This window comes from Drosophila nasuta, unplaced genomic scaffold, assembly GCF_023558535.2.
Source record: "Drosophila nasuta strain 15112-1781.00 unplaced genomic scaffold, ASM2355853v1 ctg52_pilon, whole genome shotgun sequence".
In the NCBI taxonomy this organism is placed as follows: domain Eukaryota; kingdom Metazoa; phylum Arthropoda; class Insecta; order Diptera; family Drosophilidae; genus Drosophila; species Drosophila nasuta.
Window position 1 is genome coordinate 29431 of NW_026869599.1, and position 66793 is coordinate 96223.

At 38.5% G+C, this 66793-nt stretch overlaps 1 long non-coding RNA gene across 1 annotated transcript; it reads left to right on the top strand.

Annotated features, from left to right (window-relative positions):
* Nucleotides 1–46127: 46127 nt before the first annotated feature.
* On the top strand, nt 46128–49017 carry LOC132797996 (uncharacterized). The gene is made up of 3 exons (XR_009633856.1): nt 46128–46225; nt 46290–46969; nt 47146–49017. It is a non-coding gene; the product is annotated as an uncharacterized LOC132797996 (long non-coding RNA).
* Nucleotides 49018–66793: the final 17776 nt, after the last annotated feature.

Genomic DNA, 66793 nt, shown 5'->3' on the forward strand with positions numbered 1-66793 from the left:
CTAACAATTGTGATTTAGCATAAACATTTCCAAACAGTTGTGATTCACTATCATCGTCTCTTAATAATCTCCTAACAATTGTAATTTAGCATAATTATCTCCTAACAGTTGTGATTTATCATAATCATTTGCTAACAGTTGTGATTCATTGTTCTTTCTGTTATCTCTAACAGATGTTGCTTAACAGTCGCAGTCGCACAGTGGTTGGGCTTGTATGAAGCCGCGGCCAAAAATATTTCCGTTGAGATATCGTTATGAAATTTTCCCCAAAATTTAAAAATATTTTGTATATATAGTAAAAGAATTGGATACATCGGAGGACTATATCCTATAGCTCCCATACAACCTTATTATGGCTTATATACCGATTGTGCCCCAAAATTCTACCGGTGGAGTTACAGTGCTAAAATTTCATATTAGAATTCAAGATAGTATATATAAGTATTTAAATTATATTGCTGCTTTCATCTACCAAACTAGTTACTCTTCGAGTTTTTCTTCATTCGTGCCCACTTCTGTACACCAAACATCAAAGATGTACATGTGTGAAAAATCCAAAATTTATAAAAAAATTTTAAACACACTGTAAAAAAATCGTATCATATAGCTTCCATACAAACGGCTCATATTTTTTTATGTTGATTGGGTGCATTTTATCGGTATTGATTCCTTTTTATTCAACCAATCAGATTGATATTGGAGAATTGAAGATTTAATGCGTTTGTAATTAACCCAAAACGTTATAATCCTCTTTACAAACGTATTCAATTCGCTTTGACACTTCACTCTTATCAACAATATAGCCGTTTTTAATAATATTTGCTTCTATAACTTAAATCAATTTTGTTCACCTTTCATTAAAATATATAAACGTGAGAATACACACTCATAAGAAGAACCTATTAAAGTTTAAAGCAAGGGAATAAACAAAAATTAAATCAAAACTATTAGTAAATGAAAAACTATTAATAAACACAATCTCAAAAACGAAGACAGGGCAACAGCACAACAAGCACAAATGCGAAAACAAATTTTTTAGTGCAAAACTGACCCTGAAAATGTTAAGACGGTGTTAGAATTTTTACGATTGTAAGCACATCGGCAATTTTCGGCAAAAAAATGTACACATTTATTACCTTTAGAGCCAGACAAACACATTGATATACAACTTAACTGTGGCATTCTGTGGCGTCAGTACTAAAACCTTAGCTAAACATAAAAAAGACGTTCAAAATATAGATAAAAAACATGTATTATTTCAAATTAATATAACAAGAAGAGTTTAACAAGTACGTTTTTTATAATATCTCAAATTTTAGAAAATACCTTCAACTTCAAAATCCATTAAAAATATTATAAACTTGGACACGTAATAAATGAACTGACCACTTCAAAGTTCGGTTTTGTTGTGGAAAATTCGCGATGCGCGCAAGCTGTGCTGTGCAAATGACTACCTTCTCGCAAATTCAATTCTATTTTTAGAAAGAACCGTTAGATATCCAGAAAAATCTAGTTTGCCATGAAAAAGGTTGGACAATTTAGAAACGATTTGTTTACTTTTCGTACATTTTGTTGCTATGCCTTTTTTATTTTTGGCCTATGGACGCAACCACTGTGAGTCGGTCCCTTAAAAGTATCATTGCTTAACATCGAACAATTAACAGTTTCTGTTCTTAACAGTGCACTATGGGCAAAAAGTCCCGAATTGCGGCATTTTTACCATTTTTGAAGATAGAAACATGAAACATATACCTAAAAAATAAAGATAGAATTTCGGATTTTTTTCTTTTTCAATTGGACCACACCTTTCTTCCCGCCCACCTTACCATGAGGTTATAATTTTCGATTTTTTCTAAAAATTTGTTTTAAAATATTTTAATGTAATATATTTAATAAAATTAAACAAAATTTATTAAATTAATATATTTTTAGCAAATTCACATTTTAAATTTGATTTGAATCCATGCATTTAAATCAAAAATTAATTAGAGTCTAATATTATGTTTTGTGACTCCATACCTTGGTGCCCAGTTAATAATTTATTCTTCACAAAGCTCTTCCTCCAACTCCAGGAACTTTGCCCGAAAATATCGAGTTCACTATCTCCGCCTTCTTCTACCTGATTATCATTATTGTCTGCACATGCCAATGTTATTGGAGGCTCAATATCAGGAGATTCCAAAAGAGCTATAACATCTCTTGGTAGGCTTATAGTTTAATCTTTGGCGTTCGTTTAGATTTATAGTTGAAAGCAGTGGATCAGAGGAATCCAAAGCTCTATTAAACACATCTGATATAGTATTCAGGCGCCTTTTTTTCCTTGCATGAGGAAACATATCGAGTTTGTACAATTTTTGCGCTCTTCTGAAGCATTTGCACGGAGAGCTCCTAGAAGAAGTACGGAGGTTTCCATAATTTGGTGCCAATGTACCAGTACTTTATGCAAAATTTGAGATATTGGATACCACTTATAAGTATTAACGTATAAGTACATCAAGTACCTGCTTTAACTTTTGATGGGCATACCTCCAACTCACATTATGTAGCAATTAAAATTATATAAACACTTTTCAAGACGGCATGCAACAATAGCTTTGAATTTTCTGTTTCATAGACTGGTTCAAATGCTAATTTTCACTTTAACCTTTGTTCTGTCTCAGTATACATCAAGCGTTTACGACCAGGCTTTTCGCGTGGAACATCATCTTAAGAAACTCAATTATGAAAGAAGATACAAGCCATTGCGCAGGCTTTTCTGTTGCATTTTCGTAAATTAGTGTTATTCAATCTGAAAAACTGAATAGGCTTATCTTTTGTTAAGATTTGCTGAACATCACTTAATTCACAGCAGTTTGTTGGCGGTTGTTGTTGCTCCAAAAATCAAGCAACGTTGAATAAGAAGACGTAAATACAACTGCAACATTAAGTATTGCCGTAAATCGAGCAAAAATTTTAACCACTATTTGATTGTCAACAGTTTGGTTAATAACATTCAGTTTTAATATTGCCTCGACCGGCCTAGACGCACTAGTTACACTCCACAGAAACACAAATATATTTGCTACCAGGAACCTAAAAACATACCAACAACACATTGCACGATTGGACAATATATCACATGTACTAAAAATTTAGTGCCAATAATTAATATTACATACCTTGACGATGAAATTCCTTATTCAAGCTTTTTGTTTGATTTAGTATTTGAATATAAAATTGGCAGAAAAAATCACAAATTTTCCCGCCGATTTTTTTTTTAGAGGGTCCAGACAATAGTCTTTAAATTTGGGCGAATAACAAATTACCAACGAAGTCTAAAATTTTTTAAAAATATGTTTCAGTATTCTTGAAGTATTCTAATTCAAAACTAAAGTCAACTTAATGATACCGAACACAAAAATGTAAAAATGCCGCACTTTGCGACTTTTGCCCATAGTGCAGTGGTTGCAAACTAGTGTTGATAGGGGTTTCTGTTTTCCGTTGACTAACCATACGTGAGTGTTCAGAAATCTTTGCGCCATGTCCTTTTCTTATAACATCAAAATATTTCAGGACCTCTAAATTGAAGTTTATGCCGCATGTGTGCATGAAATCCCTACCTAACACTGCTTCATAACTCATAGACTCATCGTCGACTATTAGTAATTCAAAATTCAATTTTAATTTTAATTCAATTTTATTTTCTCTTCAATACAAAACAAGATACTTTTCCAAACGTATTCAATTTACTTTTGTTAATTCCAACATAGAGACTATTAACTGGTTTATCCAGTGGTATATTTAATGGAAATAATGACTTCTTCATAAATGAAATAGTGCTTCCTGAGTCTATGAGGCATTCTGCAGTGATAAACAAATTAGGTTGGCTTGAAAAATAAATATTAAAGTGTCTTACATAACTGTTGTCGAACCCGGTGCTTTTGTTAAGCACACCAACACTCTTCTTCTTCTTGCATTCTGCTATGACATGGCCCATCTCTCCGCAAGCATAACATGATCCAGGCTCCCTTTTGGCTTGCGGCATTCCTTGCAAAATGACCGCCGTAGTCTTAGTACCTCCCATCGTACCGTAATTCGGAAGGCGTATGTGTGTAAAGGCTTGTAACAACTGCTCTGGATCCCCAAATCTTTGAATGCGCGCCTGGTTGCGTAAGTTCAGCGACGGTATACCTTCGATAATTTGTTCCACAAGCTCATCGTTGTCTAACTTAATTGATTGTGCTAGAACGATCTTCTCCTCGAAGTACATTGCAAAACGCTCATTTTGTTGCCACTTCTGTTGTTCAAACTTTCGTCGTAGTACTGCCTTCGAAGCTCCAGTGCCGAATGCTAATATCAATTGATCGCAAAGCGTTTGAAAAGGCTCACGCAAGCGAGTTGAATTTGCATGAAGCCAGTGCTGAGCGTTTCCTTTAACTTCATGGCTAAAAGCATGCGACGCGACTCCTCATCAAGTTTACACATGGCTGCGACGCTTTTGAGTTGGCTTACCCAAACTCTGCGACTACTGACGCCGAACGTTGTGCAGCTGTGCACAAATCGAGTAAGTGTGTGGCGACGTTGTTGTTTGTGTCGATCCCGTTGCTGTCGTTGTTGTTGTTGTTGTCGCCCAAATTTGCGACTTCTGGCGCCGAACGCTGTGCAGCTGCGCGCAAAAACTGTGTGGCGCCGTTGTTGTTGATGTCTATTTCTGTTGTAGACATCTGATGTGCAGCTGCGTTGTTCTGAGAATTTCGCAATACCTCTTTGCTTAAACGTAATTCTTCTTGCAGCTTTTGAATGGTGTTTAGCAAATCCTGATGAATACTCTCTCCTAGGTCAGAATTTTCGAGAACATTTTGAGTCTGATCATGACGCTCGTTGTTGTTGGGCAAATCGTTTTCTTGGCCAGACAAAATATTGGCCAAACTTAATATATCGTTGCTTCCTGATGGTACTTCTTCAAACATATCTGATGAAACATTGAGCAACCGTTTTATTAATTCCGCCTTGTTGCCTGTCGTGGGCAAACATAGCGCTGTTAGCCACTTCTTTAATTGTGCCGTAGTGTATTTATCAAATGTAGACGTGTTCATATTTTTTTTTTTTAGTCGATCCCACTTCTGAACGCGTAACTTAATTATGTATAACATAGAATGTGAAATAGAATGAGAGAAATGATAAAGAGAGCCAATATCGAGACAGAGTTCGGATAGCCGAGAGAGCGTTAAGTTAGAGTATATGTGTTATGTGTGTGTAGGCACACGTCCTACTACAATACTAAAATACAGTAGATTCCGGTTATAACGACTTTCAAGGGACCGACCATTTTACGTCGTTATAACCGGAGGACGCACTAACCGGAAGGAGCAAAAAATATTTTTTTGTTTATTTTGTAATTGTCAGGTTTTTATATTTCTTTATTTCAGTTTATTTCACAACAACTTGTTCTCTCGTTCACGTTCTTGTTCATAGTGAACGCACTTTAGTCTCGTGCTCGACCGATACACCTATCGATCGGGCTTCTAACTCGATAGATATTTAATCGATTAATTCTTAATGTTACCTTATGCTATATTTAAATCTAGTATTTACAATATTTACATTCGGCCGACCTGACTACAGATCGACCACGATCTACATACAAAGGGCAATTGTATCATTAACATCAGTGATCCAAAGCTTAAGGCGAGCAGGCTCTAAAATGCCTCTAAAGGGCAATTGAGTTAACTGACAGTCATCAATATCAACTACTTCATACCTGTCATGATCAAAAACACGGTTTATCTTATAGGGCCCCGGTACTTTGGGGCAAATTTCTTATTAACTCCTGCTGTAGTATCTACATTCCGAATGGCTACATAATCACCGACGTTATATTCTCTAGGAGCTCTATGTCTCTTACCATAAAACTGTTCATTTCTTTTCTGGGAATTTTGAATGTTGACAGATGCCTGCTCACGGAGTTTCACAATATCTCTAGGTTCATCATTGAATTTAGTATCTAAATATTCAGAAAGCTCATCAACTATAGGTCCCTTCTGTATTACTCCAAACAATAGAATACTAGGAGCTACTTGGGTGCTACTGTGTACTGCATTATTAATTGCAAATTCAGCTTTATTGAGTAATTTATACCAGTCGGACTGGCTCAAAGGTTCTGCTAATTTTCCTAGCATTGGTGTCAAAACCCGATTCACCCGCTCTACTTGGCCGTTAGCCTGTGGCGCTCCAGTGGCCACCTTTATGTGTTCTATATCACGTTCTTGACAAAAGGTGGTGAACTCAAGCGACGTAAAGCAAGTACCGCGATCAGATATGATCCTTTGAGGTCGGCTATAAAAGTCAAAATATTTACTTAACGCATCTCTCGCTTCTCTAGTGCTAGTTGTATTTACAGGAAAGAGTTTCACAAACTTAGTAAAGGCGTCAATAACAACTAAAAGGTGCTTTCTCTTTGAAATTAAACTCGGTAGGGGCCTAAATGGTCTATATGGGGTGTATGAAATGGGACACATGGCTTCGGGATACTGTGCAAGGTTCTATCATGAATAGATCTCGGCACTGAATGCAAAATGCACGAAAGGCAATTTCTTATAAAACGCTCCACCTTAGTTCTCATATCTGGGAACCAATAAGTCCGTCTCAAATCATTAACGCACTTGTCCGCTGCTAGGTGTCCTAATTTTTCGTGCGATTTCCTAATAATCTGCTCTTCCATGCAAACGGGTACATACAAACAATAAGAATCATTTCCATTCTTTCTGCATACTAGTCCATCTCTCAACTCAAAGCTACGCGAGGTTCCATTCTCTAGTTTCTGTCTCAATCGAACTATTTCCTTATCCCTCATTTGTTCCGTTTGTAAAATCAAGTCTACATCCTCAGGTGTTGCCCCCACTACTCCAACTAAAGGTATTGATTTCAAAAACGCGTCCTCACGAAACTCATATTTATCAACTTTATCATCTCCCCAGGCCTTTTACCACCGTCCATGTAATCTCTATTCACATCCTCGCAATTAACTCCACCGATATCTAAAGAATCTTCACTAAGGTTCTCTTCCATTATAACTCGTAGTCTCTCTAAAGGATCTTCACAAAGGCTATCTAACAACGCACTATCCCCTGGTGTGTCTCTACGGATTTCTAAAAGGCTTTCTATAAGGTTGTCACTACTGATTCCCACAAGGTTGTCTCTACGGTTCTCAACTAAGTTTTCTTTATGGTTCTCTCTACGGTTCTCTATGCGTTCTTCCTCAAAGTTTTCTAACAAGTCATTGTCGCCACTAAACTCACTATTTTTTAGGGTCTTAACAACTTCTGTCTGTCTGCTTAAAGCATCCACATGGGCCATATTAACACCGGGTCTGTGCATAATTGAATAATCATAATTTTCCAACTCAAGGGACCACCTAGCTATCCTAGGATTAATAGCTTTCCTACTAAGAGTTTGCACTAGCGAATTGCAATCCGTAATTATTCTAAACGGCCTATGCTCTAAGTATACTCTAAAACGGCGTAACGCATTAATTATCGCAAGCGTTTCCAACTCAAAACTATGGTATCTCGACTCTGCCGCTGTAGTTTTACCGGAATAAAATAAAACAGGATGCATTTTTCCATCATCCTGCCGCTGCAATAGTAGCTCAATATAGCTCAAAACCATGTGAACTGGCATCGGTATGAAGCTCAGTTTCTCTCCCAGGACTGAAAATCGCTAAAACGGGTGGGTTAGCTAAAGCACTTTTCAAATTTTCAAATGCCCTCAATTGCTCATCATTGAGTGGAAAAGGACCACCTTTCTTTAATAACTCAGTCAAGGGTCTAGCTATTCTCGCAAACGACAGGACAAAACGTCTGAAATACGAAAAGAATCCTAAACATGAATGAAGGGTATGGACATTCTGTGGCACAGGGAAATTTCTCAAGGCTACCAAATGTGTTTCGCTCGGCTTAATCCCATATTTACTAACATTGTACCCTAGGAACTCGCATTCTTTCTTAAGAAATACACACTTCTTCTTATTTATCTCCAAATTATTTTCGCTAATTCGATCCAAAAGTTTTGCCAACATCTCCAAGTGTTCATCTACAGTCTTAGTGGCAATAACTATATCGTCCATATAAATAACTACTCTTTTTTCTCGAATAAAGTCTGAAAATGTTTCCGAGATAAATCGTTGAAATACTGCAGGACCATTCTTCAAACCAAAGGCATCCTCAGGTACTCGTATTGTCCTTGAGGGGTAACAAAAGCTGTATACGGAACGGATTTTTCTTCGACCTCTATTTGATGAAATCCGCTTTTGAAATCAATCACAGAAAAACAACATTTCCCCTCCAAATATTCAAGGCAGTCTTCAATAAGAGGCAAAGGGAAATTATCTTTGACGATACGTTTGTTTAAACCACGGTAGTCAACGCACATTCGAGTTTCACCAGATTTTTTCTTCACAAGAACCAAAGGTGACGCATAGGGTGAAGCACTAGGACGTATAACGTTTTTCTTTAACAAATCATCGACAATTTCTGCAACTTTCTCTCTCTCAAAATAAGACAAACGCCTAGGTGAACAATAAAAGGGAGTGGTATCGGTTAATCTGATGGACATACGATATCTAGGTTTAACATTATAATCGTATTGGTTGTTAGAATAATGACTTTGAATAGTTTTTGACACCTTCCCGCTATTTCAAGTCCAAACTCCGTTCCTATCTCAAAAGAGTCCTCTCTAAATGGTTCTATACCCGCCAAGAATTTGTCCGCGGTACCGTCAACATCCAAAGATTCTCCAGAATTTATGTTATTTAAGCCTATGTTATGATTAGAATGATTATTATCTAACTTATAATTACTATTACGTATTTTATGTGTAGTATTTGCATTTACGGTGAAAAGAGAAGCACAGTTTGACTGATTAGTATTGATTTTAATGAACTTAAGGGTGAATGATACGCAGCATTAATGTTTTTCTTATGAACTAATTGAACTTCAATGATCTTAAGTGAATCTCGCCCTAATAATACTGGTAATGGCAGAATATGATCATCAACTATATTTAAAGATATTGAATAGGTTTTAGAACAAAATTTAACAAAGCACTTCCATATGCCCCAAATTGATATGGGATGTCCTCCTAGTCCATAATATTTCGATCTTTTCAAACTTAAAGCAACATTATTCGGAATCAAAGACTTATGAATAAAGCTTACGGGGCTACCGGTATCAAGCAAACTTACTATACGTATATATTTTCCCTTTTCACCTAGCAATCCTTATATTTCCAAAGCTTGGACCGCTGCCAATTCCTCCGAGCCAGATCCCTCATGGTCCTGCACTGCTGCTACCATAGTCGTCGTCTTTCGCTTGGGGCACTGCTGGTACTTGTGATCCACACTGTAACACTTGAAACAGGCTCCATCCGGTCTCTTAGGTTGTCGGCAATCCTCGCCAAATGGCCCATTCCTCGACAATTATAGCAGCGAATAGCTTCAGGATCCTGCATATAATTGGCACGAACTTGAGGCTTCATCATCTTAGGCTGCTCCTCCCTTTTCGACGGCTGGACGGGCACCTTCTTTATTTTGTCATAAATCGTAATTTTTGTGCGCAGCTCTTCCAACGATTCGCAATAAGCCATTGCAGACGCAGCTCCCGAATTGTCTCCTAAGCCTTCAACGACGAATCGAATTATATCCTCCGTTGCCACCTCGACTTGTCGCGCAATGCCGCACATGACGAAAAAATATTGTAGGGCGCTCTCATTCTTCGACTTCTAATTGCTTGAAGACGTCGAGCACGGTGACCCTGAGATCGAACACAGCTATCAACTCCGCTCGCAGTACCGGCCAAGTGAGAGCAGCCGTCTCAATCATGAATGATCTGGCCGATCCTGTCAACAAACGTTTGGCGAAAATGAAACGTTTTTTCTCCGACACGCAGTATGTATCCATTATTTTTACAAAATCGTCGATCCAGCGCGTCACAGGGTATCCAGTATCCCCCGAAAAAGGTTGGATTAGGGCATTCAAGTCACTCATGTCGATGTCTTCTTTTTATTTTATTTATTATTTATTATTATTTATTTTATTTATTATTATTTATTCTGGCTCAACGCATTTTCCAAATCAGCAACACGTTTACGCACAGCATACAGCATCTCGACTTGTTGCAAATGTTGAATTTCTGCCTCTACGTTCGCCGCCACTTGATCACGATGCTGCATGTTCACGACCGCAATGTTCGAAACTTCCAGAACCTCGCCAGACGCCGCCGCATTGCCGCCATTTTTCGGAACATTATCGCTGTCTCTCTCACTCTCATGCCCAATAGGGGTAATTTCACCACCACCGACGCCAACGTGATCATCCGGACTTGAGAATGCCGCTTCTACAGGCGAGCCGTTGCTCAGCTCCCGCTCCTCCAGATGCAGCTTCTCCACTTTTCCTTCCTCCATATTTGCCATAACAACTCTCGCAGCCGCCCGCAATTGATAAATGGTAGCGTCTTCCTCGAAACGCACGTGTTTTCTCTCCAAAATCGCAACTAGCTCAGATCTTGACTTTTTCAATATATCTTTATATCGCATCACACGGAGTTTCTCGTTTTCGAGCCTTTACCCCACACCTGATATGTAATTGTCAGGTTTTATATTTCTTTATTTCAGTTTATTTCACAACAACTTGTTCTCTCGTTCACGTTCTTGTTCATAGTGAACGCACTTTAATCTCGTGCTCGACCGATACACCTATCGATCGGGCTTCTAACTCGATAGATATTTAATCGATTAATTCTTAATGTTACCTTATGCTATATTTAAATCTAGTATTTACAATATTTACAATTTTATGGTTTCCAATTTTAAATAAAAAAATTTTTTTGAGACATTGCGGGTGTAATGCACAAGTGCTCGAGCTTAAACTGAATGCATTTTACGCATTTTGCGCTTTAACTCACATTTGGCGAAATTACGCATTCAAAAAAAGGAGAAAAAACTAGAAATATAACGGAATAGGCTATGTGGTCTGCACACGCACGCTGTACACATTTGTGTGACGTCAGCATTGCACTTCGACTGTCTCTCTCTAACAGCAGCGTTGCTAAGGCGACGGCTAAGACTGACAGAGAGTAGTGAGAGTCTAAGAGCTTCGTGTCGCTGCTACGCACACAAGCAAAGGGTGCCGATCACTGATAAATACATACATTTATAATTACGCCGTTTGATGCTTAAATTTGTTGGCAATTTTTCGCTGAATTTTTTCGTCGCTATATCCGGTTGAATTCTGAAAAATTTCGTCGGTGTGAGCGGTTAGTCGCTAAAAGCGGAGACGTTGTAAGCGGAGGCGCTTTCATATAAGTTTGTATGGGGACCAACCAAGCCATCGAGTTTTCGTCGTAATAACCGGTCGGACGCTATAAGCGGAGTCGTTATAACCGGATTCTACTTAAGATGTCTTCAGTAGGTTTTTTTCACTGATCAGAGAAAAGTCATAGCTTTTTAAGTTCAAAACAAATATTTTTTTTAATATATTTTTATTTTTAATTTAAAAAAATTTTGTTAAGTATAAATTTTTTTTACTTTTATTTTATTAAACTTCAATTAACAAATTTCATATATAAACTTTATCTATAAAATGATGGGATGATGGAAATACTAGCAGGTAATAGCAGTTCATATTACACATTTTGGACGCCACTGATTCACACTTTCGGCTAATAAAAGAGTTAGACTGAATCCACTTGAATCCAGTAAGTTCGACTCCACGAAAGACAGGTGTACGCTAATCCGGACTCGTTGTTAATACACTGAATTACCACTACGTTTTATGAGCTAAACATTTATAGACCGGGCACAAACATTGATTTTTTTGTAATACATGCCTTGAAGATAATAAAAAGCCAAACTTTTAACAAATTCAATAAAAATATAAATTTCCGAGGAACTCGAAATCAATGCGCGAAAAAAAGAAAGAATTTTCTAGAGCTCTTTGCAAAATCATATAGTGTGTTTGACCGTTCACAGCTGATGATCAGTTGATCGTAGAGCTTTTAAAACGCTTTGATAAATCTAATCAAAGCATCTGTTGTCGACATGTGAAAAAATCAACGCTTTTAAATTTCAAAATAGTAGTTGGAATATCAAGTTTTCTCACAAATCTAATCCTCATGCAAGGAAGTGCTAATTAGGGTCACCTGTTATTAATGTCAATTTAGGGGTAATAAAATGCAATTTAATTAGGGTCACCTGTGAAATCTCAAGTGTGAGGTAATAAAGATGCAATTTAATTAGGGTCACCTGAGGAAATGTCAAGTGTGGGATTTGTGTGACGAATCGTACGCGACCCGAGACGGGGCGATGATAGGATCGGGATCGGGGTCGGGGGCGTTTCGTCACACAAATCCGTTATCGATCCTTCGGAGTCGGGGTCGGGGTCGAGCTCGCTTGTCCCAAGACGCCCTCGGGGTCGGGGTCGAGATCGCTTGTCCCGACACGCCCTCGGGATCGGGGTCGCACTCGGGGTCGCAGTCGAAAACGATACGCTCTTATCATTAACGAACGTAGCGTACGAACGCGCGAACACCCACCTCGAAAACGTAGGTCGTGGGCAACGCAGCATACTAGATCGAAACGTTACGGAACGAAAGGACGGAAACGTGGAAAAGCAACGTGTCCCGAGACGGGACGGTGAGGGATCGAGGACGTTACGAAACGAAAGGACGGAAACGTGACGCAGCGTCACATCCAAGACGATCGAATACGTGAACGTCTAACACGAATCAACGTTACGAAACGTGATGAAATATGCTCGGAAACCCAACGCTACCTGAAAATCGATCGAAGGCGCCATGCACGTGATGCAACGCTACTTGTAAAACGATCGTACGCGCCACGCACGTGACGCAACGCTACATCCAAGACGATCGAACGTCTAACATGAATCAACGTTACGAAACGTGATGAAATATGTTCGGAAGGATCACGTGATGAACGTTAAAAGGATGGGAAACATGATGGGATTCAGAAGAGAGCACAACACCATTTCCAAGATACTTGAAGCTAAAATAGAAAATCTAAAAGAAAAGCCGAATATTATAATCAAGATGCAATGAGGGCAGCACACCATGAATACCCATCGATATTCGCCCACTATTCAATTTTCCTCGGTTTTCATCCAGAAACCTAAAATCTTTAAAATCACTTCTAGTTTGTGACTCGAGATACACATCGGCTCCGCGATTCTCCAAAGTTAACAATATTTAAAAATTGTTAAGTGAATAATTGTGCAGTGAAAATTGTTTAAACCTTCAACATTAACAATAAAACCCTCGTCGAAAACAAATTATAATTGTGCAGTGAAAATTGTAAATAACTTTCGAAATCAAGTTTGTTTAAACAAATTGTAAAATTCAAAAATTATTATTAAACAACATTGTAAAAATCAATTTTGCAATACACAATCAAATACTTGAAAACAATACTACAAATAAAATAAACTTTATTACATTCAACCAACAAAATAAAAAAGAAACAAACAAAACATCAACATGAATCCCGAGAACATCAACAACTTCAACAACACCATCAATGGGGAGTATTGCTATTCCTGCCAGCATTACCTACCTGCAGGTATGCAATGGCATTTCCACGCTCGCATCGAGATACATAAATGCAACTCTATCCGTCCGGTGGACGAAAGAATCAAGCAGATTGTGAATAGATAGAAGGGACGTATACTCCAATACATGTTTGAGAACGAGGAGCGGATGTAAGGATGCCTATTGAATTCTGAATGAGGCTGGATTAGCACTGATCCCTCACTTGGAATGCGTGATGACTACCCACCTATCATCCAAATGCAATTTTGAGTTGTTTGCTGAGTACATGCTAATAAAGAGTAGTATATTCAACAAGAAATAAAATCGTTCCAGAGCACAATGTCTCTGGTTACGACTGGATTCAACTTCCATCGATTCTTTGAATCGCATAAAAATGTGATAGACGTAAAATGAGTGAGTTTCAGGAAAAGGACAGCGGATGGACCTTGACACGAATCATTAGGCTGGAGCTTAATGTTTACAAATGTGATCCGACAAAAGGCTCTAATCATTTTGAGCATCCGCTTAAATTAAAAATAGAAGGGCAGTTGTTAATGTACATAACAATGATGCCTTCTGTTTTAAGTGGGCAATTATATCAGCCCTCAAACCAATAAATAGATCATACCATTGCAATAGTTATGTTGTTGAGATCACGTCCCCAATAATTGAGCTGAATAACGTAAAGATTGACTTCAATGGATTAACATTCCCGATGGAAATTCGAAAAATAAAAGAGTTCACTCAACGAAACCCTCACATAAGTTTAAATGTTTTCGGGTATGATGAGGAATCTGACAAAATAATTGGACCTCTTTACTGCGCTGGAGTGGAAATGAGAATCCACATTAACTTATTATTCGTCGACGGACCAACAGCGGGTATTCATGGACACTATGTGTGGATTAAAAATATTTCATCGTAAGTACATTCAATAAATTTGAAAATATCACAATAACCTTACAATTTCAATTTTCATACACAGACTACTTGCCAAACAACTGGGTAAACAGCGAGTTAAGCGTTAATTCTGTAATCAATGCTCACAACGAGTGAGGAGAGGGCAGCTCAACATGCAGTCGGGTGGTTACCGAGGGACCAAGGAAGGATCAGAAGATTACCTTTAAAACCATCACCGTCAGTTGGAGGTTCCGTTCGTGTGTCACATGTTTAAGGGTATTTTAAATAATGATAGAGTGCAAGATCACTGTCATTTTACAGGTAGATAGAGGTCCCATAATTCCTGTAACCTTAAATATGTAACGAACACGTTTAGGACGTCATCTTATCATGAGATGACCCGTTAAGTGGGCAGCAAACTGGAAGCATTGTCGACTAAAGCTCAGGGAAAGTGGGGTGGGTCTTTTGCCACCTAGTAAGCTACCGTGCCACACAGATAAAAGAAGGTAGACAGAGCTAAGACGGGAACAGACAGGATAGGCTATCAACCGATAGACCGGTTAAGAAGTATATGCATTCAATATATAAATATGAAGAACGAAGATGGTTATGTTCTTCTTCTTTACCCTCCCAACCTGTAAAAGCTTCTGGCTCTATGCCTTTACCCAAATTAAGCAACAACAAGTAATATCAGGTGCCCATTACTTTATAATTTATTTCGACTTCATGATTATTCAACGAGGTTAAGACCAACAGACTTCAAAAATACTTTTAATGCATGTATACAATTTCATTTTATGCATTATTTGCCTACTATACTACTTTTGCCTAGTAATTCCTAATAGGATGGGTATGAATATAATACTAATAAGAATAATATCTGTCATATACGATTTACAAATGATTTGGGTGCGGCTATGCCGTACTTACACATACTCTTTATACGAAGTTTTTTCATACTGTATCGATATCGACAGGCCTGTGATGATTGATGAGTTGATGAGCTGGGTGGAACTTCAAAAGGTATTAGAATATATAACAGCTTTGATATAATATTATATACATACCATACCTATATGAGGACTTACTATACAATTATATCTAACTTAAAATATAATACTAACTATAAGACTCAAATTTAAATTTAAATATGAATTACATTTCAATACGATTTTAATTGAATTTACGTTAAATTGTTGAACAATTTATGAGGCAATGAAAAATTATATACGAGAAAAGAAATAACAGCAACAAAGGCGGCGGCGAGTGCAATAGCACTATCGGCGGCGTTAGAAGCAGCAACGAAAGTCGGCAGTGGCCTCCAGTGGCAATCGCACTGTCAACACAACATCCAATTAGAGATGCGACGACGAGTGGCGGCAAAGATTTCAATGCCGACGAGTGGTGCAGGCTCGGCAACACATAGCAGCGAGTCGTAGCAACGAGTCTGCGTCAGAAACGCGCAGCCTCAGCAGCGCATGGCGCAACTTTCACACTGATAACGAAGTGGCCACGATCAGCTCTATGCTGATCCGTTCTCTCTCAAAAGGTTTATCCGAAGCTTGTGTTCCTTCTGGAACCGCTTTAGCAACGCATGGCGTCGCTTCTACAGCCTCCTGCTGTTTTGAGCGTCACTGAACTGGTGACTCAACTGCAAATATCTAGGCGTTTCGTGGCAACAAATTTGCAAAGGCAACAACTTTGGCGCGGGGCCTCTGCAGTTGCAGATCAGTTGGTGTGTGCTGTACTGTGGTCTTTGCCACGTGATTGCACACACAATATCCTACACCAGGAAAAAGGTACTAATTAAAATTATGAAATTTGGTTTTCTCGCTACGTACCTTGTTAAACCAACGAGAACGCCAAAGAAAATCAAAACAATGCACTTTGAAAAGTGCGCACTCCCCGAACAACACCAATAATAATTATATTTAATATTGTGACGGATGCCGTCAGATTTATTTTTACTATTTTTCTGCCGCACAACTTGTCTCCTTAGCTTTTCAATTAAAAAGAAATGGTCTAGCCTAGACTAAGCGTGGATATCGATATTGCTTGATTAATCTTAAGTTCGAGATCGATATTATCTAATACGATATTTTTGTGAAATGCAAAAGTGATCCTGCCAACTCACTGCAAATATTCGATTAATAATTAATAATATACTAACATCTGTTGGCGAGTGCATCAATCATCGAATGCAGATGTTATCGCGAGAAGCTGTTAGCTTGCACAAAAGTCGCGTCACAAATATTGATACCGCCATACAATTTAAATTCAAATTGCAAATTAACGGACATTTCTCACCCGTACAAATACAAGACGGGTGATTTTATTCCCGTATTCTTTCACAATTTCTCCAAATATGATTCTCATTTGTTAGTTAAAGAACTTGGAGAAATTGAGGGGAAATAAAAGTTATTCCTTTGAATAAGGAATTATATATATCAATTTCTAAATATCTCCCTCTTAGGAAAAATACCCTAGAAATCAGGTTTTGGATACTATCAGATTCATGCCTTCTAGTCTAGACACACTCGCGGGAATTTGAGTGAGGACAATTTCAATGTGTTGAAATCACAGTACAAAAACAAGTCAGATTTTGAACTACTTCGCAGGAAAGGTGTTTTCCCCTACGAATATTTAGATTCTGTTGAAAAACTAGACGAAACTTCTCTCCCACCAAGGTCCAAGTTCTATAGTAATTTAACCGAGTCAGAATGTTCAGAAGAGGATTACGCTCATGCCATCCAAGTATGGAATCATTTTAATTGTCGTTCATTAAAGGAATAATTAGGATTGTATTTGAAAACTGATGTTTTATTGCTAACAGATGTTTTCCAAAATTTTAGGGCAATTTGTTCTTCAATTTACAATCTTGACCCCGCCCATTATTACAGTACACCAGGATTGTCGTGGGATGCTATGCTAAAAACCACAGAAATCGAACTCGAGTTACTCACTGACATCGATATGATTACATATTTTAAGAGTGGAATTCGGGGTGGGTTGGTGCAATGTAGTCATAGATATACAAAAGCAAACCACAAATACTTAAAAGATTTCGATCCTACTAAAGATTCGGAATTTTTAATGTATGTGGATGCAAACAATTTGTATGGTTGGGCTATGTCTGAACCACTACCTTACGGTGAGTTCAAATGGTTAGACACGAATCAGGTTAAGAGTTTTAATCTAGAAAATATTCATGAAAATAGTGAGTATGGGTATATTCTAGAGGTCGATCTAGATTACTCTTACTCAATCCATGAACATAATGATCTACCATTCTTCCCGGATAATAAGCTACCATCAAGCACTTGTAAAACTCCTAAGTTAATAACCGATCTCGCTGAAAAGAAGAATTATATCATATACTATAAGACTTTAAAACAGTGTATGAGACATGGCTTGGAATTAAAAAATTCACTCCATCCTTCAATTTAGGCAGAAAGCCTGGCTCAAGAAATATATTGATGTAAACACTGAGCATAGGACCAGAGCCAAAAATAATTTTGAAAAGATTTTTTCAAATTATTGAACAATGCTGTTTATGGGAAAACCATGGAAAACAGTGAAAAAAGGGTGGGTGTACGAATAATAACGGAGTGGGAGTATCAATTGAAAATAGGAAGTCAGGAAGACCCAAATTATGTGCCAGGGATTTAATATCAAAATCTAATTTTCATAGTGCATCAAGTTTCAGTGAAACTATGTATACAATTCAAATGAAGAGGTTACACAACATTTGTGATAAACCAATTTATTTAGGATTTGAAGTGCTGGAGATGTCAAAATACAAAATGTAAGACTTCCATTATGACTACATGAAACCTAAGTTTGGGAAAGCACTCAAATTAAATTATATGGATACGGATTCATTTATTTACAGTATAAAACAAATGATTTTTATGCAGATATTCGGGATGTTGTGGAGTTAAAGTTTGACATGTCCGAATATCCAGATGAATTAGCCGAGATGTATAAGTTTAAGAAATGTAATAAGAAACGATTGGGTTTCTTTAAGGATGAGTTGCATGGTATACCAATGACTGAGTTTGTTGGTCTACGCCCAAAAATGTATGCGTACACATATGAAAATTTCGATAACTCTGGTGAAATATGCATTAAAAAAATAAGGGGTAAAGGCATGTTGTTTGAGGGACATTTCATTTTCCAACTATTCAAATACTTTGTTTACAGGAAAGCAAGAACGTGGATAGCGAGGATAATAAGCGAATAATAGAAAATGATAGGATTTCAACTATAGCAAGAGCACATTATTTAGTAATTCCCTTTGAAATTAAGAGTTACATATTAGTTCTAGAAGCAGAGTCAAGAGTTTGGCGCAACCAAATGTTTGAGCTAGAGAATTCACACAGAAATCAAACTAGTGTGAACAAAATAAATAAGCTTAAAAGAAAGTTGGATAATAATGAAAGTGCGATCAACATTTACGAAGGACAATTAGTATTACATTTCATGTTAATGGATAGGTTGAAAAAGAAAACTAGATGTTTAGAATAATAAAACAATACTTTATTGAAAATTAAAATGTATAAATAGTGTCGATGCCAGATGATGGCAGGTGTGACCACTCAAAACAGCTGACAGTGTGGTCGCGATCAATTGATATCGATAGTGACAAAGCTAGTATACTGTGCGTGTGACCTTGTCACACGCGCAGTCACACTGATCTAGTTTATCCTCACGTTGGTCACCCTGCCCTCTTTTAGTGCTTTTTCCTACATCATATGTTTCTATTCTCGGCACAACAAGTGCATTTTCCTAGTGCAATAAAATAATTGTAAAGTTCAAAAGTTAAAGTGTTTATTTATCTTTCTGAAGAGGCCCCTTACACATTTTGGTCCGGATTCGCTCGACCCCAGCAATAGCAGTATCTATACAGTTTAAAAGGGTTCGCTTATATTTTCCGATTTGGCCGCTGTTGTATGTACTTTGTTACATTTCTGTCGTTTCGCGTTTGTCTGCTTTTTGACACACTCCAGTGTATGAAACCTCTTCGTGTTATTTTACTATAAATAACAAGGAAGTTGCACTCTATTAAGAACAAACGCGCGTAGATCCACTACACTGCATATATATATACATATATATACGACATATATACATCCACATACGACACACATACATACACGAACACTTCCATACACGACACCTTCACACATATACACTCCGTATATATTCCATATACACTCCGTATATATTCCATATACACTCCGTATATATTCCATATACACTCCGTATATATTCCATATACACTCCGTATACATTCCATATACACTCCGTATATATTACATATACACTCCGTATATAGTTGTGTCGGCTTTGTTCACTATCCTGTGATAGCCGAAGTTCCTTTCCATTTTTGTGCTTGCTCTCGGCTGCCGAAGCGTAGTATGTCCAAAAGCCAAAAGAGTGAAAAGGACTCTAAACTTTCTTTAAAGCCACAGCTCGTCGCCTGTCGTCCGCTTCGCCCGCTCCTTCGGGATCCAAATCCGCCACTCCTGCCGCTCAACTCCGAGTCAAAGTTGATCGTCCGTCGCCGTCTGCTTCTTCTGCAACTACACGATCCGTCCAGGCTAAACTTAGCAACACCCGTGCGATGGCTCTCAGCAACTTCGTCGCCGTCTCTGACAGACTGGTGCACTTTGAGAGTCGGGTCAGAGGGCCTGCAGCCGTACACACGTACGAGATCCGTCGTGACCGCCTGCAAGCCCTTACCACTTATGCCACGTGCGCTGATGCACTGCATCGAGACGGCAACAACGAAGGCATACAGGCCATGGAGGCGAAATATGACCACTGCTATGCAGTGTAAGATCGGTGTCTCGCCCATGTTAAGGGGCAAATTACACAAGTTTCCGAATCAACCAGGAGAGAAGCATCCGCTCCTCCTCTTTACTCCAGTGGCTGCCGGCTCCCTCCAGTCGACACCGAAATATTCCGTGGGGATTGCTTGCGGTGGCCGACCTTCCGTGATCTTTTCACGGCCATCTACGTCAACAATCCGAGGTTGACTCCGGTTGAGAAACTAATCCATCTCAATTCAAAAGCCGCAGATGAGGCCAATGAGATCGTAGCCAAATTTCCGCTGACGAATGATGGTTTCGCGTCGTCTTGGAGTGCTCTCTGCAAGCGATTCGAAAACAAGCGCTTGTTAATAACGAACCAGTTAAAAATTCTCTTCAACCTGTCCACGGTTTCGCACGAGTCTGGAGCAGCGATTAAGGAGCTGCATGGCACAATTCAGCGGTGCTTGACCGCTCTTGACCACTCAGACATTTCAGTCTCTAGTCCTTTCGCCGACTGCATCCTGGTCTTTCTTTGCTCATCCAAGCTCCCCAAACTTACACTCTCATTATGGGAGCAATCGTTGGTGGACAAGTCCAAGATTCCCGCATGGCAGGACATGAGCACATTCCTCAACGAGCGTTATCGTACGCTCGAGGCTGTTGAGGACGTGAAGCAAACCGCTGCCGCTACCGCTGGACCATCCCGTCCACAGCAGAGTTCAAAGCGAATTAACTCTTTCAAGGCCCGAGTCACTCAGAGAGGCAAATCGTGTGACTTGTGCTCAAAAGAGAATCACCCTGTCCGGGTTTGTCCAAGCTTCCTTGAAATGTCGGTCAATGATCGGATGAGCTACATCAAACAGAAAAGTCTCTGTTTAAACTGCTTCGCAAGAGGTCACCAACTCCGAGAGTGTACGAGTGCGCACAATTGCTTGACATGCAAGGGGCGGCACCACACTCTTCTCCATCGGGGCGACAGTGCCCACAATGGTGCCTCTTCCTCTTCCACTTCAGCCACACTTTCCAACATACAGTCCAGTCCGAATCAATCGGCAACAAATGTGCAAAATTACTTTGCTTCCTAAAGTATCTACCAGCGATTGAACTGGCAGATCCAAACTTCTACAAAAGTGCTCAGATTGACATCTTAATTGGCGCGGATATCCTTCCGTCAGTCATCCTGAGCGGTTCCCGACCAAACCGTGTTTGGTTGGATTCTCACCGGCCCCGACTCCCAGAATCTGTCGACAACTGTCTCTGCGTTTTCGACAAGAGTCGCTATCAAGCAGACGATCAACTCGACAGACTAAGCTCCAAAGTTTGGGAGGCGGAGGCTATTCCGTCGAAGCTGGTTAGCTGCGAAAACACAACTTCACGCAGCAGATGTGGCAGATCTCGGGTGACTCTTCCATTCCGGAAGCCCGTCACCACTCCTAATTTTTATCTGCCTCATCATTCATTCAAACCAGATAGGCACCGACACAAAACGAATAACCTACTTCGTTTCTCTATTCCTCGTCGTGTGCCGTCCTATGCTGTATACTGTTCCATGTGACAATGTAAAGAAGCTACTGAAATAATCATTTGTTCTTATTTCGTTCCATGTTGCATGCCCTTCTCCGTGTGGATGGGTCTCAACTCGCTCGTACACATTGAGGTGTACTTCTACTACATGATTGCTGCCATGGGACCCGAGTACCAAGAATTCATTTGGTGGAAGAAGTACTTGGCCACCTTCCAAAGATTGCAATTCGTGGCCAGCTTTACGCATCAGTTACAGTTGCTGTTCTACGAATGCGATTACCCCAAGGGATTCATGGCCTCTTCTCGATTCTCCGAACGACTTCACCTCCCTGGTGCTCGGCACTAATGTGTATCCTCACATCATTCAACCTTTCATCCTGCCGAGCACCAACGGTTTGCCAATGGCCCAGAACTCCACATTGAGTTGGATTCTGTCCGGTCCATGTGGACAATAAATCCGTTTGCAACTCATTGCAAGGGGAGGATGTCGATGCCAGATGATGGCAGGTGTGACCACTCAACACAGCTGACAGTGTGGTCGCGATCAATTGATATCGATAGTGAGAAAGCTAGTATACTGTGCGTGTGACCTTGTCACACACTGATCTAGTTTATCCTCACGTTGGTCACCCTGCCCTCTTTTAGTGCTTTTCCTACATCATATGTTTCTATTCTCGGCACAACAAGTGCATTTTCCTAGTGCAATAAAATAATTGTAAAGTTCAAAAGTTAAAGTGTTTATTTGTCTATCTGAAGACGCCCCCTACACAAATAGAATAAAGAAATGTTTAAATTTAAGTGTACATATTAGTAAATTAAGAAAATTAAAAATTATAAATAACTTGTAATAAAATAAAAAAAAGAAAAAAAAAAAAAATGTTAAATAACTTGAAGTAAAATAATAAGAAAAAAGAAAAATACAAAACACAAAATTGTTTTCAATCTTATATTATTACAAAATTTCATTCATATGAATCCAGCTGTCTTCGGTATTGGGGAAACCCAACCAGCGCACGAGAGCTCTATTGCCTTTCTTTTTAACACTTTTTCAACCAGATAAGTGTTAGGAAAACTTGTTTTTCAGTTCCTCTTTGTAGAAACCACCTTGAATTGGATTCCCATTGAAGTCTTGTAGTAAGTATGTTGTTGGGTAACTATTTTGTACTTTGCTTATTTTAAAAATTTCAGCTGTCCAGTTAGGAGTATAGGCTTTTTCAAATACGTGTTTGTACTTGCTGATGCGTACATAATCACTCATTTTCAATTTGCTACCCGTAAACATTTTAATGTTGTTGTAGACAGTTCTCAAAATATGTTTCTCATTATTAGGGTTTACATTAACGGGTGGCATTCGTATAGTTCATTGATGTCTATTGTTGTAAACGGAAATTAGTGTTGTAAATATATCAATACACATGTATGTCCCATTGAAACTGAATTCACGCCACATTAGTTCTCTTAATGATCTATTAAATCGTTCAACAATTAACGCCTTTAGATTACTAAATGTTGAATAGTGGTTGATTCCATATCGTTTCATTAATATCTTAAATTGGGTGTTAAAGAACTCTTTACCATCGTCTCTTTGAAGATTTTTGGGGAATCCTCTCCTGATTGAAATATTTTCTCCATGGCCTCAGCAACGTCTTTTGCATTTTTAGACTTTATTGCTTCCCCATCCAAATTTTTGAGAATGTGTCTATCACTGTTAGCATGTAGCGATACCCATTGTTTGAGTGTACATACTTCCCCATTTCAACCAAGTCAGCTTGCCATAATTCGTTTATTCCTTTTGTTATGACTCTACGTCTAAGAAAATGCTTACGTGAAGGAGCACGTATTTCGTCAATTATTCCCCGTCTAGACATATTTATTACTTTAGAATGTGAGAGCGTACAATTTTATCAAGAATATCTGATGTAGTTTTCTCAGTCTTGATTATTCGCTGATCAACTGTAGACAATTCATCGGATAATAATCTCTCATTCCTTTCTTGATGACTTGAAATCATTGATGTTAGAAAATTTCTCAGATCGTTTACAACTTGGTCCACATACTCTTTTATCGCCAAGTCAGCATTCTCAATTGGTAAGCGACCATTTTTAAACGTCTTCCTTGTATATTGTAACTTCCATCATTATCAATGTAGAGTCCTGGTATTTTCTCACGTCGTTTTAAATGAATAGAGATCTGCTTATCATTTACATAACGTCCAAACTTGTCAACAGAAATGATGATTATAAGCTCATTTCAATATTATCAATCAATTATATACGAATTTAGTGTATAATTTAAGCCTCTCTCAATTCTTCAGTTATTGATGTAATTTCAGTAGTATGATTCGTATTTCCAGCTGTTTGAGAGGCAATTAAGAGTTGTAATCGTTCAACCAACTCATTTGGATCATGAATCCAGTCCCAGAAACAATTGATTTTGAGATTTTAGGTGTAGTCTCAGCAGTACGTGATTTTGTTAAGAGTGGTTTAATAATTTTTGTATATTTCTTTGCCCTTGTTCCTCTGATCTGTCCATCGGAATTAAAATTTCTCCGGTGCACATTAGTTATCAATAAAATTTCATTATATATTTCTAGATCATTTGAATTATAATTTTGAGGTAGGCGGTGGAATATTAATGAATATAATCCACTAGTAAGACGCCAGTTTTGACCATCATCCAATTCAATTTTTGTGAGTCACATTAATGTGTGAATTCCACAACATTAATTGTCCACTTGCATTTTGTATGGGCCATATGTCTTATCCAAAAGATCTTCCCGTGCCAGTTCACTGATGTTCAAATTTTTGAGTTGTCTTCATGTTGGGTTGATTGACTCGTTATCGAAGGGGTTGAATGTATAGATGTTTCATTTGGTAACACGTTCGATGAATGAGAGGGCTCTTGACTCGTTAACGGAAATGATGAATGGGGTGAGTCTTGAACCGGTAATGGAAGCGAAGGGATATTTGTTTCATAAACTTAGTTGATGAATAAGAAGAACCTTCTCTCGCTAACGATCTCGAGGTATGAGGTAAGCCTTCAAACGATGTGTCTTCTATAGCTGGTTGAGAATAGAATTGATCATCATCATCATCCTGAGCATTAACACTATCCATTCCATAATCCAATGTCTTCTCAATATCATATTTAGGTTTTGAGAATTGACTCTTAGCACTGTGAAATGTGAGTTTCCTTTTCTTGTTAGGTTGTGTGTTTCTCTCTCGGTCGAATGGAGAGTAGTTTTGCATAGTTTTTTTCCAGTCTCAACATTATTAAACTCTGATGGTATCAATGTCTGAAATTTTTGTTATCATTCACAAGTTCATGTAGTGGATCAGTTATAGGTTTAAATGTTTCCTCCAGACCAATACTGTTCTGACTTTTGAGGTGTTTAAGGTCAGAAAATTTTTTAGAGCATTTCGGCTTTTAGTTAATTGAGTTAAAACTTTTTTATTCATTTTCTTTCTTTCAAATTTATCTCATTCAACTGTTAGTGGATTAGTGATTATTTCAGTCTTGTGGTCATTAGTGTACTGTGATCTATTTTACGAAACATAATCATATATAACCAATAAACAGATACATTAGCATGTTCTTTTAAACAGACCTGGTTGTACACATCAGGTACCTGGTTGTATCGATCAGCTATCTGTTCTTTTAAACAGACCTGGTTGTACAGATCAGATACCTGGTTGTATCGACCAGCTAGCTGTTCTTTTAAACAGACCTGTTTGTACAGATCAGGTATCCGGTTCTGATAACGGACCTGTTTCTGTTAACAGACCTGTTTCAATTTCCCATACCCCATTTAAAGTGATAAAATTAAATTTCAATTACATTTATTCACGCAATGTAAAAAGGTGAAAAGTGGCTGAAGAAGAAGAAGAAAGAAAGAAAAAATTCGAATTTATATTTCAATAACATTTATTTGAAATAAGTATCAGAAGTAATAAAGCTGGAAAAGAAAGCTGAAAAAGAAAGCTGAAAATTCCACAAATTTAGCATTCCCCATTTAAAAATTTTTTAATTTTATTTTGTTAATATAATTTATTGTTTTGCGTATTTTTTCAATTACAATTTCAATTTGAATACAATATCTCCATCATCCTGTTTTGATAAAGTATAATTACCAGTATTTAATTTTTAATGTGTACATATTCAACTTTATCATAGCGTGCCGGGAGGTAAATTAAATACTTTTCAATGTTAATTTTAGGGAATTAGTATTAAATTTACTAGGAACCTTAGACACTCCATAGATTCTGAATTCCTATTCCTTGGTAGAGCGTGGAAGGGAGCTTCCTCTTCTCCTTTATTCCATTCAAATAATTCGCTGTTGATTGAACCTCGATGTCATTGGCGAGGAATTGAATGTCCTCAGCAAGAGGAGTAATAAGAGGAAGATTAACTTCGGTGAAGTCAATCTCCTCTCCCTTGCTAGCCTCCTTTGATGGGTTCATCCTGATTATTTGATGTGTGTGTGTGTGTCTAGTACTGCTGGTGCTATTCAGTCCTGGTACTGCTCCTGCTGTTCAGTGTTGGTCGTGCGTGCTCCTGGCGGTGATGATACTGCTACTGCTGGTGTTGTTGAGTGCTGAGTGCTGATGACCGAATGATATTTTCCTTCGAGTGGCTGGCTACTTGTGACTTTCCCCTTCCACTGTTGTTTTCAAAGGTTTTCCCTTCCACTGTTGTTTTCAAAGGTTTTCATTACCTAAGGACGTTTCCTTTGATTGGTTGACTTTCTACCTGTTGCTACCTGTAGGACTTCTCAAGTGCTAGAGAAGGACAACCAACCCACTGATAAGTGTCTCCCTACCCTTCAACCGACATACACCTCATTAAAAATTCTAAACACAAATGTCCACAGTTTACAGTCCCAAAATTTTGTAAACGTTCATAATTGTACTTAATGTTTTTCTTAAATATCTGACTACTTCTAATGGTGGCTGTAAATTCCCAAAACTATCAAAATAATAAGAATCTGATCCTCTCTTGTAATATGCTACCCAATGCGTTCCATTCGATATTGAGTCTGCTAAATTTATTATTCCACACTCGAAATGATGTGGAAATTTGGGTAATGATCCTTCATATAAACACCTCGAAAATGAGGAATCTTTCTAAAGGCAAACTTCATCATATCAAAGTTTAATAATGCTCTCTTGGGTAGCTTACCTATTAGTTTTTTGAACGCGTTTTTGTCTTTGATTATTTCTAGCAAATGGTATACCATATCCATTTTGTATGGTTGTAAATACAAGCCAGCTCCCAATCCAACCGTTTCCATTTTTTATTATGCCTCTTGTTTTCCTCTAGATGTTGTTTAGCCATCTTTGCATTGTTAATAGATTTTACTATTGCTGCACTACCTGATGCCAAACTACCCACAGCGCTCAGAGCTTTTAAAATTGGGACAAGTGGTAAGAACCCACCTATCTTGGGTACATTTATAACAAGTGGAATAACAACATTTTTCCTACATCCCATCGAGTTCGACACTGCTTTACGTGCAACTTTTATTGCACTCAAGATATCAAGCGGTTTATTTTTTTCAATTCCTTTGTAGCCTTTTTGATTGTTGTAGTCAATGATGTTTTCACTCTTTTCTTTCTCTCCTGATTTGATCCCATTCCAAATTTTTTCTTCGTCTTCATCATGTTTGTTACAAAGTATGCTGCTGCTCTCTCTCCAATACTACTGTCTAAAGCTTTTACACGATTCCAAGCCTTTTCAATTAAAACCTCGACATAGTGTTTTGTTACCCAATACAATTAGAGCATTAATTGTTGGACCATCAAATTGTGGAAAAACCAATGTGATGCTTAGTCTTATAGAGAGTCCCAATGGTCTCAAATTTGAAAATATTTATGTATTTTCAAAGAGTTTATACCAACCCAAATATGAATATTTGGAAAAACTTATCAAACCAATTCAAGGAATGGGATATTTTACGTTCTCCGGAAACGATGCAGTGTTATCACCGCACGAAGCTAAAAATAATTCCATTATGATATTCGATGATGTGGCATGTGAAAAGCAGAATAATATCCGAAACTATTTTTGTATGGGAAGACATAAGAATATTGATTCATTCTATTTATGTCAAACATACACACATATACCGAAACATTTAATACGTGACAATGCTAATTTTATTATAATATGACATGGACTTTGAATCATTTATGGAAATTTCACGAAAATGCTGGGAGGAGAAATTTGGATTTCTACTAATCTCTAAAGATGATGATATGAAAAATGGGCGATACAGAAAAGGTTTGATCAATTCATTATACTTTAAAAATATGGATATAAAACTAATGATATGATGATTAAACAACAGTCCAAACTCAGACTTCAAAATGTTTACATCACTAACATTTGCCTTAAATGGAAACACATCAGTTATAACCGAAAATTTTTTCCCACAAATTGAATTAATAAAAATTATGAGTGTGCTCTCATTGACTTTCACACATACAATTCTATGCCAAACTTATATTATTGATGTCCTAAAGGGGTATGGTTCTTATGATACGTTAAAAATAGAAACCAACAACAATACGCTGAAAGTTCAAGTTACCACTAAAAAGAAACAGTATATTTTAATTGTGAACGAAGTATTGGAAAGCTATTTGGATTTGGACACAAAACGAATAACCTACTTCGTTTCTCTATTCCTCGTCGTGTGCCGTCCTATGCAGTATACTGTTCCATGTGACAATGTAAAGAAGCTACTGAAATAATCATTTGTTCTTATTTCGTTCCATGTTGCATGCCCTTCTCCGTGTGGATGGGTCTCAACTCGCTCGTACACATTGAGGTGTACTTCTACTACATGATTGCTGCCATGGGACCCGAGTACCAAGAATTCATTTGGTGGAAGTAGTACTTGGCCACCTTCCAAAGATTGCAATTCGTGGCCAGCTTTACGCATCAGTTACAGTTGCTGTTCTACGAATGCGATTACCCCAAGGGATTCATGGCCTCTTCTCGATTCTCCGAACGACTTCACCTCCCTGGTGCTCGGCACTAATGTGTATCCTCACATCATTCAACCTTTCATCCTGCCGAGCACCAACGGTTTGCCAATGGCCCAGAACTCCACATTGAGTTGGATTCTGTCCGGTCCATGTGGACAATAAATCCGTTTGCAACTCATTGCAAGGGGAGGATGTCGATGCCAGATGATGGCAGGTGTGACCACTCAACACAGCTGACAGTGTGGTCGCGATCAATTGATATCGATAGTGAGAAAGCTAGTATACTGTGCGTGTGACCTTGTCACACACTGATCTAGTTTATCCTCACGTTGGTCACCCTGCCCTCTTTTAGTGCTTTTTCCTACATCATATGTTTCTATTCTCGGCACAACAAGTGCATTTTCCTAGTGCAATAAAATAATTGTAAAGTTCAAAAGTTAAAGTGTTTAATTGTCTATCTGAAGACGCCCCCTACACAAATAGAATAAAGAAATGTTTAAATTTAAGTGTACATATTAGTAAATTAAGAAAATTAAAAATTATAAATAACTTGTAATAAAATAAAAGAAAAAAAAAAAAATGTTAAATAACTTGAAGTAAAATAATAAGAAAAAAAGAAAAAATACAAAACACAAAATTGTTTTCAATCTTATATTATTACAAAATTTCATTCATATGAATCCAGCTGTCTTCGGTATTGGGGAAACCCAACCAGCGCACGAGAGCTCTATTGCCTTTCTTTTTAACACTTTTTCAACCAGATAAGTGTTAGGAAAACTTGTTTTTCAGTTCCTCTTTGTAGAAACCACCTTGAATTGGATTCCCATTGAAGTCTTGTAGTAAGTATGTTGTTGGGTAACTATTTTGTACTTTGCTTATTTTAAAAATTTCAGCTGTCCAGTTAGGAGTATAGGCTTTTCAAATACGTGTTTGTACTTGCTGATGCGTACATAATCACTCATTTTCAATTTGCTACCCGTAAACATTTTAATGTTGTAGACAGTTCTCAAAATATGTTTCTCATTATTAGTGTTTACATTAACGGGTGGCATTCGTATAGTTCATTAATGTATATTGTTGTAAACGGAAATTAGTGTTGTAAATATATCAATACACATGTATGTCCCATTGAAACTGAATTCACGCCACATTAGTTCTCTTAATGATCTATTAAATCGTTCAACAATTAACGCCTTTAGATTACTAAATGTTGAATAGTGGTTGATTCCATATCGTTTCATTAATATCTTAAATTGGGTGTTAAAGAACTCTTTACCATCGTCTCTTTGAAGATTTTTGGGGAATCCTCTCCTGATTGAAATATTTTCTCCATGGCCTCAGCAACGTCTTTTGCATTTTTAGACTTTATTGCTTCCCCATCCAAATTTTTGAGAATGTGTCTATCACTGTTAGCATGTAGCGATACCCATTGTTTGAGTGTACATACTTCCCCATTTCAACCAAGTCAGCTTGCCATAATTCGTTTATTCCTTTTGTTATGACTCTACGTCTAAGAAAATGCTTACGTGAAGGAGCACGTATTTCGTCAATTATTCCCCGTCTAGACATATTTATTACTTTAGAATGTGAGAGCGTACAATTTTATCAAGAATATCTGATGTAGTTTTCTCAGTCTTGATTATTCGCTGATCAACTGTAGACAATTCATCGGATAATAATCTCTCATTCCTTTCTTGATGACTTGAAATCATTGATGTTAGAAAATTTCTCAGATCGTTTATAACTTGGTCCACATACTCTTTTTATCGCCAAGTCAGCATTCTCAATTGGTAAGCGACCATTTTTAAACGTCTTCCTTGTATATTGTAACTTCCATCATTATCAATGTAGAGTACTGGTATTTTCTCACGTCGTTTTAAATGAATAGAGATCTGCTTATCATTTACATAACGTCCAAACTTGTCAACAGAAATGATGATTATAAGCTCATTTCAATATTATCAATCAATTATATACGAATTTAGTGTATAATTTAAGCCTCTCTCAATTCTTCAGTTATTGATGTAATTTCAGTAGTATGATTCGTATTTCCAGCTGTTTGAGAGGCAATTAAGAGTTGTAATCGTTCAACCAACTCATTTGGATCATGAATCCAGTCCCAGAAACAATTGATTTTGAGATTTTAGGTGTAGTCTCAGCAGTACGTGATTTTGTTAAGAGTGGTTTAATAATTTTTGTATATTTCTTTGCCCTTGTTCCTCTGATCTGTCCATCGGAATTAAAATTTCTCCGGTGCACATTAGTTATCAATAAAATTTCATTATATATTTCTAGATCATTTGAATTATAATTTTGAGGTAGGCGGTGGAATATTAATGAATATAATCCACTAGTAAGACGCCAGTTTTGACCATCATCCAATTCAATTTTTTGTGAGTCACATTAATGTGTGAATTCCACAACATTAATTGTCCACTTGCATTTTTGTATGGGCCATATGTCTTATCCAAAAGATCTTCCCGTGCCAGTTCACTGATGTTCAAATTTTTGAGTTGTCTTCATGTTGGGTTGATTGACTCGTTATCGAAGGGGTTGAATGTATAGATGTTTCATTTGGTAACACGTTCGATGAATGAGAGGGCTCTTGACTCGTTAACGGAAATGATGAATGGGGTGAGTCTTGAACCGGTAATGGAAGCGAAGGGATATTTGTTTCATAAACTTAGTTGATGAATAAGAAGAACCTTCTCTCGCTAACGATCTCGAGGTATGAGGTAAGCCTTCAAACGATGTGTCTTCTATAGCTGGTTGAGAATAGAATTGATCATCATCATCATCCTGAGCATTAACACTATCCATTCCCCAATCCAATGTCTTCTCAATATCATATTTAGGTTTTGAGAATTGACTCTTAGCACTGTGAAATGTGAGTTTCCTTTTCTTGTTAGGTGGTGTGTTTCTCTCTCGGTCGAATGGAGAGTAGTTTTGCATAGTTTTTTCCAGTCTCAACATTATTAAACTCTGATGGTATCAATGTCTGAAATTTTTGTTATCATTCACAAGTTCATGTAGTGGATCAGTTATAGGTTTAAATGTTTCCTCCAGACCAATACTGTTCTGACTTTTGAGGTGTTTAAGGTCAGAAAATTTTTTTAGAGCATTTCGGCTTTTAGTTAATTGAGTTAAAACTTTTTATTCATTTTCTTTCTTTCAAATTTATCTCATTCAACTGTTAGTGGATTAGTGATTATTTCAGTCTTGTGGTCATTAGTGTACTGTGATCTATTTTACGAAACATAATCATATATAACCAATAAACAGATACATTAGCATGTTCTTTTAAACAGACCTGGTTGTACACATCAGGTACCTGGTTGTATCGATCAGCTATCTGTTCTTTTAAACAGACCTGGTTGTACAGATCAGATACCTGGTTGTATCGACCAGCTAGTTGTTCTTTTAAACAGACCTGTTTGTACAGATCAGGTATCCGGTTCTGATAACGGACCTGTTTCTGTTAACAGACCTGTTTCAATTTCCCATACCCCATTTAAAGTGATAAAATTAAATTTCAATTACATTTATTCACGCAATGTAAAAAGGTGAAAAGTGGCTGAAGAAGAAGAAGAAAGAAAGAAAAAAATTCGAATTTATATTTCAATAACATTTATTTGAAATAAGTATCAGAAGTAATAAAGCTGGAAAAGAAAGCTGAAAAGAAAGCTGAAAATTCCACAAATTTAGCATTCCCCATTTAAAAATTTTTTAATTTTATTTTGTTAATATAATTTATTGTTTTGCGTATTTTTTTCAATTACAATTTCAATTTGAATACAATATCTCCATCATCCTGTTTTGATAAAGTATAATTACCAGTATTTAATTTTTAATGTGTACATATTCAACTTTATCATAGCGTGCCGGGAGGTAAATTAAATACTTTTCCAATGTTAATTTTAGGGAATTAGTATTAAATTTACTAGGAACCTTAGACACTCCATAGATTCTGAATTCCCTATTCCTTGGTAGAGCGTGGAAAGGGAGCTTCCTCTTCTCCTTTATTCCATTCAAATAATTCGCTGTTGATTGAACCTCGATGTCATTGGCGAGGAATTGAATGTCCTCAGCAAGAGGAGTAATAAGAGGAAGATTAACTTCGGTGAAGTCAATCTCCTCTCCCTTGCTAGCCTCCTTTGATGGGTTCATCCTGATTATTTGATGTGTGTGTGTGTGTCTAGTACTGCTGGTGCTATTCAGTCCTGGTACTGCTCCTGCTGTTCAGTGTTGGTCGTGCGTGCTCCTGGCGGTGATGATACTGCTACTGCTGGTGTTGTTGAGTGCTGAGTGCTGATGACCGAATGATATTTTCCTTCGAGTGGCTGGCTACTTGTGACTTTCCCCTTCCACTGTTGTTTTCAAAGGTTTTCCCTTCCACTGTTGTTTTCAAAGGTTTTCATTACCTAAGGACGTTTCCTTTGATTGGTTGACTTTCTACCTGTTGCTACCTGTAGGACTTCTCAAGTGCTAGAGAAGGACAACCAGCCCACTGATAAGTGTCTCCCTACCCTTCAACCGACATACACCTCATTAAAAATTCTAAACACAAATGTCCACAGTTTACTTAATGGTTTTCTTAAATATCTGACTACTTCTAATGGTGGCTGTAAATTCCCAAAACTATCAAAATAATAAGAATCTGATCCTCTCTTGTAATATGCTACCCAATGCGTTCCATTCGATATTGAGTCTGCTAAATTTATTATTCCACACTCGAAATGATGTGGAAATTTGGGTAATGATCCTTCATATAAACACCTCGAAAATGAGGAATCTTTCTAAAGGCAAACTTCATCATATCAAAGTTTAATAATGCTCTCTTGGGTAGCTTACCTATTAGTTTTTTGAACGCGTTTTTGTCTTTGATTATTTCCAGCAAATGGTATACCATATCCATTTTTGTATGGTTGTAAATACAAGCCAGCTCCCAATCCAACCGTTTCCATTTTTTATTATGCCTCTTGTTTTCCTCTAGATGTTGTTTAGCCATCTTTGCATTGTTAATAGCTTTTACTATTGCTGCACTACCTGACGCCAAACTACCCACAGCGCTCAGAGCTTTTAAAATTGGGACAAGTGGTAAGAACCCACCTATCTTGGGTACATTTATAACAAGTGGAATAACAACATTTTTCCTACATCCCATCGAGTTCGACACTGCTTTACGTGCAACTTTTATTGCACTCAAGATATCAAGCGGTTTATTTTTTTCAATTCCTTTGTAGCCTTTTTGATTGTTGTAGTCAATGATGTTCTCACTCTTTTCTTTCTCTCCTGATTTGATCCCATTCCAAATTTTTCTTCGTCTTCATCATGTTTGTTACAAAGTATGCTGCTGCTCTCTCTCCAATACTACTGTCTAAAGCTTTCACACGATTCCAAGCCTTTTCAATTAAAACTGAGCCAGCTTTTATGACGTTCACTCAACTCTTTACTGTTTGAATATGCAATATCATGCTCTCTACGCGCTTCATCCAAACCATTAAATCCACGATCGCCACGTGCTAATCGTTTCTCTAACTTTGTTCCAGGTCCGCAGTAATTGTATCCAGGTATATGAGCCTCAAAAGGTAGAGAGTCTATTATATTGTTTACAAGACCACTACCCTGTTTGAGTTTTGATTTTGAACTAATTAAATTATAAAACGTTTGACCATTTTATAGCAACCTCAATCAACAAACGTTTCCCATTGAATGAAGTACTTCTCTCACTAACATGCGTTTTTAAGACATAAGAAAAGCATACTAGTACGAAATATTGAGGGTGGTGGACATGGAGAGAATAATCAACAACCTCGACATAGTGTTTTGTTACCCAATACAATTAGAGCATTAATTGTTGGACCATCAAATTGTGGAAAACCAATGTGATGCTTAGTCTTATAGAGAGTCCCAATGGTCTCAAATTTGAAAATATTTATGTATTTTCAAAGAGTTTATACCAACCCAAATATGAATATTTGGAAAAACTTATCAAACCAATTCAAGGAATGGGATATTTTACGTTAAAATAATTCCATTATGATATTCGATGATGTGGCATGTGAAAAGCAGAATAATATCCGAAACTATTTTTGTATGGGAAGACATAAGAATATTGATTCATTCTATTTATGTCAAACATACACACATATACCGAAACATTTAATACGTGACAATGCTAATTTTATTATAATATGACATGGACTTTGAATCATTTATGGAAATTTCACGAAAATGCTGGGAGGAGAAATTTGGATTTCTACTAATCTCTAAAGATGATGATATGAAAATGGGCGATACAGAAAAGATTTTGATCAATTCATTATACTTTAAAAATATGGATATAAAACTAATGATATGATGATTAAACAACAGTCCAAACTCAGACTTCAAAATGTTTACATCACTAACATTTGCATTAAATGGAAACACATCAGTTATAACCGAAAATTTTTCCCACAAATTGAATTAATAAAATTATGAGTGTGCTCTCATTGACTTTCACACATACAATTCTATGCCAAACTTATATTATTGATGTCCTAAAGGGGTATGGTTCTTATGATACGTTAAAAATAGAAACCAACAACAATACGCTGAAAGTTCAAGTTACCACTAAAAAGAAACAGTATATTTTAATTGTGAACGAAGTATTGGAAAGCTATTTGGATTTGGTGCACGTATTCTAAAACCGCACAATACTGAAATTTATGTCTCAGATAACCCTGTGAATTTTTAAAAGTAAATACAATTAGATTGTAATGTAACATTATCAGTGGCTCATATGTGGGTAATAGACCAAATCATGTGCTTCATGAATTTGGGATCAATGTTCCTCCGGGATATAAAATGAGTATTACACCACGAAACTTGATTTATTTACCTATCAACACTAGAGAAATAAGCACGCTCGAAGTACGGATATCTGATCAGGAGGGGAATTAATCAATTTTCGAGGGAAACTATATCAATTCGTCTTCATTTACGAGCAACAGAATGATTATTTATAATAAAAGGTCGTCACATCACCTCACAACTCCCATTACTAAATGTAAAGTGAAGTGAAAACACCATCATCATTATCATCTCGAGGACCATCATATCCACGACCTGCGGTATCATTAAAAAATAAACTGATTTTAAAATCACTTGATTTAATATTCAGTAAAATGATTACCTTCATTTCAAAAGAATGAAATTTTTTGTGCAAGATAAACCTCACAATGATGAGAGTATCACGAAAAAGAATATCACACTTATTACCCATATCAGCAGAACTTCAAAACAAATGATGAAGTTCGTATCACAATACATAACCAAGATTTGTATGTGTTGCCGTCTGAAAGTTTCCTCCACTTTGAAGGCACACTTAGTAAAATTACTAACCAAAATTCGGGCAAAACTTCAACAAATGATGTTGCCGGCTTGCTTAAAAATAATTGCATGGCCTATTTTTGGATGAAATAAGATATGAATTGAACTGGATAGAACACGGTTTACTGGAGTCACATCTACTCTGAAAAACTTTCTTTCTATTGGCCGACAGGAGTCTCTACGTTATCGTAATGCCGGGTGGAGTGGAGGAGAGAGTATATCTTCCGGAGGACATTGCAGCTCTTCAATACCACTAAAAATGCTAATGGGATTCGCTGAAGATCATAAAAAGTTATATCAAATTGTAAACATGAACTCATTCCCTTGCTAGCTAAAAATATGAATGATATGTTTGAAAAACAGTCGGAGGGGTTGAACATAAAATTGCTATACAGAGCATTAGTTGGAAAGTACCCCACATTGCTCCAAGCGATACTACTAAAATTAAAATGTACAATGTAGTCAAAAGTGGAGCTACACTTCCACTTTCATTCCGCAGCTGGGATTGTTATATAAATCCCTCGTTGGTACAGGGACTCATCATGTATGGAACGTTAAGCTAGCTGCAAATAGAGAACGTCCACGGTTTGCAGTCATTGCGTTTACATTAAATGGTAATCTAATTACAAACAATTAGAGAAATGCAAAAGTGTATTTAAATTCTGAAGTCTATGCATATGAAGATTTAAATGAAAAATTCAATGAAAATCGGTTTGCTGCCTTGTATGATATGTACGTGAAATTCCAAGAGAGTTACTACAACCGGGAGCCTTCTCCACTTTTATCACCACTAGACTTCAAGTCAAAGGCTCCTACTGTTGTTGTTGATCTTTCATTTCAAAACGAGTCGGTCAAATCAGGGCCAATTGATGTTAAAATTTCAACTGAACTAAGAGTACCAATTGAGTTGAATGCAAAGGTATATTGCCTTCTCACTCACGATCGTCTAGTTGAATATACCCCACTGAACGGATTAGTTCAACGTATCGTATAATGATTTCTCAAAATATTTCTTCATTCACCTTTTGGAAATCATTACGAGTAGACGTCAACGGATCGAAAGAAATTTAAAATGATATTGATTGAAAACAAGACCAACTCCACAACTCATATTTCGATACAACAACTTATAACTGGAATAAATAATTTTATGAAAATGTTTAAGGATAAAATTTTTCCTGAACACATGGAATATTTATCAGAATCATTGAAATATTTTAATAATAGAATATGTGATGGACCATTGGTTTCTAATGTTCATGGACAACATTTCGCATCCTGCTGTTGGGCTCATAACGATGTGGAGGATGGAGTCGATACATGTGCCTGTCATTTCTATACTGTTCGCTCACAAAAATCAAAAAATTATAAAAATGTATGTTAATTTAGAGAATTGATTTTAAACAATGTATTTGGAAATAAAATAATGTTACATACAGAACATGAAAAGAAGAATAGTATATCTTTAAGGAAATGGAATTTTACAGCACTATTCGGCTTTTCTTTCAGTTTTTCTATTTTATCTTCAAGTGTCTTGGAAATAGTGCTGTACTCTCGTCTGAATTACATCACGTCCCCATCCTTTTATACCCGCTACCCATAGGGTAGAAGGGTATTATAACTTTGGAAAATGTATGCAGGAAATGTATGTAACAGGTAGAAGGAGGCATCTCCGACCCTATAAAGTATATATATTCTTGATCAGCGTCAACAGCCGAGACGATCTAGCCATGTCCGTCTGTGTGTCTGTCCGTCTGTCCGTATGAAACACTAGATCTCAGAGACTATAAGAGATAGAGCTATAATTTTTTCGACAGCATTTTAATGTTTGCACGCAGATCAAGTTTGTTTCAAATTTTGCCACGCCCACTTCCGCCCCCGCAAATCAAAAAATCGAATAACAAGCGTAATTAAAGCTAGAGTTGCGAGTTTTGGTATATATAATAACTACCATAGTAGTTATGATTCCTGAAAATTTGGTTGCGATCAGATAAAATTTGTCGAAGTTATTAAAAATACTTTTGTATGAGCAAAAACGCCTACTTACTAGGGGTCTTAGTTGCTTTGGCCGACAATCTGGTATATTATGCCGTCTACGGTATATTTTGAATGTGGTACTATATCGATATAACAAAAATACCATTTGGTATAATTTTAGTATTTTTGCATTTTGGTATATTTTGAAAAATACCGCAATATTTTGCTTTTATTCAAAATGGGTAGCTGTTATCTCACAGTCGAGCACACTCAACTGTAACTTTCTTACTTGTTTAACGTTCATCACGTCTTGCTTCCTCCGCTCCGATTTCGAATACATTCGAATTGACGAGACAAGTGGGCGTCACACCGTCGTTCGTTTTACAGGTAGCGTTGAGATTTCGAATACATTCGAAATGACGAGACAAGTGGGCGTCACGCCTTCGATCGTTTTAGGTAGCGTTGGGCTTCCGAGCATATTTCATCACGTTTCGTAACGTTGATTCGTGTCAGACGTTCACGTATACGATCGTCTTGGATGTGGCGCTGCGTCATGTTTCCGTCGTTTCGTTTCGTAACGTCCTCGATCCCCTCACCGTCCCGTCTTGGGACACGTTGCGCCACGTTTCTGTCTTTTCGTTTCGTAACGTTTCGATCTAGTATGATGCGTTGCCCCACGACCTACGTTTTCGAGGTAGGTGTTCGCGCGTTCGTACGCTACGTTCGTTAAAGAGCGTATCACGTTTTCGTAGGACGTCTTCGTCTCACGTTTTCGAGTACGATCTACGAATCGTATTTCGACTGCGACCCCGACCCCGATCCCTCACCGTCCCGTCTCGGGACACGCGACCTCGACCCCGACTCCGACTACGTTTTCGAGGTGAACGTTCACGTGTTCGATCGTTTTGGGTACAGCGCTGCGCCCCTGATTGACAATGTACGCTACGTTCGTTAATGATAAGAGCGTATCGTAGCACGTGTGACGAACACGTTTTCGTCCACGATCTACGAATCGTTTTCGACTGCGACCCCAAGAGCGACCCCGACCTCGAGGGCGTGTCGGGACAAGCGACCTCGACCCCGACCCCGAGGGCGTCGCGGAACAAGCGACCTCGACCCTGACCCCGACTCCAAAGGATCGATAACGGATTTGTGTGACGAAACGCCCCGACCCCGATCCCGATCCTTTCGTCACAAAATACCACACTTGACATTTCCACAGGTGACCCTAATTAAATTGCATCTTTATTACCTCACACTTGACATTTCCACAGGTGACCCTAATTAAATTGCATTTTTATTACCCCTAAATTGACATTAATGACAGGTGACCCTAATTAACACTTCCTTGCATGAGGATTAGATTTGTAAGAAACCTTTATATTCCAACTACTCAAAATTTGAATTAAATGCCGCTAGCGAGACCAAATCGCCCACTGTGCATGCCCAACGATTGGAATCTCAGCGTCCTTTGTCCTGTGCTGAAGAATGACGACACGACGATATGCGCCAACTACCGGGGAATCAGCCTGATTGCCATCTCATGTAAGGTCCTATCGAGCGTAATATGTGAACGACTGAAGCCGTATACCAGCACACTGATCGGACCTTATCAGTGCGGCTTCAGACCTGGTAAATCTACCATAGACCAGATCTTCACATTACGCCAAATCCTGAGAAAACCCACGAAAATGGAATTGACACACATCATCTCTTTGTCGATTACAAAGCTGCATTCGATAGCCCGACAAGGGAACGCCTATATGCCACCATGTCTGAGTTCGGTATTCCTGCAAAGCTGATAAGTCTCTACAGGATGACATTGAGCAGCACCATCAGCGCTGTCAAGGTAGGAACGAACCTCTCCGAACCTTTCAATACCGTTCGAGGTTTCAGACAAGGCGACCCCTGTCGTGCAACCTCTTCAACTTCGTGATGGAAGGGTCTTGCGGAAAGCCGGTGTACATCGAGCTGGCACTATTTTTTATAAAAGTGTCCAGCCCTGCTTACGCTGATGATATTGACATCATTGGCCGCAGCAAGCGACATGTCACTGCTGCATTTTCCGCTAAAGAGTCAGCAAAAGTGGGTTTGGCGGTAAACGAAGGCAAGACGAAGTATATGCTGTCAACAAGCAGGGAGGCGCGGCACCTAGACTTCCATGTGGTAGCAGACAGCTATACGTTCGAAGTGGTCAAGGAGTTCACGTACCTTGGCACTGCCATTAACACCAAAAATGACGTCAGCCTGGAGATCAAGCGAAGAATCACACTTGCCAATAGGTGCTACTTTGGTCTGAGTAGACAAATGTGCAATAGAGACCTCTCTCGCCAAACCAAAATTAGCACTCTACAAGACACTCATCCTACCCGTGCTCTTATATGGCGCAGAAGCATGGGTAGTGTCAATGACAGATGCAGCAGCGCTTGGAGTGTTCGAGTGGTCAGTGGAACATGGAATGGCGTCATGTTCCAACTAAGCAGAACCCCGCAGATATGGTATCGAGAAGTTGCGATGTGACTGAACTGTGCGCATTAATGTGGTTCAGTGGTCGGTCATTCTTTAGGAACAACACGATGTATGGCCAGTAAACCACCATTTCGTCTCGAAAGAGACGCACAATTTTGAAGTGGGCAAAATAGCTATGGTGGTAAACTCAGATCTAGTTGAATCGATTGAAAATTTTTCGTCAGTTAAATTTGAACTGGCTCCAACGGCATCAGAGCTGAATGAAGCCTTCAAAAAATTGTCGTATTATTTAAAGTTTTGAATTGAGAGAAGACATATAGGTTGGGTTCGTAAGAGAGCACCTCCGAACTCAAGTCTACAAAGACTTAGTCCTTTTATACATGAGTATGAGGAATGGTGTTCGTTTTCGTAGTTGCAAGTTGGGGGCGATTGGTAAATGCTCCTATTTCGTTAGATGCAAAGTTTCCACTCCTTTTGTAGAAGCGCTCAAAATTTACTTATTGCTATGTGAGGTATCCTCGAACAACGGTTTCAGGCTGATTGATTTCGCTGCGGCGCGAAACATGGTAGTGAGTAGCACCAGATTTCGGCACCTCGACATCCACAAGGTCACATGGCTGTCCCCTGATCAAAAACGCGCAAGCAGATTGATCACGTTGTGATAGACGGAAGGCATGCCTCAAGCGTGATGGACGTGCGTACGTTTTGTGGAGTTAACATAGACTCGGACCACTATCTTGTGGCAGCTATGCGCATGCGGCTATGCCGAGCGAAAAACGTACGCCCCATCACGCAACGAAAGCTTGACGTCACTAGGTGCTCGAAAATTTTACCAACAAGTCAACCTTCTGACACAAGGTTTCAAGACCGGTCGAGATGAAAATGGAAATCTGGTTACAGATACGCAGTGCACGCTGAGGTTATGAAAGGCGCATTTCTCCAAGCTGCTAGCAGGCGATGACGTCACCAATCCCACCATTGGAGGAAGCAGCCCGATACCACCAATCGACGACAATGTGGATATACCACTACCTAGCCATGACGAGGTCCGAGTTGCTATTATGCGACTCAAAACAACAAAGCAACCGGTGCTGAAGGCCGGCGGCGAAGAGCTGATAAAGTGCATGCATCAGCTCTTCTGCAAAATATGGCTAGAAGAAGGCATGCCACAGTGGGCGATTTAGTCTCGCTAGCGGCATTTAATTAATAACTTCTATACTAAAATAGATGTCTTCAGTAGGTTTTTTCACTGATCAGAGAAAAGTCATAGCTTTTTAAGTTCAAAACAAATTTTTTCAATATATTTTTTTTTTTTTTAATTTAAAAAAATTTTGTTAAGTATAAAATTTTGTTTTACTTTTATTTTTATTAAACTTCAACTAACAAATTTCATATATAAACTTTATCTAAAAATGATGGGATGATGGAAAAAAATGGGATAACTTCTGAGTCGAATACTAGCAGGTAATAGCAGTTCATATTACACATTTTGGACGCCACTGATTCACACTTTCGGCTAATAAAAGAGTTAGACTGAATCCACTTGAATCCAGTAAGTTCATCTCCACGAAAGACAGGTGTAGGCTAATCCGGACTCGTTGTTAATACACTGAATTACCACTACGTTTTATAAGCTACACATTTATAGACCGGACACAAACATTGATTTTTTGTAATACATGCCTTGAAGATAATAAAAGCCAAACTTTTAACAAATTCAATAAAACATGTAAATTTCCGAGGAACTCGAAATCAATGCGCGAAAAAGAAAGAATTTTCTAGAGCTCTTTGCAAAATCATATGGTGTGTTTGACCGTTCACAGCTGATGATCAGTTGATCGTTTCAATACCGTTCGAGGTTTCAGACAAGGCGACCCCTGTCGTGCAATCTCTTCAACTTCGTGATGGAAGGGGTCTTGCGGAAAGCCGGTGTACATCGAGCTGGCACTATTTTTATAAAAGTGTCCAGCTCCTGCTTACGCTGATGATATTGACATCATTGGCCGCAGCAAGCGTCATGCGGGCACGGGGCTGAAGAAGAAGGTCAAGAATAAGGCGGCGACCCGCCTTCATGCAAGGCTCAGTGGCGTAGCTAAACTGTTTGTCCATGACAAATAGAGGCTTGCCTGGGCTAACGTGTGGATGCGAGAGAACCAACTTAGCCCTCTCCAAAAGACCTGCTCTACCGGTTCTGAAAACAAAAGGTGGAGTCCATGGCAAGCAAGCGTCAACGGTCTGCTGAGAGTCCCAAGCAAGGGTTCCAGTGAGCAAAAGGCTGCGAGCACCTGGCTCCATTAACCAAAAGGACGAAAACAAACAGAGAAAGAGAAACCGCTATGCGGCGTCTCGTCGTTGCTCTCATTGACAAAGGAACCCTAACGGAAAATGTCTGCAGAGCGGTGGCGGTTGACCCATAGCAAGCTGGTCGACGCACTGTTTGTTAGGATGGAGAGGGGCCCAAACAGCCCAATGCCTACTTTCGAAGGTACGGGCTGGATAAATGGCGTCAAAATCCTAACATGCAAGGTTGACCCAAAGTTGCTTTGGTTGAAGGCGACCGTCGCCAAACTGGACGGACTGTGGGAGGGGCCAAGCTGGACGTGGTTGATCTCCAGGCTGACGTCATTTTTGGTGTTAATGGCAGTGCCAAGGTACGTGAACTCCTTGACCACTTCGAACGTATAGCTGTCTGCTACCACATGGAAGTCTAGGCGCCGCGCCTCCCCTGCTTGTCGACAGCATATACTTCGTCTTGCCTTCGTTTACCGCCAAACCCACTTTTGCTGACTCTTTAGCGGAAAATGCAGCAGTGACATGACGCTTGCTGCGGCCAATGATGTCAATATCATCAGCGTAAGCAAGGAGCTGGACACTTTTATAAAAATAGTGCCAGCTCGATGTACACCGGCTTTCCGCAAGACCCTTCCATCACGAAGTTGAAGAGGTTGCACGACAGGGGTCGCCTTGTCTGAAACCTCGAACGGTATTGAAAGGTTCGGAGAGGTTCGTTCCTACCTTGACAGAGCTGATGGTGCTGCTCAATGTCATCCTGTAGAGACTTATCAGCTTTGCAGGAATACCCAACTCAGACATGGTGGCATATAGGCGTTCCCTTGTCGGGCTATCGAATGCAGCTTTGTAATCGACAAAGAGATGATGTGTGTCAATTCCATTTTCGTGGGTTTTCCCAGGATTTGGCGTAATGTGAAGATCTGGTCTATGGTGGATTTACCAGGTCTGAAGCTGATAAGGTCCGATCAGTGTGCTGGTATACGGCTTCAGTCGTTGACATATTACTCTCGATAGGACCTTATATGAGATGGCAATCAGGCTGATTCCCCGGTAGTTGGCGCATATCGTCGGGTCGCCTTTCTTCAGCACAGGACAAAGGACGGTGAGATTTCAATCGTTGGGCATGCACAGCGGGCGATTTGGTCTCGCTAGCGGCATTTAATTCAAATTTTGAAATTTAAAAGCGTTGTTTTTCACAAGTCGACAACAGATGCTTTGATTAGATTTATCAAAGCGTTTTAAAAGCTCTACGATCAACTGATCATCAGCTGTGAACGGTCAAACACACCATATGATTTTGCAAAGAGCTCTAGAAAATTCTTTCTTTTTTCGCGCATTGATTTCGAGTTCCTCGAAATTTACAATTTTATTGAATTTGTTAAAAGTAGCACAGCCTGGCTATTCCGACGAGTGATCGGTCCGTGCTGAAGGTTGATGAACCTTTACACAGTCGTGGGCAGCACGTCATTCAGATCAACAAGGAGGCCTAGGACCTGCTGTATAAGCGCAAGATGGAAGCGCTTGATGGAAGATGTCGTGGGGCTTAGGAGCGTGTACCTTCGCCTCACAAAACGTCATCCGAACGACCAGGACATCCACACGCTAAATTCAGGCGAGGTGGAGGCAGATCTCGGGCTAGAAAGTATGACTGACGCCACCCTGAACCTCAGCTTGACGGACGCGACGGAGGAGTTGGGGAGGAACCGTCCATGCTGACGGCCCCGCAAGCTTGCAGACCTTTAATGAGTGTGCTGCAGCTCAACCTCCACAAATATAAAACGGCTTCAGCGGAGCTGCTCCTCTCGCTAAAGGAGGGTCCGCCTACGTGGCTTTGGACCACGAACCGTGGATAGCGTCGGGCAACACGGTTGCAGGGCTGAAGTCACCCAACTACAATCTTTACGTGGTGACATTGGTAAGTAGATCGAAAACTGCCATCCTGGATGGAAGGAGTTAAATGCTCATCTACTACTTAATTTTAGCACTGACGATCTAACCGTGCTGGTGTTGGAGAGCTGTGATGGATGTTTGCTCCTAGCATCCTGCTAAATAGCCCACGACAAACCTGCTCAACCAGAAGAGGTACGGAGATTGGTGGACATGGTCTGCTCCTCCAACAAGCAACACATAATCGGCACTTACGGTACGAGCGCTCTTGGACCAGCATTCCAGTTGGTCAAGTAAAGATACCTCACATAGGTTAGGTTAGGTAGGACCGGCTGCCCCTGCTCGGGGCAAAGCATACCCCAGTGGAGGTCCGTAGCTGTACCTGTGAAACGTATCTTCGTCTCAGAAGTCGCACAGTATGGATGCATTTTTGGCAAAAGCCTGCAGCATCCTGGGTGATAGCCGTGAAACGTCACGAAGATCGTTGTGAAAGTTTTCGTGTTGCTCTCTGAGCGAATTCGCTTCGCCTCGCCACTTTAGTTAAGTTAGGCTTAGAATGTAACTTAAGCAGCAGTTACAGCGTGTCGTCATACTCGTCTTCGTTTTTGTTTCTCCTTCTGGAGTCCCGGATGTTCTCTTGTTTGATTACTATCGTACTAAGGCTCCAGCAGTATACACGAATAAAGGATGCGGACATGATGAAAGCGAGAAATCTGCCGCTGGGTGCTTTCGGTTTCCGTTAGGAAGGGTTCTAACGAAATGTTGTACAAAGTTGTACAGAAAGTTATCTTGGCAATTGAACTTAATCAATTTTCCTCGCTCTGCAGTTGCAAATAACTTCTATATTGATCCAACTTAATAAAATTTCCAATAAGTTTGAGAGTTAGAACTTCTTTATTGAAAATCCAAACTTTAACTGATTTTGCAAAGCTAAGAATCTAGCTGTGAGTTATCGGCAGCGACGCTTTTTCGCATTGTCGTTGGTGGATGCTTAGATTATTGAAGTCTAATATTCGGCATTTTAACTGGTCACAGTTTGTCGGCTGATTATGCAGTAAGGCTGAGTCAAGGAAATACTGGAGGATCTCCTCATTGAATGTCTGGCATTATTCCGACTCGGTTTGAACTATCAAGAATTACCAAAAGTGTCGTTTCAAGATATTCCTCTACGATGCTGCTGACTTTTGTCAAAAATGCATCTCTACTGTGCGATTTCTACAGACCTTCATTGGTTGATGCTCCGCCTCTGCTGCCGGTTTATTCTACCTACCTATCTAAATAAATAAAATGAACTAAGTAGTCATTTGAAATTAATTCTACTCTATTGAATCTCATTGCTTGAGATTGTGTATACAAATATTTTAAAGAAATCTACTTTTTAGGAGAATGTCTTTGCCTATTGTCGAACCAGATGACTCCGATGGTAAAAATAAAATATTTTGCGTGTTTTTAAAAAAAAAATAATTTTTAATTTCAAATAATTTTAGCTATCAAGACTCAATCACAATTAACTTATTCCATATATGATAAAAGGAATTAGAAAACTTAGTTACTTTTGTTCAGCAAATGACTATTTTGTACTCACTAGACCATCGTGATTGGAATGAAGAAACAGTTAATGTAATAAGACTTTGGTTTTAAATCCCAGCAAAATAGTGCTAACTATTTTTATGACTCCAATATTATAACTGCTTGTCTGGGCTTTCCAGTTGCGCCTATTCTTGATATAAGTTACTTCATACGCTCGCCGAACCAAATACTTAAAATTGACACATTCTATGACTACGTCAACTTTGGAACAATACATAACGATGTCGATGGATGTTTGTTACGAATTTTAGAGCTAGCTTATGCACCAGTATTCCGAAATTACTCGGAGTGGGATGACAATATTAAGCAACGTTTTTGTAAATCACTAGATAAATTTTTAGTGTATTTAACTGGAATGCATTTTAGGATGTCCGGTATGACTGTGTTATATATACCTTATATTGTAAGACAAATTGTGCATGAAAATGTATCATATGATCCAGAATTTGTGAAAAATTTAGAGTCAACTGCCGTTTTTGGGCGACACAAATACGTTATCTTCTAAATGATAAAAATTTAATGGTTTCTAACGATTTTGTAGTACTCGAGGACGAGTACGAATTTTGGCTATATCGATGTAAGTATTCATTTAGACAACGATTTTATTAATTTGTAAAATTTTTATATATTATTATTTCTTGAAAAACTGCCACTCCTGATATATATTACAAAACATACAAAATAACATATAACATATATAACATATTATATATAACATATTTAATGTAAAGCCCTTAACCCTTTTTCCCACAGTTGAAGTTTTGCAGGCTTTGAATACGCAATTAAACCAAATTGATGTACAGAGCATAATACGAATTTTACGTAATTCGCATTCTGTCTATATTAAACAAATCGATGAACTTATGTACGAGTCCACCTACGAAATGAATAGGGCAATGTCTAATATTAAATATCTGCATTTGTTAATGAACGCTTGTGAAGAAATTAATCGAACTGAAAGTACTGCAATCTTAACGCAACTATTACCCCGACTTATTAATCTCATTCAATTCATTTCGGTAAATTCAGATCATTACAATACCCGTGATTTAATTACCGGTCTATTTAGAGATTTAAGTAATCGAATAATACGGTTTTGTACAGATATGGTTAAGCTGGATAAAATCCTTTCTGGTAGTTCCCGATTTGGTATGAAAATATGTAATTTGTCTCTCAACTGTTGTCTGACCTACAAAGGAATTTATAGCATTATGACAAAAGAAAATTCAACATATGATCGAAAGTTAGTTTGGAATCTGGATAATGCAATGATTTTTAATCACGTTGATGCATTCATGGAACGCCTGAATGATGTTATAGATATATGCCAGTCAATGATAGTTTTTGGTCGTTTAGATGAAGGCGAAAGTATTCCAAAACCACAATTTTGTGGAACCTCTGGACCAGATTTTGAAAAACTACTGAGGCCGTAGAAACCCAGTTTCTCTCTATTTTATTTGCGCTTAATTCAGATTCAAAAGACCTAATATTAAATGTCCATAAGAACGATTGGTATGAAGAAGTTCTTAAATATCGTCGTACAGTTCAGAGCTTGGATGAAACTGTTCAGCGCTTAATATCTAATGTTTTTCTGCACGTTTGTAATGTAGAAGAAGCAATTGAATCGTTGAATGTAATGCTCTTTTATTCATATCGCAGTTCGATTAGGAAGTCGTATTTACGTCAAGTATCAGAGGTGTGGTTATTGCTTTGTAATGAAATCGATACAACATCTATTTTTTGATGGATCGAAGTAAATTTCGTGAAATTTGGATTCCATATTATGCGTCAAGAGCTATTAGCTATCAGATTAATATAGAGCGGCTTACATGGCTTCATAATCGCCTAAATTCTTCTGAGTGGCTACCATATGTATCGGAGGCTTTCATAGTGTTAAATAAATTTGAAACTGTAAGAAAAGAATTTGATAAAGAGATGCACAAGTCTTATGAAGAATGGCAAAAGAATTGTTGTAGTACCATACTAGTTCAGAAGCTCGACAAGTTTTTGCTTGCACGTAGTAAAAAAAAAAGGTCTACTTGAGTGCAATATCGATCCGAGTATTTTAAGCATTTGCGAGCATGCTCAGCACTTTTCCCGGCTGGGATTTTCAGTTCTAGGATCAGTGCGTAAAATCTATGAAAAACAAGAATCTCTTCGCTTCGTCTATAATAGCGTTTTGGAAGTTTGCTTGAACTATAATCATATTCTTTCAGCACTATCAGAGCAGGAGAGAAAGTTCTTTCGATCATTAATACAGGCTTGTGATAGAAAAATTGCTCCGGGAGTTTTTAAATTAAGTTATGGTGGCGACTTAAGCGATGCCTATATTGCTGATTGTGCAAAACATACCAATATGCTTCAAGAAACAATGGATCTGTATAAACGTGCCAACAGAAATATAGCAAGAACATGCGAAAAAATTTGCAATACTCCAATTTTGAAGTTTACGTTTTCAGGTGCTGTTCCCATTTCAGTTTTGATGGTCAATTATCAATTATATTCGAAGTGTTCGTCATACACTTCGTGGTTACTATAATACCATCACGGATTTACTTTTGCTGTTTTCATGAAATTCCAACCAGTAATCGAAGATGTAAGTAATTATAATTTATTTTTAAACGAAAATTATGCTTTAATTGCTCTTATACGAATAATTTTATTAAAAGGTGTTAAAATGGTGTTCGTATTTCTCGTGAACATAAATGGAAAATTAACGTCTTTAAACTATCGCCCAAAGGGTTTAAATTAATTCTTGGATTTTAAATAGTTTTTAATGAAAGTTAAATAAATTAAATTACTTTCTAGCAAAATACGCATAACCCACGCATAACGACTATATATGTAAATAGTAGCAATAATTTTTATATCAATTATTTTTACGCCCCCAAAAATTTGAATAAATCGAAAAACAATTCTGCTTTAACTCTGCTGGCTCTAAGTCCTGCTACCCATTGGTTATATATATTCTTGATCAGCATCAACAGCCGAGGTGATCTAGCCATGTCTGTCTGTTCTTCTGTCCATATAAAATACTGAATCTCAGAGACTATAAGAGACGGAGCAATAATTTTTTCGACAGCATTTGTTATGTTTCCACGCAGATCAAGCATGTTTCAAATTTTTGACACGCTCACGGTCACGTCCCTGAAAATCAACAAAAATCGACTGAGAGATACCCGCTACCCATTTTGAGTAAAATCAAAATATTTCGGAATTATTCTCAAAATATACCAAAACAATATTCTAAAGAAATATGTTAAATGGTATATTTGGTATATTGATATATAATTGATAATTGTGAAAGCTTCAGTTAACCGACTGTGCATAACTTGTCACCGATAAAGTTTATATTATAACTCCATCTGTTATAATCTATGAGATTTAGGTTTGAAGATGCATGATGGTCTTGCCGAAATGAAAAGTAAATGCTTTTTCTACATTAAATCGGATTTTATTTGCAAAATGAAAAAATATAGTTGACTAATTGGTTTATTGTCGTCTGCAAAAGATCAATTAGGCTTGAAGTTATTTTTAGACCACTAATTTCTGACCCCACCTCAAATTTTGAAATAAAATTTTGCTGTCGGCATCAACAATTTTTTGTTTTGGTGAGCGACAGATAAGTCCGTCGCTATGAGTTGTGGTAGTTATACACACTTAATAAAACAACACGAATTGCAGCTTAGCGTCTGATTTATTCTGCTGCTCGATCAATACTGACCGTCTAGCTTAATTATGTATAACATAGAATATGAAATAGAATGAGAGGAATGATAAAGAGAGCCAATATCGAGAGAGCGTTCGGATAGCCGAGAGAGCGTCGCGTTAATATATATTGTGTATGTGTGTGTAGGCACACGTCCTATTACAGAGTTATCGCCTAAGGTGCCATACTTTTGGTGGAATGAAAAATCAAGTTAAAAATACTTGTATAATGAAACGGATACCATTAAATATGTTGAAAATAAGTAAAACATTTTTCTAAATTAATTAACTTAATTTAATTAATGCCAAAAATTGTTGAAATGAAATCCATTAAAAATGTGGCATTCTTTTTTGTGGGAAACGGCTGATTGCCGTTCCACTGATTTCTTAAAAGTAATTTTCAAATCTTTATTTACAAAAAGACAAAACGCAAATATAATACATTTCATTCAGGGAAGCATAAATCATCTATTATCCTCCCGCGTGGATACGCAGGAGATTAGTCATACGACAGGGACTTTTCGCGTTGTTTACCTCTGACCAAAACACAAGTCAGTTGTTTCAGCAGCAAAAATTAAACATTCCGATAGCAAATCGACGATCAAAAACTTGTGAAAACCAACTGGAGCAACCAAAAATGAAAATCTCGGGTTTGGTCCCAATACGAAAACGAAAAGGAATACCGGAGCATGCCCGTTTTTTGCGTACCTAATTTGTTATAAGGCCGAAAATGGCAAATTCTAGAATCTCTTTTCTGTGCCACGTGCAAATCGGAGCGTCTGATATTCTCCATAATCTGCATTCACATAGTGAGTGCTCTTGAGCTCAACCTATCTTCGCGTAAAAATGAATTTAATTTAATTTTTCGACTTTTATATAGCCAACGTGGGATACCATAGGAACTGATATTTAACAGGCCTGCTAGCGTCGATGGAACTTTTCGTAAGTGCGGCATAGCCGTGTATAGAATACAAATTTATTGGGGTGATGATTGCAGGACCCACAATTCTTTGCTACACTTTGTTGGTTATTTTCTATTATAAAGTCATGTAAAAAGATTGACGTGATTTAAAGAAAATAAAAATGAAAAGATAACACTTTGGTTATAAGTTTAAAATTCATAATGAAGAATGTTTATTAAAAGTCATTGTTAGGATTAAGCAAATAATAGATCATTATTTGATAAGATTTTGATTCACTTAGGGTACCTGATATGCGAATTGAATGGTTGATATGAAAATATTATTGTCCCTCTCCCAATTCCTACACTTTGTCTACACTTTATTTTTCGATGACATTCTGTCCAATCAAAGACCAACCCCATCCCTGAGCGGAGCCGGCAAGTTAGTTAGTCAGAGTAGGCTTTGACGAGTAGAACCTCGTGGTGTCCGTCACATAAATATTGGCGTCCCACAATGGGCCTCTGGAAAAATGTGCCCCAAAATAAAAATTTTCTCATCAAACTATACATTTTTTATCTGAGACATAGTTGTGTACATTTTCTGAATTCTGGATTAGCTGTTTATGGATGAAAACGTCGGATGCAGACCAGGCGAAAATAATACATAGCGGTGATTCATTATTTGATAGTGTTATCAATGAATTAAACCTGCTCGATACCATTTTCTGGCCAATAACGCGATTAAGGAATTATGTTGTAGAATTGGTTGAATTTCGATTCTCTACCGAATCATTGTTATTGGTTACTACCTTTGGTTACTATAGATCTGTTCGTCTTTCTATCACAAACACTCATCAAATATGTTACTAGTCAAAGTAGTTTCAGCCTCTCAGTACTCACTTCGCATTATATTAAAATCGCATTGAAGGATAAGTCCCAAACTTATAAAAACTTATTATCGCAGTAGTTGGAATATCAAGTTTTCTCACAAATTTAATCCTCATGCAAGCAAGTGTTAATTAGGGTCACCTGTCATTAATGTCAAGTGTGAGGTAAAGATGCAATTTAATTAGGGTCACCTGTGGAAATGTCAAGTGTGGGATTTGTGTGACGAATCGTACGCGACCCGAGACGGGGCGATGGAAGGATCGGGACAAATCCGTTATCGATTCTTCGGAGTCGGGGTCGGGTACGGGGTAGGGGTCGGGGTCGAGGTCGCTTGTCCCGAGACGCCCTCGGGGTCGGGGTCGCACTCGGGCTCGGACTCGGGGTCGCAGTGGAAATCGATTCGTAGATCGTGGACGAAAACGTGTTCGTCACACGTGCTACGATACGCTCTTATCATTAACGAACGTAGCGTACATTGTCAATCAGGGGCGCAGCGCTGTACCCAAAACGATCGAACACGTGAACGTTCAGCTCGAAAACGTAGTCGGAGTCGGGGTCGAGGTCGCGTGTCCCGAGACGGGACGGTGAGGGATCGGGTCGGGGTCGTAGTCGAAATACGATTCGTAGATCGCGCTCGAAAACGTGAGACGAAGACATCCTTTGAAAACGTGAAACGCTCTTTAACGAACGTAGCGTACGAACGCGCGAACACCCACCTCGAAAACGTAGGTCGTGGGGCAACGCATCATACTAGATCGAAACGTTACGAAAAGAAAGGACGGAAACGTGACGCAACGTGTCCCGAGACGGGACGGTGAGGGGATCGAGGACGTTATGAAACGAAAGGAGGGAAACGTGACGCAGCGCCACATCCAAGACGATCGAATACGTGAACGTATAACACGAATCAACGTTACGAAACGTGATGAAATATACTCGGAAGCCCAACGCTACCTGAAAACGATCGAAGGCGCCACGTGACGCATCGCTACCTGTGAAACGATCGTAGGCGCCACGCACCTTACGCAACGCTACATCCAAGACGATCGAACGTCTAACACGAATCATCGTTACGAAATGTGATGAAATATGCTCGGAAGCCTAACGCTACCTGTAAAACGGTCGAAGGCGCCACACTCACTTATCTCATTAACTCGAATGTATTCGAAATCGGAGCGGAGGAAGGATCACGTGATGAATGTTAAAAGGATGGGAACGTGATGGAATTCAGATGAAAGTACAACTTCATTTCCAAGACACTTGAAGATAAAATAGAAAATCTGAAAGAAAAGCCGAATAGTGCTATAAAAAATTACATTTCCTTAAAGATATACTATTCTTCTGTAATAGTTGTTATATTTAGTTTTATTAGACATTGTAACAACTGCTGTTTAGCTCCAAATCCACAGATAAATTAGAAACGAATACTCTGCTTGTTTTCTGAGTCTTTATTTGAGGAGCAGCAGTGGTGCCGCTCCAACGATCAAAATGTATATATCTTTTACAATATTTCTTAAGTCTAAGTAAGGCTAAGTCTCGTAGCTGCGCTGCTCGCAGGCGGCGGCAGAGAGACGGTTATGTACTTATGTATATATATGTTGATGCGAGCGCATTGTAGGTGAGGGCACACCTCCGTCCCGCCGACCGAAAGGCACTCAAAGCTTTTTCGCTCACTAGCAATGCGCTCAGTGCGTAAGAATGCACTCAAGCTCCAGTGCTCTCAGCTTCTCTCTCCCACAACTCACCACCGCTGAGCCGCGCTCAGCACAATAGATCGACGAAATGCCGTCGGCATTTTCTCTATTGTGAGTTCTAATTTTCATCTCTTTCGCTACGGTATAATTACCCCCCCAATTGTGCGCTTTCAACAACCCGAAAAGTTTGCAATAAATACATATTTGTTATAAGAAAAACCGCGAGTGTTTTTATTTCGGAAAAGGAAGAACTTGGATATTTTCAGCGCCCCCACGTAAACATTTGGTCCTTCGAGCCGGATATCATTATCATCGGCATTCCAGCATACTACGCTGATAAGTATCACAAGTTTTTTCTATTTGTCCTATCCTTCTCCCACGGTCGTCCGCCACTCAATTTCCGAGATATTGTGCAAAAAATTCCAACATCTTTTGCCAAGTTGCTTTCCTTTTTGCTTCGGACGACCTTTTCTGCGTTTATCCTATATACATTCATTTATAATAAAATATTATTATATTTTTGTTCCGCCAATCGCGTACGTATGTATGCATGTGTGTTTATTTTTTGTAAGCGCAAGTGCATATTAGTGAAAAGTAAAATTATTAAGAGAGCTACTAAAGTGCAAATATTATATATTGTATATTCCATACATATATAAACATACATAATAACTAAAATCAAGCTGTGTGTACAAGCATTTCGTATTGCTTTTAATTCTTGTCCGTTTTATGTTTTGTATGTCGCGATAATCGCCGACATACATACATACACACATACTTTGTGCACTCTCTCTTGTCCGCAAGCGCACCGGCTTGCAGCCGCGCTGCTCTCGCTCTCTTCACACACGCACATACCTTTGTGCACTCTCTCTTGTTCGCAAGCGCACCGGCTTGCAGCAGCACTGCTCTCTCTCTCCGAATACAAACATACGTGCACTTCGTCAGCTCAAACGTTTGACAGCGCAGTGCAGACATACATACATACATACGTACATACTGCAAGTACTTCTGCGAGTGAAGTAATAGATTGGCAGGGCAGCGGTAGTCGCACTCGACATACCCTACCCTTTCCTTGATTTTTTTTTCCAAGTGATATATTTAGTGTGTGTATTTGAGAGCAACTCCCAGCTCAAGTGTCGGTGTATAGGCTACCTCCAGCCAGTGTCCCACATACATAGACATACACACACACATATACACACCTACATATAATCACAATTATACTTCCACCACATTTCCATATTTAAATATATAAATAATTTTTTTTGTTGTTTTTTTGTGACAATTATTTATTGTTTTTTCCATCCAGCACATTTTTAACCACATTTGTGTTTTTTTTCCAGCAAATTGTGTTTTTGTGGTATTTTTCCGTGTTTTTTTTGTTCTTGTTTTCGACAATCATTTGCTTGATTGTCGCGGGAGTTTCCCCCGCCCCCTTTGCGTTCGTTGCCTGTGTCCGCAGTCCGTACCCATTTGGGTACAAAATACCTCAGCACTACCTGTGGTATTTTTCTAGTATTTTTGGTATATTTTCTACTAGTTACATCCATTCCTTCCGTCCCGATCCACAAGATGGCACAAAACAAAGTAGACACAGCGTTGACGAAATTCATCGCCGCGACTGATCGTATCAGTCACTTTGCGGCGAGTCAACAATCTTTCGGCTGATAGCCCATCCCTATATACGTGCCAAGTCCGAAGGGACCAGATGCGTTCCTTATGGGAAAAGGTCGAGAATGAGTATGAGGCTTGCTCTTGCGTCGTGTCTGAGGAGATGACCACAGAAGAGCTCCCTACTGTTCAGGCCAAGTACGAGTACTGCTATGCTGCCTACGAGCAGTGTGCAGCTCTGTTAGGTGAGCAAATAGCCAACGCATCCCAGGCGCTCACCCCCGTACACCCGTATAACCACAAGCTGTGCAATCCATGCCCACAGGGTGTCGATTACCTCCGTGCGACACCGAAGTTTTCGGAGGCGATTACACTCGCTGGCCCACCTTCCGGGATTTATTCACAGCCCTCTATATACAGAACCCGAGACTGTCGGAAGTTGAGAAACTTTTCTATCTCAACTCCAAGACCAGCGGTGAAGCCCATGCCATTGTGTCAAAATCTCCTTTGACAAATGAAGGGTTCCAGTCGGCGTGGTCCAGCTTGACTGAGCGTTTCGAGAACAAACGGTTGCTCGTAAACAGTCATCTGAGAATTTTGTTCAATTTGCCCGTCATTGGGCAAGAGTCGGGTTCCTCTATTCAAGAGTTGCAGAGCACCATTCAAGGGTGTCTGACAGCCTTAGAGCACTCGAAAATCGACACAGAGAATTGGGATTGCATCCTGGTTTTCTTGTGTTCTTCGAGGCTCCCAAGTTGACCCTTTCTCTTTGGGAACAGTCAATCCAAAACAAGAGCGATATTCCAACGTGGGTTGACATGAACGCTTTTCTTCTAGAGCGGCATCGCACCCTAGAAGCGATAGCGGAGGTGTCATCCAGCACGAACGCTCCGACGGTTCCAAGAGCCTCACCCAAGAAGGCCCCGTCTCCAGGCAGGTCAACTCTTTTGAGAGTAGGGTGACCATTAAGACCCAGACCTGCAATTTCTGTTCCGGGAGAATCATCCGATTCGATTGTGCCCTCGCTTCCTCCAGATGGGTGTCAATGAAAGGGTCAACCATATTAAGCAGCAGAAGCTGTGCTTAAATTGTTTCGCACGAGGTCATGTACTGGCCGAGTGCACAAGTGCGCACAGCTGTTTTACGTGCAAGGGTCGTCATCATACACTCTTGCATCGAGTCAACCCGACGCCGACAGTCACTAATCCCACTTCTAATGTACAGTCCACTCCTTCCCAGTCAGCTAATGTGCAATCATTTCTGGCAGTTAACACACAAGGTGTTCTGCTGAGTACAGCTGTTGTACATATTTGCCATCACGGCGTTCGGCACACAGCACGGGCTCTGATCGATTCCGGATCAGAGGCTACCTTCATTCTGAACGATTGTTCAAGCGCTTGAGGATGCCACACACATCCGTTCAAGCCCACGTCTCTGGGCTGACTCAAGTTGTAGCAGCCCAGCCCCGAAAGCATTGCCAATTCCTAATTGGCTCCCCGTTACGACCAGATCTGCAGATTGAGGCATCGGCTTTCGTCCTTCCTCAATTAGCAGGAAAACTGCCCTCATGCTCTGTCCCACAAACCATCCTCGACAATCTGCCAAGCATTCCGCTGGCCGACCCCAAGTTCTATGAGAGTTCGCAGATAGACGTGCTTTTAGGCGCGGATATCCTCCCATCCGTTCTTCTCGGCGGCTCTCGTCCGAACGTTTGTGGGACCCTCATTGGTCAGAGACCATTTTCGGTTGGATCCTGACCGGCCCAGTGTCGGGATCCACTTCTAACTCCATCTCGTCCTTTTCGACTCGACTGTCCGTCGATCGAACTCCTACGATCGGTCCTGTGACAGGACCCCCCTCCAAATCTATTTCAGTTTTTCGGCTCGACTGTCCGTCGAACGAATCCTTAAGAATGGTCCTGTGATAGGACCCTCCTCTACATCTATTTCAGCTTCGAATGGTCCTGTGACGGGACCCCACTCTGATCCTTCTCCGGTTCGACTGTCCGTCGAACGATCCTCTACACGCAAGCCTGTGTTAGGCCCCAACTCAAAATCTGTTTCAACACCTTCGGCTCGACTGTCCGTCGACCGAACCTTTACAATTGGTCCTGTGACAGGACCCCATTCGAACCTCTTTCAGCTCGACTTTCAGCTGGGGTTTCCGTGCCTCCCGGCACAACCTCGCGCCAGCCCAGGAGCCGACGCGACCACCCGGCACCCTCCAGAGAAGAACCACCAAAGACGTCCCATGTCAACGTTTCCCAGGCCGGCATCCACAGGCCCACTCACCCACGCACCAGGCCCGTGCCTAGCTCCCCCAGACGGCACTTTCCAGTGCAAAGGAGTGAGCGTACTCCCTACCGCGGCGGTCGGGCTACACATGGGGACAGCGGCTTTCGAAGCGCGAGTTGGTTCCGTGTTGTCCCGTAAGCCGCATCAGCGAGTCGATGCCAGGGGTCTTGGGCCTCTCCATCACTCGCATGGGCGCTGAAGGAGTCTGCACGGCGTCGTTGCGCTCCAAGACACACCCACTCTATCCTGATATTGTCCTGCCGGGTATCCTCCCAAGTTTTATATTTTTTGCAATCCCAATATTGCAAGGGGGGGAGAATGTTGATGCGAGCGCATTGTAGGTGAGGGGCACACCTCCGTCCCGCCGACCGAAAGGCACTCAAAGCTTTTTCGCTCACCAGCAATGCGCTCAGTGCGTAAGAATGCACTCAAGCTCCAGTGCTCTCAGCTTCTCTCTCCCACAACTCACCACCGCTGAGCCGCGCTCAGCACAATAGATCGACGAAATGCCGTCGGCATTTTCTCTATTGTGAGTTCTAATTTTCGTCTCTTTCGCTACGGTATAATAACCCCAATTGTGCGTTTTCAACAACCCGAAAAGTTTGCAATAAATACATATTTGTTATAAGAAAAAACCGCGAGTGTTTTATTTCGGAAAAGGAAGAACTTGGATATTTTCAGCGCCCCACGTAAACAATATATATTGTAACAATAAGTTTTCATGTGGAGAGAGAGTTATGCGCGCATATGAATACATAGCGACGGTCAAGCGTGAGAACGCTGACTTAGCCATTTGGGCGGTCGCTGTTATCAAGTGCGGATCATATATCGAATGCACTTGATTATGTGCAGAAGGCACTTGGCGTTAGCGACAAAGTCGCTGCCTATGTAGACATTGTTGGCATAACAACAAAGTGTTGCTGCCTTATTTATATGTATTTATGTATTTACATATGTACGCATGCTACATCTCCCTCTTTTTAAAATAAATATAATATAATAAATAACGTAATTTATGTAGTTATTTTAGGTATTAATTAAATACTATTTTTTTTTTTTTTGTTTTGTTTTATTTTATGAATTAATTAGTTAATTTTATTTTTTTTTTGTGTTTTTTTTGAAATAAAAATAATATTGGAAAATAAAAGATTTCTTGTTTTATATTATTTTGGTTATGTTAAAGTTTTCAATTCTATTATTAAAAATTTTATAAAATTTAAAAAAATTTTTTGCATTATTATTATTTTTTTTTATTGAGATTGTACTTAATATCAATAAAGAAAATCAAAAAATAAAATTTATATATATATATATATATATTGTATTACTTATGTATGGGTGTCTTTGTATGGCCATACTAAGTACTAAGTGCAATTTATGAAATGAAGATTTTTATTCTATCCTTATGAACTGTTTGTTTCTTATTTTTTATTATTTGTTATTACTATGTTATTTCTATCTCCTATTTCCGTTACTATATACGGACCTGTATATTTAGGATCCAACTTATGACCTGTCTCGTTTTTTAATAAAACTGATATATCTATATCCCTTACTTTATGATCGTATAGTAGTTTATTTCTATTCTTATTTGCTTCTAACAAAACTCTAGCTCTTTTATAGGCTACTTCTAATCTATACTTACTCTCCTTAGCATAGTCATCTATATTATATAGTGCTTCTACACTATCAATGCTATTAAAATGTTTTGGCAAATTACTTGTCTTACCAAATACTAGCTCATATGGACAATAATTATGTGCCATAGGGGTCGTGTTGAAACAAAGACAAAGTATTGAATCCATACGTCCCAATCAGTTTTATCAACCGATATATAAGATCGTATGTATTCATTAAAAGTTCTATGACTTCTCTCTATTGTTCCAACTGTCTGGTGGTGGTGTGCTGTAGACGTAATATTTTTAATATTTAAGTACTTGCACAAATTTTCTATAATTGAATTCTTGTATTCTGTTCCCATGTCCGTAATGAACGTCTTCATTGGACCGTACTTCAGAATAAAAGATTCAAATATTGCTTTAGCGATAGTATTAGCGTTCTTATTTGGTACAGGTATGGCAACTAAATACTTAGTTAGGTCACATATTAAAGTGACTGCATACTCGTTACCATTTTCTGATTTTGGTAGCGGACCAATAGTGTCCACTATCACTCTGTCGAAAACATTTATAGCTGTATCTGTTATAGTTAATGGGGTCTTGCTGTGTTTAGTTACTTTAGCTTTCTGGCATTTTTGACATTTTCTTACGTACTCAGTTATATCTTTAGACATACTTTTCCAGTAATAGTGTCTTTTACTTTGGCCAAAGTTTTTGATATGCCAGTATGACCTCCTTGTATGGGATCGTCATGAAATTTAGACAGAATAGCTTCTTTATCTTTTTGTTTATTTATTATGGTCACCGGGCTGAGTAGCGCTACTCTTAATGTTTTCAATGTTTTATTGCCCATTAATTTGAAATTATCTATTGAAGTATATTCAAAGATATTCTCCCACGGTGCCACTTTGAGTTGGCTGATTTTATGTATACCGGCTTGCATTTCAAGCCTTTGGAAAAATTGATCTAAATCAATAACTCCATTAGTATATAAATCGCTAACATCATATCTTGCAATAATTTTTTACCATGCTTGAAGAAACATAGCATATTTTTTATTTGCAAGGTCACTACTTTACGTACTTCGTCATTGTTTATGACTTCGTATACGTTGGGCTTAGAAGCTTTTTCTATAGAATGCGTAGGCAATTCTATTTCTTTGTTTTCCGCGCGGATTTTCTGTCTAGTCTGATATCGCGTAGTGACTTTTAATATATTTCGAGTTATATTTTGTAGCTCCTTGATGGTTATCCTTGATAACGCATCAGCTACATGATTATCTTTTCCCTTTAAATATTCGACTGTAAAGTCGTATTCTTCTAGTTCGAGCCTCATACGTGTCAGTTTAGAACTGGGATTGGTCATTGAGAAAAGGTATGTTAAGGGTCTATGGTCTGTTCTTATTAAGAAATGTGTTCCATATATATATGGTCTGAAGTATAATATCGCCCAATGTATTGCAGCTAATTCCTGCTCAGTAGTACATTTGTTACTTTCACCTTTTGTAAATGCTCTTGATGCGTATGCAATGGGAAGTTGGAGACCATTATGGTTTTGAGTTAAAACCGCTCCACATGCTTGCTTACTTGCATCAGTTATTATACAGAATTCTTTAGTGAAATCTGGATATTGTAGCAAGGTAGGTTCCATAAGTTTTGTTTTAAGTATTGGAATGCATTCTCACACTCATCCGTCCATTTAAAAGGAACATTCTTTTTACATAATCTTGTTATGTGCCGTGAATAGTCGGCGAAATTTTGTATAAAACGTCTGTAATAGTTACAGAATGCTACGAAGCGTCTAGCACTGTCCGCGTCGTGCGGAACTGGGTAGTTCATAATGACATCGTATTTCTTGTCATCTGGAAGTATTCCTTTATCAGTGCATTTATGACCTAGAAAAGTCACTTCATGCATAAAAATGAACATTTTCTGGATGTAGCTTTAGGTTGTATTTCCTACATTTCTCAAAAACATCTGTTAAGTTTTTAAGCATATGTTTTCGGAACAACCGATTACTATTAAGTCATCCATATAAAGGAATGCTTGAGAAGCTTCTAGACCAGAGAATGCAATAGTCATCATTCTCTGAAATGAATTAGGAGCTATTTTTAATCCGAAGGGTAATCGCGTGAAGCGATATGAGCCGTTGCTCGTTGAAAAGACGTTATATCTCTTGAACTTTTTCTAGTTCAATTTGATGGAATCCTGACATTAAGTCAAGACATGAAAAGTATTGTGCTCGACCTAGTTGATCTAAAATATCATCAATTCTAGGTAATGGGAATTTATCAGATAGTAATTTTTTTTATTTATTAGTCAATTACTAATCGCCATTTCTTTACATTTGATCCGGGGATGATTTCTTAGGAACAAGTAACAACGGGCTATTATATTCGGATACTGACGGTTCGACAATCCCGTGTGAGATTAATTTTTCTACTTGTTTTGTATTTCGTTCACCTGACTATGTGGGCTTCGATAGTTCTTTATATAAACTGGTTCATCATCTTTTAATCTCAGTTTCTGTTTATAAAAATTATTTGTGGTTATTGCTTCGGTTTCCAATCCGAATATATCGCTATACTGGGTGCATAGGCTAGTAAGCTGAGACTTGAACTGTGGAGGGAAGTTTTTGATAGTTGCGATAGTATGGATTTTTCTCTATTGTCTGTATTTGTGTTGACTACATCGTAGTTCGAAAGTGATTCATATGTTAGGTTATCTGTACTGACTACTTGGTCGGTATTTGTTGTGTTTAATAGTCTTATGAAGGCATTATTGGATGTTGCTATGGTATTTGCAACGTAAATACCATGTTGAATTTCCTGATTTGGAATTAATACACTGTCTGCTTTTGAATTAAGTTCAATTTTCCGAATAACTTGGGATCTTGCTGGCAGAAGTATTGAATTATTGCCAGAACTATGAGCTATTGGTACTTTAATTGGAAATTTTAAATTATTGGGTCTAATTAGAAGCCAATCTTCAGATGGCGTGAAGTCTAATTGACAGTTGTATTTTTTGATAAAGTCAATGCCTATTATTCCATCACATGGGATTGGGAAATATGAATTTAGGATATGAAAATCGTGTGGAATTATGTATTTGGTTGTCTGTATCTCTCTCTTTGGATTTTATTATTTCTTGACTTATGCCTTTTATGTCTATGATGTAATCATCTTGGATGTTTTGAAGTTATCCGAAGTTTCTTTTTAAAATGGAAATGTCTGCACCTGTGTCTATTAAAAGATAAGTTCTTTCCCAGTAGCTACATTATAAAATGAAACGAATATATTTTGGCTGAGATTAATAGTGTGAACTCTGACTTCTTTTATTGTTGAGTATTTAAAGGGTTTTGGGAGTTTTCCGATGTGTTATGGTTATTATTTTGGGTCATTCTTACATTGCCTTGGTTATTGCTATTGTGGCCTCGGTTCGAGTTACCACCGCCTCTATAGTTTCCTCTATATGGGCCTCGTCCTCTATTGTTATTTTGATAATTGTTGTTGTAATTACCATTGTTGTAGTTATTGTGGTTACCACGAAAACCACCTCTATAACCTCCACGTCCGCGATTTGAGCCGCGCTGTGGATGATTCTTATAATATAGGACGGTGTTTGACTGCCCAGTTGCTTCAGTGCAAGTATTGACAAATTTGGAAACGGCTTCGTTCATAGTACTAAATGTGCCGGCTTGCATGATAAGTTTTACCTTATCGTTTGTGCAATTTTTGGTCATTGCTTTGACTGCATGCTGCACGGAATAACTCTTGGCTAGCTCTAAAGGTAAACCATCTGATATATAGGCACCTTCTAAGGCTTTCGTCATCTGCTCAATTTCTTGCATATATTGATTAGCAGTTTTATTGCGCTGCTGTAGGTTCATCAGCTTCGCTGATAATACCTCAACAGTTTCGCCTTTGACGTTGCTTCTTAGTCTGGAAATCACCTCAGTAATTGTTGTTTCATTACCGATTAGATTCCTGGCGACACCTTTTAGCTTTGTTTTAATAATACAGACAGCTAATTCTTCGTGCTCGCCTTTTATTGATTGTATTATTTGTAAAGCATCAATGAAACTTGTTAAATTTTCAGCCTTACCATCAAAAACTGGTATCAGCTTAGATGCTGTATTAATAAAATCAATATTTGATTGTGCCATTATGATGGAGTTACTTATTTTGTTTTCTATTACACTCGAAGTATCTGAATCTGTAGAATTATCCAGATCAGTGTATACCGCCGGAATAATAAGATTATTCAAAACTTCATCTTCTATTTGAATGTCCTCCGTCCGAACTTCAAGGTTTTCACTGAGTTCCAACTTAACAGGTGTGTTCAAAATAGAAGGTAAAATTAGATTTAAATTATGTCTGTCTTTGACTATTTGGATATTGTTTCTTAGTTTTATTAGGAGCCTTGACGTTTCTGACCAATGTTCTTTGGTTAATACGTCTTTATGTTGATGTACCAGTAATCGAGCTTCGTTGAAACTGTCGATTAATGTTAAGGCATGCCTATTAACTGTATCCGTGTGCGTTTGTCTATTTTGAGTTAGACATTTATACGCTTTATCGAATTTCGTTTTAATATTTTGGATCCGCTCAGAAAGTTCTGGCCATTCCATAATACGAACGAGCAAGTTTATTTACATATATCTCGAGGTTTAGTATTTAAATACCTCGTAGTTAATTTCCTCAGATTTCTCGTTAAATACCGTCATAATTTCTATGCCAGGTATTAACTTTAATAATTGAGCCTTTTCGTTATTAGATAGGCCAATAAATGGGGAGAAATCTAGGTAATATGTCCTCATATATATACTTTCGAAATTACATATATACGTAGGACTATATGATACCAGGAATTTAACTCTTTCAACTAACTCTGAGTCTCTAGATAAGACTTGTTTCAAGATTCTTTTAATGGTTTTCCCATTATTGTTTATTAAATGTTTCTCTTTGTTTTCGCTGTTTTCCTGTATAATATTTATATTTTGTCCAGGTCATTTGCCTGGCTCATATATTTCTTTTTAAGCACTTATTGTGCAATTTATACAGTTTAAAGAAACAATTTGCGCACATCACAATGGTTATTATAATTAACAGAATGTTAATTAAATCCAAATCCACTGTTTGTGGCTCTACCTTATTGATAACGTTAGCAGTGGAATCCACTGTCTTAACGTCTACTAAACCCATTTTGGGTGAATATTTAGATTTAATTGCTATCTTATAGATCCCTGGGCCCTTTTGGGGTATTATACTTGATTCTCTGACTGCTTCTATTTTGTTTTTAACATTCGTTATGCTGTCAGAGATCAAAAAAAAATAAATTTTGAGATGTAATGATTGAAATGATTGAAATGTAAATTATTTTTAGTATTTTTTATATCATTTACTGAATTGAAAACTTTTTTTTCGAGATTTATTAGTATTATTATTTTTATTTTAGTTTTTATCTTTGCCACATGTGTATTTGCATGTGTATTCACAGCCAGGATTGTCAAAAGCACCCTTACAATCTGCTGGGCATTTTGGCTTTCTGGCTTCTATTATGTCTTTCTTATTCTTATATGCTTCTAATTCCTATATGTGGCCTCTAATTCTTGTCTTAGAGCCACATTTTCTTCCCAGGAAACTGTTTCAGTTCCTGGGTTGTACAATTTCTTATGTAATTTTTAATTTTTAGATTGAGGAAGTTCTTTTGACCTCCTCTTTTGATTTTCTTATTATTTTTAGGCATTTATAATATTTTCATTTAAAAAAATTATTTGCCTTTTTTTTGTACATACTTCCCTACCTTTAAAAAGAGAAAACCCGCAGCTAGAAACTGCCTGGTTTGTACAATTGTTATCTATTGCTATTTTTGCATCGCAGTGCAAATTAAAATTAAGTAACTTCTAGTATTTTGTTGGGCGCACTTGGTTGCGCTGCCGGAATGTATCTTCAGATTTTCCCTCGATGGCACAAGGGGCGGACTGCCACTCGCACTTGTTGATTAATTTTTCCTCTTCAGGTGATCCATCGACGGCGCAAATGACGGACTGTCATTCGCACTTTTTAGATATTTTCGTGGTTATCCTCGATGGTACAAGGGGCGGACTGCCACTCGCACTTGTTGATTAATTTTTCCTCTTCAGGTGGTCCATCGATGGCGCAAATGACGGACTGTCATTCACACTTTTAAATATTTTCCTGGTTATCCCTCGATGGTACAAGGGGCGGACGGCCACTCGCACTTGTTGATTAATTTTGATTCTGTAGCTCGTCTGCTACTCCTACGTTGCTATAGTGTGCGGATGTGCACACCATAGTTTTGTTAACTTTTGTTATGTATGTATTGTACTTCTCACTTGGCACTTTTCATTGTTTGTTTAGTGTACTTTTTGGTGGCTCTGCAGTAGCAGTTTGCTTGCACACTCACATTTGCACGCTCACTCACACACTAACACTTTGAAAGCCCACAAAAATTGTCTGCTTTATGTGTTGTTGCTGTTGTAGTAACTTCACATTTACTTTATATTAGCAGCAGCTTTTATTTTATTTCATTTGAATTCTTTCGGTTTTTTCTTTTTTGGCGGGCGCTGAATTGTCTTGTGTTTCTTTATTTTTATTTTTTATTATTATTTTATTATTTTTTTGCTTTACAGTCTCATCTTGTGTGTTCTCTGCTTCTTTGTGCACTTCTTGGAAACTTTCGTTACTTTGATTTCTTGTGTTTTTGCGTTTGTTTTTCGAAGAGCCTTAGCTCTCTGTCACGGTCGCCATGTAATAGTTGTTATATTTAGTTTTATTAGACATTGTAACAACTGCTGTTTAGCTCAAATCCACAGATAAATTAGAAACGAATACTCTGCTTGTTTTCTGAGTCTTTATTTGAGGAGCAGCAGTGGTGCCGCTCCAACGATCAAAATGTATATATCTTTTACAATATTTCTTAAGTCTAAGTAAGGCTAAGTCTCGTAGCTGCGCTGCTCGCAGGCGGCGGCAGAGAGACGGTTATGTACTTATGTATATATATATTGTAACAATAAGTATTCATGTGGAGAGAGAGTTATGCGCGCATATGAATACATAGCGACGGTCAAGCGTGAGAACGCTGACTTAGCCATTTGGGCGGTCGCTGTTATCAAGTGCGGATCATATATCGAATGCACTTGATTATGTGCAGAAGGCACTTGGCGTTAGCGACAAAGTCGCTGCCTATGTAGACATTGTTGGCATAACAACAAAGTGTTGCTGCCTTATTTATATGTATTTATGTATTTACATATGTACGCATGCTACACTTCTTTTCATGTTCTGTATGTAACATAATTTTTTTCTAAAACATTGTTTAAAATCGATTCTCTAAATTAACATACATTTTTATAATTTTTTTGATTTTTGTGAGCGAACAGTATAGCAATGACAGGCACATGTATCGACTCCATCCTCCACATCGCTATGAGCCCAACAGCAGGATGTGAAATGTTGTCAATGAACATTAGAAACCAATGGTCCATCACATATTCTATTATTAAAATATTTCAATGATTCTGATAAATATTCCATGTGATCAGAAAAATTTTATCCTTAAACATTTTCATAAAATTATTTATTCCAGTTATAAGTTGTTGTATCGAAATATGAGTTGTGGAGTTGGTTTTGTTTTCAATCAATATCATTTTTAAATTTCTTTC